A 72,089-nucleotide genomic window follows, 5' to 3' on the forward strand; every position below is an offset into this window, starting at 1 on the left:
TATTTCGATTGTGAAAACCTTCAACCATGAATTCAGAGATATATTCATCCTAGACGTTAGGAGCATCCTAAGACTCAAACAAACAAAAAGACTCTAAAACCAACATTTTTTTTTTAAACTGAAATTTTTTTTGAAAATAAAGGTGTAAACCCACCCCACACTTAGAATCTACATTGTCCTCAATGTAGGCTAGAAATATGGTATATAGACCCAAAATATGGGGGGCTACGAAAATAAGAGAATGGCAAAATAAACAAACGAACAAAGACACAAGTACAATTCAACCTAAGCAAGTGAAGGGATAGAAATGTCAAACTCTCGTTGATGGCTCCTCCACAGCTTCGGTTGAAATGGGTTGCCTCCCATGCAGCGCTTAATATTTATAGTCCTTCAGCTTGGACTCTTCTCCTTGTTCACAAGTGTTAGTAACATATACAAGGTTCGGAATATAAACATTATGTCTTTCCTACTTTCTAAGTTAGTTTTAAATTTACATACTTAGGTACTGGAACAGAGGACCTTGTTTGTGCAATGGGACTATAGAACAGCTACCCTCAACAAAGTCCGATATACCTAAAGCATGTCACACAACATTTTTTTTTTTGAGCTTGTTATAAACATAGTTAATAACTCAATTGATTCCAAGTTGTAAGTCGAGCCCAATAGAAACCACTACTATTGGTGAGATACGATATAGGGATAGTCGCCTAGACATAAGTCTCTTTCCTTTGTTTCAGAAGGCTGGATGACCAGATTAAGAGGTGATAGGTGCATTTTAATGCGACGTTTTAATTGTTATTTCCTCATATTTACTTAGTTATTTCCTTAAATAAATCCTTCTTGTTTAGGAAAGTTTCCATCTTTAGAAAGTTTCTATTTTTAGTAATTTTAATAAAAGTTTCTATTTTCTAGGTACCTTGGAATAAATGGAGCTGAAATGAGCTGAAATGAAGAAATTGAGTTTTCCTGGTCCGACTAGGAATCCCAGTCAACGCAGGAATCCTGATAAGGCTAGGAAACCTGAAGGCATTAGGAGACCGCATGATGACATGGGAGATATTTTGGGAGATTAAATCTGATTTTTGCATGGAAACTCAAGGAGATTACGTGGAGAATATCAAGGGAGAATTTTAAGGAAGAAAAGATTCAAAACAAGTCCAGATTCGTTCCTCAATTCCCTCAAGATATGTTGGCTGAAATTAGAGAATAAAATCTGCAATTTTAATGTGAAAATCAAGAGAAAATCAAGGGGAGGAAATTAAGGATAAAGCAATGGAGATATTTAAGGGAGAAAAGGTCCAAAATGAGTCCGGATACATTGTCTAGGTTCATGCCTAGATATTTGGCCGAAAATGGTGAATAAAATCAGATTAAATCTTGGGAAAATCAGCAATAATATATTTGGAAGGATTATGGATTTATTTTGGAGTTTTTTGATTGGTTGAGTGACATGGCAGAGCTGACGTGGCATTAATTCATTGGTTGGAGCTGTGTGGTGCAACCAGAAAATTCCTTAGAAATTAAATTCATGAAGCCTTGCCTTCCCCTATATAAACCCCCCTATGCTACACCACAAGACACACCTCTTCATTCAGAAAATTCTCTCCATAACGTCAAGCTTTCTCTCCATCCTCTAGTTTCAAGTCTCTGCGTCTTCAAGCAAAGAGAAGAAGAGAAGAAGAAGCCATGAAGCCTCCTAGCCGCCATCATCCACCTTGTGTCGTGAAGCTTTGGAGCCTTGCTTTCAATATCCAAGACCAATGTCTCAAGCTTTCCACCATTCACCCTTCATGGTGTAATTCTATCTTATTCCTTGTAACCTTTTTGGTTTTCTTTGTTTTGATTTCATATGAACTTGATTTCTAGTTGACATAAACGTTAAGGGCAAAGTTTAAAGCCTATTTATATGTTTTGAAATAAAGTTGTGATTTCTATATGTTGATTTATATGTTGCTTATGTGAGATTGCTTGATTGATTTTGGATTATAGAAAACTTTTATATGTATGTGTTCTTTGGTGGCCAACTTAGGATATATGCATGTAATTGTAGCTAATTTAAGTAGTAAAGACTTTGGACAAAAGTCGAAATCAATTAAGGAGGATTGCAAATAGGTGAACTTATTCATAACAAGGTTGTGCACTTTGGTTGACATCCTTTCTTTGTTCTTCATGCATTGAATATGTTCTTGAGTAGCTAGCTTTCTAGCCTATGATTGCATGTTCAATAGGATTGATTTAGGTGCTTTCACTTAGATTAATTATTCAAGGAAAGTAAAATATGGGAACTCGTTTGCTTTCTAACGTTTCACATGGTCAACTTCTTTCTCATGACATAGAAGATCAACTATAGGAATTGTGCTTGGATTTCATTCATATGATTGTGGATTTGATCTTTGTTCCTTGCGTTCCACCCTTGTATATATGTTTTTACATTTTCTTTGTTTTATTTATTTAATTTTTAATTTAATAATCCTAAAACCCCCTTGTGTTTGTATATGTTTTTGTAAATAATATACTTTGTTTTTATTTTAATTCTTTACTTGTTTTACATTGACAGGTGTACCCTCAATCCCCGGTTAGAACGATCCCTACTTATTCTATACTAACGATGACATTTTATAGAGTTAAATTATACGCTTGCTTTTAGGCGTATCAAGAGGTAAGTGAGAGAGAGGACTTATTTTGGTGATACTACGGAGGCTACTCCCTCATTTAGGTTTAGGCCCCTATCGGCTACTCCCACATAGTGGTTTATGCTCATTCTATGGTATCTCTGAGATCCAATTGAACCCATCACCCAACATCACAATCAAAGACACCATCTGTATGCCCCTTACTCAGCTGGGAAATTAACTTATGTGTTAGACCGTTCTCCAAGTGCTAATAAAGGCCGCCCTCAACCTCAAGTGACCATAGCAAGGTACTAATGAAGGGTTTAGGCCAATATTAACAAAAAGGCCCTTGTTTACTCATACGATTTTACACACTTACACCAATTAAGTATTTAGCTAAATTCATAACCTAAGTATATTAATCTAACTGAAACACATACAATTTACAACATGCTAACAAAAACAACTTCTACATATTTTACAACAATTATAGAAAAAAACATGCTTAATTTTGTAACACTCATAAAACTTAAACTAAATCACAATTATAGCTTGGCCGAACATAAATCGCAATTTTTCACCATTCCACAAGTGTAGAACAAAACTTTAGCATGCATTCTATATAAACAACAAAATCGATGACACTTTAAGTGCAAGGGATTTTAACAATCCCCGGCAACGACGCCAAAAATTGATGCGGCTAAAATAGCCTCACAATTTAACCCTGCAAAATGTAGTTATCAGTATAGGATAAGCAGGGATCGTTCGGTCCGGGGATTGTAGAGTACACCTACACAAAAAGGTAAATTAACAAATAAAAGAATAAAATGGGGGGTTTTGAAAGTTGGTTCCTAATCTACTTAAAATAAAAACAAAACAAATAAAATTATATACAATGATCGACTTCCCTAACCTAGACCAATACCACTCGGAAATTGCTAAGTATAAAAACATAAAATCCATTTCAACATGCTACAAAAATGTGCCCATCTTAAATGCCTAGATAAGAGCCCAAATGAAAAGCCTCAGCGGATCAATCCATTTATCTGATTTGTTCTAATGTCGGCTTGAATTGGAAAAGTCCTTACCAAGCCTAATACTACTAATTTTTTAAAACACTCAGCATAATTCTCTTATCTAGTAGTATTATCTAACCCTCGAATCAACTCACACGTGCAAATTAACCATTACACATAGAATTTAACACTTAATTTCCAGAATTGTTTATTCATTAAAGCATGATTTTTACCACTTGTTAGAACTAATTACTACTTGTTTAACTCAGCGTCTTAACAAATAACAATTACTCTTGGCAAATTAAGCAAACACACAAGAACTCTCACCGTTATTCTAGCATGCTAACTTATGAACCTAACTCTGAAAATTACCTAAACACATTAAAGGGCACAAGATTGTAACATGCATCATAAAAGAATTCTCGAAATTAACTCAATAATAAACTGAAAATTTCAAAAATATTAATAAAAATATTCTAAAAATTTCATGTCTCCAATTACACAACTCACAAATCCAAACACACAAAACCGAAACAAAAATTATAAATAGAGTCATATTTACACTTTGAAGCTTTCCTAAGCGGCTTGGCAACAAGGTGATAAACTCGTCTCTACTCTGGTGGTGGAGCGTCCTTGACTCAGCGCCTAAGAACTTCGTAGATTGATGGATGGATGGTGGTCACGGTCTTGTAGGAGATGGAGGTTTGAGGAGTGAATTGGGCAGTCTTGGAATGGTTTTTGGCCAGGAAGTGATAGGCAAGGAAGTAATGGGCCGGGAAGTGATCTTGGCTGGGAAGTGATGTAAATTCTATTCTGAACGTTGCCTATTTATAGGGGAGCATTGGTTGGCTTTTGTCGATCATACCCTTCATCATTGGACAGATGGGATTGCATCATAATTCCTTTAATTTTCCAACTAAAACATCTCCTTTAAGGCCTTAACTCCTCTCATAATGGGGCAATTCCTTTCATTTCCAAGCTGAAACATCTTTCTCCTTTATTCTCCAACTGAAAACGTCTTTCTCTTTATTTCCCTTCTTCATTGCTTGGTCAACCTGATTTAATAAAGGACACAAAATTTAATTCTTTAAGAGAAAATAAAAGAAAATAAAACAATTTAAATTCAGAAAAATACTCCCATAAATTCTCTTTTAAGGCCCACAGATTAGCATGTGATAGGAGCATTTTAATGCGGTATTTTAATAGTTAATTCCTCACATTTTGCTTAGTTAATTCCTTAACGAATCGTTTTTTTAACTCAATTTCTATTTTTTAGGTACATTGGAGTAGATGAAGAAGAAATGAGTGTTACGTCCATAATTACCTAGAAATGATGGAGAAGAATGAAAATGCACTAAAAAGTCAACCTTGAATATTTTCTTACTCCGGCTAGGAGAATCAGAGCCAAGCAAGGAAGAAGGAGCGGCCACCTGACCAAATGAACTCGAAATGAGCTGAAACTCTCCTGATCCATTCTAGACACCCAAATGATCATTTCTTATGAAGAGTTCCAGAGAAAAATATGAGTGGAAGGCCTTCAAACAATCAGCCCAATTTTCTACAGAAGTAAAACCGAAAAACTGGACCTGTAAGAGGTCCAGCAGCATTTCCGGCCCAACCACATGGAATAAAGCTCTGAAAATTTGTCAGGATGATCTACACTCATAGTGGAACATTTTTTATGAAGAAGTCGAAGGCTCATTCTGAAGTTTTGATGGAGAAATAATTGAAGGAATAAAGGGGAAGAAACTGACCTGAAAACAGCTCAACACCACATATTCATGTTTCCCACCCATATGAAGAAAGCATTTCTTTTTCCTTGGATACATTTTTTCTACTCTAAAACATCATCATCACTTCCACATTTCTTCACCTTCATGCTTTGCTTTCATCATTACCTCATCTTTTACATATTTTACAAACCACTTTCATACTCCACTTTCATTATTTTTCTTCATCTCATCATTTCACTCTTCTTTTTCTTCCCTATATAAACACCTTCTCCTCTCATTCTAAAACCAATTCCTTCATCCATCTCATCTTCTTTGTCTCTCCATTTCCTTTCCATTTTTCTCTCAATTCTCTAGTTTTAAGTTTCTGCATTTTTATGCAAAGAGAAGAAGAGAAGAAGAAGCCATGAAGCCTACTAGCCGTCATCATCCACCTTGTGCCGTGATAGTGAAGTCTTGCTTTAAAGATTCAAGATCAACGTCTCAAGCTCTTCATCATCCACTCCCTTCATGGTGTAATTCTATCTTTTTCCTTGTAATTTCTTTTGGTTTTCTTTGTTTAGATTTGTAGAACTATGAATTCTAGTTAACAAATAATGTTAAGGGCAAAGTTTAAAGCCCGTTTATATGTTTTGAGATAAAGTTGTGATTTCTATATGTTGATTTTTATGTTGCTTATGTGGGTTTGTTTAATTAAATTTGCATGATAGAAAACTTTTGTATTTTAATCTTATGTGGTTGCAAACACTTAGGGTTTTGATATAATTGGTGCTAGGTTTAAGAACATGAAATCGACTTTTCGTTTTGTGTAAACTTGAATCAAAGTAGTAAAGGTTTTGTGCAAAGACCGAATTTAATTAAAGAGAATTGCAATTAGGTGGACTTTTCCATACTAAGTTGTACACTTGAGTTGATAGCCTTTCTCTATGTCTAATGCGTTGAACATGTCATGATTGACTAGCTTTCTAGGGCTTGATTGCATGTTTGATAGGATTAATCTAGGTGCTTTCGCTTAGGTTAATTAGCATTGAAAAGTAAAATATGGGAAATCATTTGCTTTCGAATGTTTCACATGATCAACTCCTCTCTCATGACATTTAAAATCAACTATAGGAATTGTAATTGGATTTCTTGCATATGGATGTGGTTTTGATCTTTGTTCCTTGCGTTCCACCCCTGTATATATGTTTTTACGTTTTCTTTATTTTATTTATTTTAATTTTAATTTTAAGAATCCTAATCCCCCCTTATTTGTGTTTACTTGTATATATTTATTCTTTATTTTATTTTTGTAAATAATACTTTATTATTTTAATTATTTATTTGTTTATACAATTGTATATATTTTTATTCTTTATTTTTGTAAATAATACTTTTCTTTATTTGTTTCACAATGACAGGTGTACCCTCAATCCCCGGAATAGAACGATCCCTATTTGCTTATACTACTAACGACATTTCAGGGTTAAATTACGCGCTTGCTTCCCAAGAGCGCGTCAATTTTTGGCGCCGTTGCCGGGGATTGAAAAATCACTTGCTAAATTGTTTCATTTATTGTATATATTTGTTGTATATAAATTGTTTGAAACTTAGTTTAAATTAACTAGGATGTTATTTATATTATTGAACATGAATTTTAATTGTATGTTGTAAATTGAGAGGAATAGGTGAAGTCTCTTTTGTTAATATTGGCCTAAACCCCTTATTGGTACCTAGCTCAGGTCCCTTAAGGTTGAGGGCGGCCTTTATTAACACTTGTTGAACTGTCTTCACACTTATGAACTTTTTCATCTTAGTAAGTATAGCCTATGTGGAATGGTGTCTAGGAAGGGGACAACGTTCATGACGGGTTTTTGAATCCAGAAGTGCTTGCAAATGGGCCTAAACCACTATGTGGGAGTAGCTCATGCCAAAATAGATTTTTCCTCTCGTGTTCGCCCTCCCCACCTGGCCATTTCAGTAAGGTTGCCCAAACGATTTGAAAGGGAGTTTGTGTCTAGGCGACTATACTTGGGCCGCACGGTCACTTGATTTACCGCTTGGAATTTGATTCAATATCAATAATGTTTATAATAAAAGAAATACTTGTGAATACTCTATACGTGTAAATTATTTTGTTGTTTCACACATTATACTTGTAAAAATGTTTTTCACGTTTTACACTCACTTGTGTACTTAACTTGTGTCTTGTGTACAATATACTTGTTAATACTTGTAGTTTGTAATTAATAGTTATACTTGTTTTTATTTTGTATTTCTTTGTTAATTATAGTTACTAACTTTATTTAATGTAGGTACCGTCTGGCTGCAAGACGTAAAATACAAGCGCTACTTGGGAGGCAACCCAATTCAGAATATAATCAGATTTGCTTTCTCTTTCCCTATTTCTTTTTATTTTTCAATTTTTCTCTTTAGTTTTTATTTTAGGATTTGTTTTCGTAAATGTCTTCTATCTATGCTTACTTATTTCATTGCATGCTTTTAATTGATTACATTGAGGATAATGCAATATTTAAGTGTGGGGGAAGGGATTTATATTTTTGTCTTTCATTTTGAGTCCTATATTTAAAAAAAAAAAAAATTAAAAAAATAATAATAAAATAAAATATATATATAAAATATAAAAAAATATATAAAAATTACACTATACTAAGCCATGTCTGCATCTCCGTAGGAGTTGAGGCTGAGCTCAAGGGAAATGCGAAAGCCACTCGCCCGCATACCGCTCCTCCAAAGGAGTAAATGGAGGTACAAGTCTAGGCTGAAAGACTATAAACATTAAGCGCTGCTTGGGGGGCAACCCAATTCCAACGTAGCTGTGGAGGAGTCGTCAACGCAGATTTGCTTTCTCTTTCCCTTTTACTTCTCCAATTTTCCTTTGTTTTAGTAGTCATTTTCGTAAATTTCATCCCTATATGCTTAAGTGTCTCATTGCATGCTAATAATTGATTACATTGAGGACAATGCAATATTTAAGTGTGGGGGAAGGGATTTACACTTTTATCTTGAGTCATATATATTGAAAAATACAAAAAAAATCGAAAAATGTCAAAAATGTAAAAAAAAAAATTTGGTTACTTTTGTTTTTGTTTTTGAGTCTTAGGATGCTCCTAACGTCTAGGATGAACATGTCTCTGAATTCATGGCTGAAGGTTTTCACAATCAAAATAGGACTTAATTGAATTCTGTGGTTAATCGACATTGTGATGCTTGTATGAAGATTTGAGATAGGATTGTAACTTGGTTCATTAAGCATGCTAGGATTAAGTCTGATTCATTTGACCCAAGTGAGCTGTTGAGCTAAAATACTTTCTTTTTGAGTGCTTATTGATAATTTCAGAATTTCATGGCTGTATTTGCAAAACCTCATCTTTCTTTGAAAATCCAATGATCATGTGCCATAGATTTTAATGGACTAGAGAGTACTAGAACTCGGCTGTTGTGACTGTCAAAACTTGTATGCCATAATATGCACTGATCCTGGATAGGATAGAAGGCATTAGGGTAACCACCAAAGCCAAACAAGCATGTGTCCCCAATTGTGCCCGTCATGGGACTCCTTAGAATGAACCCCTTTGAGCCTACGTTGAAAACCTTTGTTTCATCACCCTCACTACCCTACCATGAGCTTAGTACAGGATATCTCTACCCTTGTCTTAAGGACTTAGTAGAGCATGACATAGTATGTAGGGGTGACGATGAAAGACAAGTGTGGGGTGGGGAAAATCCAAGAAAAAAAAAAAAAAATTTGCCTTGAAAAAAAAAGAAAGAAAGAAAGAAAAGCGGCAAAAGAGAAGAAAAATTGAAAAAAAAAAAACTCTTGGGAAAATGTTGAAGTGTGGTTTTGGACTTGCAAATTTGTAGAAGGCTCAAAGTTGAAAATTATGCCTTTGTCCATTCCCATGTTGGTTAGAGTGAAGGTTTGGCCCAAAACAATGATATTTGGTCTACAAAAATAATGACATAAGGTGGTCCTTATATGCTCTGCTAGGTCCTTAGGATTTTTTTTGTATCCTTAATCTTCATTTCGAAAACCCTAGCTTAGCCCCATTACAACCTGTTTTAAGTGCTGACTTGATCCTTGAGATGGGCAGTCTTTGGTTAGTGGAGTCAGTTACGCAGTCGAGCTTATGGTTTAGGTCCATTTGTGCACTCAGTCATTTCATGAGGTCTTTAAAAATTCTTCACAAAATGTGTTTATTGATGAAATATGCAAGCTGTTTGTTGCCTTACAATTTGTTCTCTTGCATATACTTGAGTGTGAAGCTTTTAAGCATAGCCATTTCTGAGAGAAAAATCGAGAGTATGCCCTGTGAGTTTGGATTGGACTTGTTCGAAACATGCTATCATTCACTGTATAACTTAAGTTCTCCATATCTTGCTTAGTCATATGAATGTCACAGGTTTATTAACCATGGAATTATCTTTGTGATTTTGATTAAGTGTTTAACGTGAAAGCCATGAGTTTGGAATCTCTGAGACAACAGTTAGGAGCAATAGAGTCATTTACTTGCTTTTTGTCAAGTCTTTGTTCTGTTTTGGATTTTTTTTGTTTTGTTTTGCTAAGGGACTAGCAAAAGCTAAGTGTGGGGGAATTTGATAGGAGCATTTTAATGCGGTATTTTAATAGTTAATTCCTCACATTTTGCTTAGTTAATTCCTTAACGAATCGTTTTTTTTAACTCAATTTCTATTTTTTAGGTACATTGGAGTAGATGAAGAAGAAATGAGTGTTACGTCCATAATTACCTAGAAATGATGGAGAAGAATGAAAATGCACTAAAAAGTCAACCTTGAATATTTTCTTACTCCGGCTAGGAGAATCAGAGCCAAGCAAGGAAGAAGGAGCGGCCACCTGACCAAATGAACTCGAAATGAGCTGAAACTCTCCTGATCCATTCTAGACACCCAAATGATCATTTCTTATGAAGAGTTCCAGAGAAAAATATGAGTGGAAGGCCTTCAAACAATCAGCCCAATTTTCTACAGAAGTAAAACCGAAAAACTGGACCTGTAAGAGGTCCAGCAGCATTTCCGGCCCAACCACATGGAATAAAGCTCTGAAAATTTGTCAGGATGATCTACACTCATAGTGGAACATTTTTTATGAAGAAGTCGAAGGCTCATTCTGAAGTTTTGATGGAGAAATAATTGAAGGAATAAAGGGGAAGAAACTGACCTGAAAACAGCTCAACACCACATATTCATGTTTCCCACCCATATGAAGAAAGCATTTCTTTTTCCTTGGATACATTTTTTCTACTCTAAAACATCATCATCACTTCCACATTTCTTCACCTTCATGCTTTGCTTTCATCATTACCTCATCTTTTACATATTTTACAAACCACTTTCATACTCCACTTTCATTATTTTTCTTCATCTCATCATTTCACTCTTCTTTTTCTTCCCTATATAAACACCTTCTCCTCTCATTCTAAAACCAATTCCTTCATCCATCTCATCTTCTTTGTCTCTCCATTTCCTTTCCATTTTTCTCTCAATTCTCTAGTTTTAAGTTTCTGCATTTTTATGCAAAGAGAAGAAGAGAAGAAGAAGCCATGAAGCCTACTAGCCGTCATCATCCACCTTGTGCCGTGATAGTGAAGTCTTGCTTTAAAGATTCAAGATCAACGTCTCAAGCTCTTCATCATCCACTCCCTTCATGGTGTAATTCTATCTTTTTCCTTGTAATTTCTTTTGGTTTTCTTTGTTTAGATTTGTAGAACTATGAATTCTAGTTAACAAATAATGTTAAGGGCAAAGTTTAAAGCCCGTTTATATGTTTTGAGATAAAGTTGTGATTTCTATATGTTGATTTTTATGTTGCTTATGTGGGTTTGTTTAATTAAATTTGCATGATAGAAAACTTTTGTATTTTAATCTTATGTGGTTGCAAACACTTAGGGTTTTGATATAATTGGTGCTAGGTTTAAGAACATGAAATCGACTTTTCGTTTTGTGTAAACTTGAATCAAAGTAGTAAAGGTTTTGTGCAAAGACCGAATTTAATTAAAGAGAATTGCAATTAGGTGGACTTTTCCATACTAAGTTGTACACTTGAGTTGATAGCCTTTCTCTATGTCTAATGCGTTGAACATGTCATGATTGACTAGCTTTCTAGGGCTTGATTGCATGTTTGATAGGATTAATCTAGGTGCTTTCGCTTAGGTTAATTAGCATTGAAAAGTAAAATATGGGAAATCATTTGCTTTCGAATGTTTCACATGATCAACTCCTCTCTCATGACATTTAAAATCAACTATAGGAATTGTAATTGGATTTCTTGCATATGGATGTGGTTTTGATCTTTGTTCCTTGCGTTCCACCCCTGTATATATGTTTTTACGTTTTCTTTATTTTATTTATTTTAATTTTAATTTTAAGAATCCTAATCCCCCCTTATTTGTGTTTACTTGTATATATTTATTCTTTATTTTATTTTTGTAAATAATACTTTATTATTTTAATTATTTATTTGTTTATACAATTGTATATATTTTTATTCTTTATTTTTGTAAATAATACTTTTCTTTATTTGTTTCACAATGACAGGTGTACCCTCAATCCCCGGAATAGAACGATCCCTATTTGCTTATACTACTAACGACATTTCAGGGTTAAATTGTGCGCTTGCTTCCCAAGAGCGCGTCAGCATGACGGTGAGGAATCCTGATCTAGCTAGGATTCTTCATGAATTTTGCGTTTTCTGCCTATTTCACACAAAACAATCTACAAGACTCTTAAAATGACTCGATGACTCAAAACACAAAACTTAAGGGAGAAACAAGGCTAAAATGGGGCATATACTCATTAATATCTCGCACATTGTGCTCCTATCAGAAAGTATTAAATTATTTTCTTTTCTTATTTTTACAATATTATTTTTGTCTACTCTATCTAACGTTTTTCAAATATTCTTTCCTAATCCCTTCGTTTCCAAATGCTTAGTATGCAGATCAATTGGTTCGGCATAGTAGGAGTTGAGGCATAACATCCTTCCGCTACTACAGTTTTGTTGTAGGTTACTCATTTAACCTACTTGTAATATAATTCAGTCTCTGATTTTTTTTTTTTTTTTTGGATATTAATGAAATTTCATTAATAATTACCAATGAGAGTAAACTCAATGGAAGGTGCCCAAAACAAGGCCCAAGTACAACTAAACCCAATAAGGAAAATTACAACTCAACCATAATCCACATGGATAGGGCAAAAGAGTGTAACCCTAAAAATTAAAATAAACATCAACTCCTACACTAGCACAGCAGCCGCCGCCCAAGCTCTTCCGCACAACCGTCGCTGCCGCTGCCGCCGCCGCCGCCGCCAGAAGCCAAGAGGATGCGAGAAGTGCTGAATCGAAGTGATGAGTACCGAATAGCCGTTGCCAGAACAATCCCAAAAAGCAAATCCAATCAAAACCAAAATTAAAGGGGATGAGAGAAAGGAACCAATACCACACACACACACTCTCTTCTCCATCAGAGAGACTCAAACCGGGAAGGGAAGACAGCCACCAAGATGGGACAAAAGCCAAAAGCAAAGAACAAATCCAGCGGAGAATGGGGGGTGAAACACCCATGCGTGAGCACCCATAGTCCATACGGTAAGTGACTCGCACTTTTAAGAGGTAGCCACGAAATCCTTCATGGAGAAGGTCTTTGGTAGATGGAGGGGAGCTGGTGTGAGGTGATGGGTGAAGGGAATCATGGAGTTTTTTGGATCTGAAAATTTTTTGGGTTGATCGGCAAAGAAAGGAGGAACAAAGTCCTCTATAACTGGACATAAGCCAGCAAAATCACCACAAGATGGGTGTAATTCACCACAGGGGTGTGAGAGAAGCAAGAGAAAAAGATGAAAGACAGAGGAGCTGAGAAAACGAGAGGCCAAAACGAGAGAGCCCGCCCCCAACTCTCAAGCCTTTGATCTAGATCCGAAGGGATCAAGATCCGGGCAGAGAGAAGGGGGAGGGAGATGGGTTTTCTCAGATCTGTTTTCTCTCTCTAGAATTCAGTCTCTGATTACTTATGAGATATTTGTATTAAATGTGGGAATTTGTATTTGTGTATTTGAAAATTGTTAAATCGTAGATATTCAGGAGTGTTGGATTATTGTTATTGTGTTATTGTGGAGTTGGTGTTATATGTGAGGAGCATTTAGACTCCAGGTGTTGAGGTTGGTTGATGATTTTAGAAGTGTAAATTGAATTTTTACTGATTACCCTTCATAAAGAAACATTGGGAATGTTTAGGCAAAAGTTTAAGAAATGTTACGAATAAAACTATGCAAAAAGAAAAAAAGGGTAATCTTGACATTTGAATAAAACAACCATCTTTGTTCAGACTATTTTTGTTCACCATGTAAAATGCTTACGTTTAGTAAATTCACTTTCAGAAACCAGAAAAATCAGACCCAAATAACCTTAGGACAGGAATTTATCTGTGTTTGGAAAAGATCCTTAAAAAAAAAAAATAAATAAATAAAAGTATGATGCCGATGGAATACAACTGTTGTTCCAAGTTGGGACAGACGTTGCCTTCTCAACTAGTCTGGGTACCATATCTCCCTCAAGCTGCTCACCAGGCTCTGCGTTTCTATTCAATTAACTCCGGCTACCTGGAAAGTTTGGTACTTTATAGTATTCTTTCTTTTCTTTTCCCACCAAACAAAAAAATAAATAGAAACAAGCCAAGAGTGCTTCGAAAAGGGCAGAAACCAGAAATATTGTCACAGTCCGTCAGGCATAGCAATAACTCATTAAGTTGCCTGAGAAAGTATTTACAATATAATTACATATATTTAATTCCACACTGAAATGCAGTCAAGTAGACATATGCCAGGCCAGCAATCTACACCACCATATATGTAACCTGTGTTAAGAACACAACTAGGGAACATCCACAAAAGCTAACTGCCCTTTACCAATCTACTTCTGTCCACTCCAAACTCTATTCATCATGCATAATTGCATATACACCTGGGTTACGCATGGAAAGTAATAGTGAAATATAAATGCTACTCTGAAACTAAACACAGTTGCAGGTTCCCTTCAATTCCTGAAGCCAGCTCTCTATTCATGTGCTCTATAGAAATGCAACAACTTCAGCGTTTTCACCTTTTCCTAGACAAATTAAAAAAGTAAATGTTAATTGGGAATGATGATTGTTATTCTCATTTATAATGGGAATATAGTAAAACCCTAAAGAAACCTGGATTCCTGCTTCAGATTGGGAGGGAAAATGAAAACCAGTCGAGCAATTCTGCAACATTTCAGGACTCTTCATCCATGCTCTACGTGCATCACTCACCTTTATCTTATACGTGAACATCTGACATTAACAATTACGAAGGTTTGAAAATATATCTTATAAACCTTCACAATACTTGTATTATAAAGGGAAAAACAAAAAACTAAAGCAAAAAATGTGAAAAATAAATGCACACTCATCACAAATCTTGTGTGCTTAATTATTGGGAAACATGTTTTGTTTATATTTCTATCCACTTAAAGAGGAAAATAGTGAAAGGAAAAGAAAGAAAGAGGGAAGAGTATAATTGATAAGTTAGACTCAGTGTAAAACTGTCCTGCAGAGAGCAAACCTGAGACAAAGGAAGATTCGGTTTCTCCAGTTCATCTCCATCAACGACAATACCAGTACCCTGGCACTCTGGGCAGAACACAGAATAAATTTGTGGGGTCATAGATTTCAACTGAGCATCTGTTCCATTGCACTTGGCTGCAGTTTTTCTCCTAGACCTTCTCCTCACTTTTGAACCAGTATTCTGATTTGTGATTATCTCAACTTCACACAGAAGAATCCAGTGTATAAGGCAGGAAGTATGAAACACATGAAAAGCCTGCATGTAAATAAATTAAACGATGTGAACTACTTGCCAATCCAGATGCACGGACAGACTGTAATGTGGAATTATGAAATTAAAAAAAGATGGAATTACAGAACATTGGTAAAGGACATGGTCAAAAGCAAAAGGATGCAAGTTGTGTAGGACTCTCACCCCATTCACATTTCGACTACTGCAAGCAAGCCTTCCAGTCTTCACATTCATGAGAGTTGCTACATCTTTCCCAGGAAGCATCCTCTGTTGACAGATATCACACATTCTCCCTGACGCTAAACGCTGTTGCCGTCTTAGCTCTCGCCTTATAGATTTGTTCAAAATAAATCTTGTATTCAGTGACGGTAGCTGATCATCATAATGGTCTAGAAGCAACCTAGATGCTGGACCACTGGAAGCAGAGGAATCTTCCCCAAACGAATCATACTGATTACTTAGAGAGTCACTGATATCCTCGGGATCAGAAAAGGATTTCTTTCTCTTACAACCGGTGCCTTCACCATTCCCTGATTCTATTGTAGGGCTGGATGACAGTAACATCCTTACATCATCAAGTAAACCCTTTCTACCCAAATCAATATTATAACTGAAGGTAACAACAGCGAAATCATGCTCAGTAACTTTGCAAAAATTCTCACTGTCTAAAGATTTTACCCCCAACCATTCACACCATATTCTACTAATGCCATCTTTCCCATGGAACCTTGCAGCAATTTCTCCCAAACCCACCTCTCTCACTTCTATATCAGTAATTTCATCCCTAACCACAACACCAGGGATCACTACAGAGGAAATTGCTCCATCAGCAGTTGAATTCTCAACAAAGGATTTAACTCCAACATTTGAATGCAAGCCTGGCGAATCTATATACTCATTACATTCACGCTCATCAACACCACAATGATCATAGCCATTGGTATTCAGATTATCCCCATATTTGACAATAGCAAGATTGTTCTCATTGTCATGAGACTCCAACAGCCTAAATTTATTGTCATCTGGAGTCACTAACACTCTATCAGTCTCATATGAATTGTCAAAGAAAACCACACCATCATTGAAAGGCCAAGGATTTGGTCGTAAAAGAGTAACCTTAGCAGCAGCCAATCTCTCATTATGAAGATTACCCTTCAAGTGATCAAACAGCACCTTATCACTATAGCAGGGTGCAAGACACAGAGTACAGAAGAAAATGAACTTCTTCCCATCTTCCCTGACCTCAACATATGTGTGCCCTTGTGACCTCACATTGCGAAGAATTGTTCTTGTTGCTTGCTCTCGAAGACTACAAGCTTTAGCCTTTGGAAGGCCAAGATCCCACCTTCCCGCCATTAAAATTTCCAGACCACCAAAGATCAACTTCAACTTCAACCAAGATTTGAGTTCAGAGTGCAGTATCCATGTGAAACCTTACAAGTTCAATTTGAATTCAATCCCAAGGGAAACTAGGCCAAACACAATTCAGCCTAAAAGCCCAATCCCAAACAAACCCTAGAAATTTACCGACCTCTATTCTTCACAAACATCAGCAATCTAAAAAGAAATTCACCAGAATCTAGAGCACAAATTCACAATAACCCGAAGATTTCCGTTTCGAAATCCTCTAAGTACAACTTGAAAGCGAAAATTAAAACTAGGTAAATCTAGAAATAAGCTTGGAAAATCCTACAACTACATATTCGAGGCGTACTCTGTATAGGATTTTTCAGAAAGCGAGGAGTTCGTCCGTCGTGGCGGGTGAGGAAGAGAAGCGAATGAGAGCACGACTCCTCCATAGCCATCTCCATTGCAATCGAAGCTCAACACAAACTCCGCAGGTCAGGTGCTTGGGGACTCGGAGAAAGTTGAGGGAGAAATCAAATGCTCCAACCGATTTCGCAAAGGGCTGGTCGGAATTCTGGATTTTTTTTTTTATGACAAAGTTTCAGGATTTTTGGATTTTACCTTTCTCTATAGATTGGTTAATACGAGAGGTATATTCGTATTCCGACCCAGCATATGTGCCTTTAGTTTAGGTGTGTGTTCCATTCCATTTCAGATAAGGCGTTGAGCTGTCAACGGTCAGGATGCGGTTTTTGTTAGCGTGAATCAGTTGTCAACCACCCGTTTGCTTGTTCGAAATTATTATTCAAGCCAGAGTAAAACTGTAAAAGAAACTCCTCATTATTATTACTAGCCTTCTTGCATGCGCAATGCGCGTGCGTATTGTCGTTCCTCTCTTGCTATGCATGTTTGAAATGTTACCCAGGAGTGCAATAAAATTTCTGTGTTGCATATTGCCTCCCATTTTCAAAATTACCATCATATCCCTCGTACAGTATTTACATTTATGTGGACTTCGAATAAACCGTGGGCATACTTAAAAAATTTAACCTAATTGATTCATTAGTAATTGGCTTAATTCATTAGTAAAAAACATAAAACTTCATATCAAAGTATGCACTGACATATACAAATGTTTACAATTATGGGCACTAATATTCATATAATACCTGCCCATTAATCAATTTCTGTCGCAGTCTGAAAGGGCCGCGCTCGCGCGTGAGCCCAAATTTTTTATTTTTTCTTACTTACTATGTTTTGTTACAGTGGTGTTCACCTGGTTAGTTGCTGACCAAAGAATTTATGCTCAGTAACCCTTAGATTTACATCCAAGGGTGTAAAACAAAACACTTCAACTTAATAATAATTATCTCTGCCATTGGATTTATATCTAAGGGTGGTTGAGCATTATTTTGTTGGTCATTAACTGATCAGGTGAACATTTTTAGTTTTGTTATTAGTGGGCGTCTATTTATTTATCAATGTTTACATTAGGTGCAATGTCTTTTTGAGTTGTTTTTTTTTATAATCCACACCACATTATTGTACAAATGTGTTTTAGCACAATCCATATATTAGGAATAGGTCCAAAATTAAATTGAATAGATGTATCTAGGGAAAATTCACTTTGAAGCGACGATTAGAATTAAGACAGAAGGTTGAAACATACTTCTCTCTACCTCATCATCTCTCTTTTCCAATTTGCTTAACCTTCATTGATCAATCCCAACCACAATCCTTAAAATCAAATTCTCCAAATTGTGCATAAAAATTGATTAATCGTTTAACAACTCAAAATGGATTCAACTCTCAACTCCTAAACAAATGAAGAAATGGCCCAAAAAAAAAAAAACAGAGATTCTAGATTCTCATATTTCATGCAGTACTAAGATCATGTCCTTCATGTCACTTCAATTATGCAGCAGCCTCCTTACGATGGAATTGTAACAACATGCATGCTATTTCTGCCTCATCCTGTGCCTTCATGCTCACCTTCCTAATATCAAGTCCACAAAACTAATTCATTTGTTATTATTGAAATTCTTGTAAAAAATAAAAAAATAAAAAATAAAAAGAAGAAGAAGAAGAAGAATAAGAATAAGAAGAGAGAGATTGACCAATAATCTTCACAATAAAGAGAACTTGTAAAACAGAACAGAAACTGAACTTGCACTTTTGCAAATTGATTGGTAATTCCTATCTCAATATGGGAGGAACAAAGTAGAGAACCCAATGCATTCACTAAATGCTTTTCCAAGACAATTCGTCAACTAAAATAATTGACTAAGGAAGAAAACTATATAGGTTTATGAAACAAACAACTAATAAGCATATGTAGAAAAGTAGAAAACACTGACAAATTATATAAGAATCTAATGGTAAGAAAATATGTGAATGCAAAAAATAAAAGCAGAGGCAACTGTAGAAGAAGTGAATGACCCCCTTTACTACATGTGAATACATGTTTCTGGAAGTCACCAAGAAAGTACCTCAAAGCTTCCACCAAGATTATGATATCAACAGTCCTAAACCAAAGAGAGAAAAGAAAAGAAAAAAGAACACAGTAGATTACAAAAACAACTAAAAGTAAAATGAGTTGATAATAAACTATCAACCTAGCCATTAGAAACTGAAGCATCAACTCAACCAAATTATGCAAGAACTACAATAAAGAGGGATGTATAAAGAAGTAGAAATAGACAGAGACAAAGAAACAAAGAAAACAAACATGTGCAAAAAAAAAAAAAAAGGAGAGCAAAAGTGACCTGGAACAAAAGAAATTAAAATGAAACAGTATGCTACAATAACATTCTTCAATGAAAGAGACCACCCTTTTGATCATCAAATTATGTAACGATCTTAGAAACTCTCACATACAATCATAGACATGGAATGAACAATCACTAACAATAATTCATTCATCTAAGTAACAATGAAAACTAACACGAAAAGTAAGAATCAATGGAATATGGAACACCTTTGAGACTGAAACTATTTAACATATCTGGTCTTCACGTTTTCCTTTCAAGTTCAATCAAATACTTTACAAGGACCAAAACAAATGAAGTAAATGTCATTGAAGGTCATATCTTAATTACACAGAATATTGAAAACTTCAAATACTTGAGAAACAATTGAAGAGCATAAATTTACCAATTACAAAACCTGGATTAAAAACGGAATGGTGATAATCTTAACATCAATTGAAATTATAGCATGAATCACTAAAAGCAAACTGACGAAAACCCTTCATCAATAAATAATGTGCTTATGCTCACTCACTCAAGTGAATGGCCTATCGCCACCATTGTTCATCAATTATTGGAAAATGAATTTGACAGAAGAACTAAGCATGCTAAATCCAAAACCCAAACTTCACACCACATTCAAAATTACCAGGATCATCCCTCAAATTACCAAATCCTAAAAGTAAAGGATACATCACACATGCACGTAAAGAAGAGATATAGTCAATGTTAGTCTTCAAACCTTTTTATTGTAGTTCTTGCACAATTTGGTTGAGTTGATCGGTTGAAAAATATAAAAGAAAAAAGAAAACCAAGACCAAAATCAGTTGAGAAGCAGTTGAATGTACAAGAAGAAGAAGAAAAAAAAAAAACAAAACATACCTGGAGACGTTATACAGAAATTCCTCATATGTTCAAGATCCCTTAAAATCTAAAAGCACAGAGAAAAAAAAAACCAATTAGAACCAAAATTAATGAAAAACGAAACCCTATCATCATTCAATAAACAATTAGGCTCACCCCGAATGTAATCTTTCAAATTTTGTACCAAATAGATTACAAATTTTGTACCAAATAAGGATTTTCATACCCAAATTTGATTTTCCTCTATTGCTCCTTCTAGGTTTGATTTTCTTTGTTGCCTCTTTCTGCATTGCGTCTCTTCTTTTGATAAACTGATAGGGATGAAACTCCCAGAACGTCCAATTTCTTTGAGATCGTGCGTGTGGCAGTTTTTCTTTTTTGACAAAGCAGTTTTTCCTCTGTTTTCTCTCATCGTAGGTTTGATGTTAGAGTTTCCGTAGAGTTTTATGGTCATGCCCATTGAAAATATTATTTTTATATCTTTGATATTTTTTTGCTACTTTGGTTTTTTGGGCAATTGAAAATTTGGTGAAGCTTTTGACACTAAAATAGAGCCTGACTTTATAGTAGTAGAGATAGAGATTATTATCACGATGTGTCTCTCCCAAAACCCAACACATGTTTTTCTTTCCCAAACATCTAATATCCTTCCCTTCCTCCACCCATTAGATCCGTTGTTTTCCTATTCATACACAACACCTTTGTTTTCTCTAGTGAGGGAGAGACGCTCTTTAGGCACGTTCATCGGTGGAGACCACAACCATGAGATGTGGGGAAGAAGAGCTTGAAATCAAATCAACAGAAACTTGGGATGCAAAATATCAGAAAGGTGGTAGAGGAAGTTGCAAGAAACCCCGAGGAGCATTCTTATGTTTGTAGCAAGCAGAAGCAATAGAGGGAATCTTAGAGTCCTATAGCTTAAAGGAAGATGAGGCAGTTCTGGGGAAGAAAAGTTGTGAGAAGAAGAAGAACTGAAAGACTGAAAGACTTTGGATTAGGATATAATAAAAGGATTTGAATCGAGTCCGATTCGAAACTGGTAATATCGGATTTGAATCGTCCTTAGGCATGCAAGCATTGGAAAATCTATGCAATATTTGAGGAAATTCAAACGAAATGTAACTAGTTTGAGAACATTACCTTGGATTGGATTCCCCAAAAAGCAAATCGAGCTGCGGACATGGCAGCCTTGCTTGCATGGATTCAAAGTTGCTCACCACATTTATTTTGTAGTGATATCACCACCCTATTAAAACTTGTCACGTCATATAGACTTAATTTAATACTTAAAATATAATTTTTTAATAAAACTTTACGATTAACTATAATTATGTTTCATAACACATGACAACTTTATATTGGATGGTGGTATCACCACCAAAATATTGGTAGTGAGCAAATTTGAATCCCGCTTGCATGCCCTTAGGCCACGTTTGTTCACAGAAAGTAAGCATCAGGAAATGAAACTTTTTCCTTTCCTGCATTTGGGATGCAAAAGGAAGGGAAAATAAAGGGGAATGGATCACTTTCTCCCCTTCTTTCCTTGCATTTATTACTCACAACATATTTTTTTATTAGATTATTTAACAACTTTTTAACAACTTTCCTGATAACTTTCCTTATGTTACCAAATATCGGAATGGAAAGTTGTTGGGAAATTTCATTTCTCTTCCCATAGGAAAGACAAAAGAATTACTTTCCTTTCCGTGAACCAAACGAGGCCTTAGGACGGTGGATACTCAACGATGGGCTGCACAGCCACCACCATCCTTAATGCTGGTTCTGTAAAATGTCGGGCTTCCATGTTTCCATGATGATGTCTTGGCGGACTAACACTAGTACACAACATTTGATAAACATCAGTTAGACATTGATGTCTATTTCAATAAACAACCGATGTCTCGTTAAGTGATGTCTAATGTGACAATATTAGACATTAGTGGAAACCCGATGTCACTAGCATACTTAGACATCAAAATTCCTAGAGAAACCGATGTTGCATATATATTATAAACCATTACTACATTGAAAATTCAATGTCTAAACCCCAACTTTTGATGTCTAACGCAACTTTAACATCAGTGCATTATGTAGACCTAATGTAAAAGGTAGAAACAACATCGGTTTTCTAGTTTTATATAATCTCTTAGATGAATTCAACGTTAGTTCTTTATTAGTTTGTGTTTATGAATTCATATTTACACATCACAAAATGACTTGTTCTTCTGTCTACTCAAATAACATAAGATAGTAACAAGGGATCAAATGTATCTCAAAATTGATTAGCAATATACTTTGATAGCACCAATATACAAAATACAACAGAGGGGGACATCAGGCCTGACTTCCTAGTGCAAAAACATAAACAACTACTACAAGAAGAGCATGATAGAAAACATTGAATATGAATTAATTAATTCTATAATATTTGATCTGCCTAACACTGAACATCAAAGAATCTACCATGAAACTTTAGCTATCTCCATCAAATCTTCCAATCTTCTAGGAGTATTGCCCCAAAGATGTCATCTTTCTAATTCTACAACTATCCAAATGTTGTTCATCAATATGTGCAACTTATAAAAATAGGCAAGAATAGTCAGCAAAGCGGTAAAAAATATATAAAAAAAATAGGTAACGTACATTGAATTATGAGCTTCTGACAAGATAAAAAAGGATGAATGAGCATAACAATGATAATTAGCACCTGAGCGATAAGTTCATAAATATTAATCAAGCCAACTTGGTGAGAGAAGTGTTCCATCTGCGGAAAATATCTTATATTATCAAGAAAACATACTATAATTGTACATTACAAGTGATCAGAGATTATTACCAACCAACTATTCTTTAAACAAGAGCAGCAAACTCATCCTTGCATTAATTGTTAATGCCTTGAAGATGATCCCCTCTTTCAGACCAAAAAGGACGCTGCTACGTACTCTTTCACAAGAATAAAGGTAGCAAGGGTAAACCTTCAATGTTTGACACTGAATGTTACAGTTACACCATCTTTTCTGTAGTTTTATTAAGAGCAAAGAAGTCATAAAATACTATCATTTAGCAAGTTAGAAAGGATGGTATAAAAATCACCAACTTACTACTCTCTCACTTTAGTTTTGCTCAAAAAGTCAAATCCATCTTGTTCTCTATAGAACTTTGATTTCCCATTCAAGCAATTTTTGTTCAAAAGGCATGAAAGATTTTTCCATTGTGTTCGGATTTACTTGCCTATAGGACATACAAGAGGCAAAGTTAATTAAACAAGAAAACTAAAATATGTAGAGACTAAGTTATAAACGTAAAAGTAAGATGAGATAATGCTAATAAACCCATTAGCACTAAAGTAAATATTACATCACATGACATGGTCCAGTACAGTAATAGAGACATTGCTATAGTAGAGGAAATATATAAAGTAACAAACCTATGAAAGATGAATATATACAAAGTATGGACATTGCAATTGCCATAGTATGAAGTTAGTTGTCTTCTCTGCAAAAAAAATTTGGTCAGATACAAGCAAATCTGAGACCATTGTTCAAGATGGGCAATGTCTTATCTCAAAACATAGATTTCTCAATGCCCAATACGTACCTGGTTTTGTATTGCTCATTCTTTGACAGAAACCATAGTAAACACTACTACAAAAACTGCATCACACAACACTTATCAGACAAGAGATTAAAAACTGACTGTTGTCTGATAACGTGAACTCCATTGCACAACGCTGTTAATAAAGTTCTGTTGTGCGAATACTACCAAATTGTGAACTTTTTCTTCAGAGCTCTATCACACAACACAATTATGCATGTTCCGTTATCTAAATGACACAAAATTTATCGGTAGATATCCCGCCATCACTGAACTCAAAATTCCCTCCAAAGACAAGTTCACCAATTATATCACACAATAGAATTATGCATGTTCTGTTGTGTGAATGTTGCAAGCTACAACAGTATAGTTATCTATGTTGTATGACTAGAATCGGGTGCAAAATTTTGCGCCAAATTTTGGCTGGGCGCCAATTTTGTAAAAATTTGACACCTTCTACTAAGTATACCTAGTGTATGATATAAAATATGACACAACAGATTGTAGGTATTCTGTTGTCTGAAGGCTCAAATCGATTTGAAATCCTCCCACCAAACCTCGGCAGCGGCAAATTTCCCTCGTTCTTTTGACAAATATCATTTATGTATACTCTCGTACAACAGTTTTTTAATTACTCCGTTGTAGCATTGGAGGAACAAAGTATGCCACCACAATCAGATAAAAGAAAAGAAAAGAAAGATAAGACAGGTTCCCCTCTCTCTCAGTAAAACTCTAAGCCTAAGCCCCTCTTGACAAAAGCTATTCTCGGTCCCAAACTCCCAACTCCTTTGTTTCTCCCCCGAAATCCAAATCCCCTTCCTCGCTGCCCTTAGTTGCTTCTATTCTTTCTCCCTGAAATCCAAATCCTCTTGGGCAACGGAGGAGATAGAGTGCCCCAAATCTCCTTTCAATCTCCTTTCCCTCTCATCTTCTTCTTGTTCTTCTTCTTCTGCTGATTGTTGCAGAGATAGTTGAAGGTGATGGATCAGATTGAGAAATAAGTGATTACGGAAGCATCAATGGAGGTATCAAATGAATTGAAAACCCCAATTAATGCTCAGGATTTGGATTCTTTCAAACAACTGCAGCACCTCATGTATTGTTCTCTCTCCGCTCACTGAGCTTAAAGTATTGATCTTTGTTTGGTTCTCTGTCATATTGGTCATTAAAATTCTCTAATGAAGCTGTAATTGTCATGAATTAGCAATAGTATAACTGATATCTATTTTTTTGTTTGTATTTTTTTTGTTTATAAATGAAGCTGTAATTATAATAGCATTTACCATAATTTGAATCATAGAAGAAACTATATGATTGGGATTAATTAATGGAATGGATAGTAGTTGAGAGATTCAAACATGTTCAAATGTTCTACTTTCATTTGTTCCGAAGTTGTGTTTCTGTTGATCATTGGTGGCATATTAGACTGTTGATTTGGAATGTGTGGACTTGTTTGGACCCTTGCAGGCAGATCATTAGAATGTTTGCAGTTCAAACTGAGAAGCCCGGTTTATCATATGAATCCCTACCGATAAAGCCTCCTTCACATCCAACTTACGATTTGTTGGGTGTCATCAAGTCAGCCCTTGCTGAAGACACTGGGGATCGAGGTTGAAACCTTCTTTGGTTTTCTTGAAGTAAGTAGAGCACCAACTGGCATTTCACTAGTATATTTGGTTTTCTTGGTTCCTATTCTATCATTACCTGAAGTAATGAGAACTAATACAACTAAAAGGAACTCCTTTGCTACTTGTCCTTGTGATATGTTATATATTTAAATATGGTCTCTTGTGATTTTTCATGCATCAGATGGATGGATTCTCATACCTCACTCTCAAATCTGGAGGGGTTTTTCTTGCGTCTACGGCTTGGTAAATCTGAAACAGGATTAGGCGGAACTAGATACTATGTGTCATGTATAACTGGTATAACTAAATATTCATCATGCTTGTGTACTTGCTGAACAGAAAACCCGTATTTTAGGAGGATGATCTGATTGTGTTTATCAAACTAGTGTGTGGTTTTAATGCTTTATGATAAGTAAGCTAATAAATAGCTAATGAATTTCCCCTTTCTGTTTTCTTTTGGCTTTCAAGGCACAACAGGTTCTCAGAGCGAAAGTCATCCACAGAATGCCAAAAAATCTATATCTGTCATTGTTGGGGAGATTAGATGTGTGGTTGAGGCCCAGTATGTATCCAACCATGATTTCCTTGAGGTAATTATCTGACTTGCTAACCCCCTCGATCCAACTTCTTGAAATGTATCTATTTGCATTCTCACTATAAGTTTTCTCTAGTTTGTTTTGATCAATTGGCTTTCTCCCCTTTTTGTGAGTTTGATTAGTTAGGAATATGCTTGCCTCTCACTGTGTATAATTGATAAAGGCTGATAGATAAAGGCTATCTACGCCTGTTTCTCTTCATGACTCCTTTGATTCTTTGTTGGCTGTTTTAGCCTATAGTCGTTGGCCAAAGGGTTCTGTCATCATAGGACTTACCTCTACAGTACTACTTATGCTCTGGTCTGTAAGGGTTCACTACTTATAAGGGTTCCATCATAAAATTCTTCGTTGGTAGTTTTAACCTATTGGTCACTGTCATCATGAAATTTACTACCAATTATTCATGTAGTTTTGTTCTATTATTCATGTAGGGTAGGCTCTCATTATATGCATGTGGTTTACGTTTTATTAGTACTAAAGAAGCTCTGTTGCTTAGGCATTAGACTGGCCATGTAAAATGAACTAAAAACATTAGAAGTGTACTACAACAATTGATGAGGTTGCTGTTGGTGTATTAATTTCTTATTGGCATATCTTGATCATTTACTATTTTCAACAACAATTTACTATAATTTTTTTCTTTTCTTTTTCCTTGTCTGCATGGTAAAGGAGAAATCTGTCCAGTTTATTATGAGTGTGGAGGATAAAACATATTTCTTATGAGTGTGTTACAAGCCAACTTGCACATCTCGCTAATCCTTAAGTTCGTCTGGGTATTTGCCAAATGAACCTGCTCATGGTGTGTGCTAGGCTTGTGAGCTTAGAACTGGGTAGACGTGGAACAAGGTCAAGAAGTATTTTGTTAGAATTATTTCATTGCATGTCTTCTCATTTTCTTTATCTTAATGTTGATTCACCTCTTAAACTTGAAAAAAAAAATGCAGGGAATCCTTGTATTTGCTTCTATCATGACAACACTAGGACTGCAGATCATCTTAGAGTCTATGCGCACCCTAATTTCATATGTAAGTTATTATGACCTGACATTGTAATCATCTAAAATGTTTGACATTGTAATCAAATGTTCACATATCACTTAGTTACATATCACACCAAAAGAGTAATCATGTTTCCTTTCCCTCTAGTTTCTCTCCATGCTTTAGTTTTACTGTAATTATGATTCTATATGTAAAGTTAATCATATGCACTAATCATGATTAGAAGGTTAGAACACTGTTCTTTTTAATTGAACTGGTGAGTTGCATGCCTCACATGATTGTTCTTTTTCAGTTAACTTGCTATTGTTCTTTTTCAGTTAACTTGCTAGTATAATTCATGTATTAACATATGGGAACTAATTTATGGTATCCTTAATCAGGGTACTAATCAGCATGCAAATGTAAATATGGCATCCTTATTTCAGTACTTCAACTTCACTGCACATTCAAATGTAAGTATGTTCTTTCATTTATATTGATAGAACTGTAAGTTTGGATTTGGAAGTATTGATTTTCATTATCAAGCTTGAAACTTTAGTGGTATATCCTCATGTGGTCTGGTGACAGAAATGACCTGTATAGTTTGTTGTTTGCAAGTAAGAGAGCTGAAATAAGCGAAAGGCTACCCTGCATTGAGAATGAGAGCTCGACCCATCACTTAAAGATCTTGCAGGAGAGTTGGAAGGAGCCATCAAGTTGGTTGAAGGAAAGCATTTTGTTAAGTTATGATGATACATATATTCACATGCAGCAACTGCATATGTGCATGTTTTATATTGTATCAGCTTTTGCTCTTTTTAATTGTTAGCTAGAATGCAGCAACCATCAAGCTAGCTAGAATGCTTTCTTTTTTTGTTACATGGTATAGATGAATGTATGGATGATTGATAAATACTAGCTCTTTTGGTACATGCTTGAATTAGAGTACTTCAGTACTTAATATATAGAGCATTATTTTGTGCAAATATTCCAGGTAAATAATCGATAATGAACGAACAATAGTAAATTAAATTACGTTGTATGAATATATATGTCGTCAATCACACAACAAACCACTTATAATCACACAATAGTAGCTATAAAATTATGTCGTCACATTAGTACTCACACAACAGAATAAATGGGTATCAGTTGTCCAATGTTAAATCACACAACGGTATAGAAACAATGTGTTGTATGACTTGTGAAGAATTCAACACTGAGCCTCACACATACAACAGTTACTTATGATACCTGTTGTGTGAAGGAATAACCAACAACAGTCGCCATATGTTTCTGTTGTATGATAAGTTAACCAACAATAGCGTGTACTTACTTCTGTTGTCTGAGTGTTATTTTTCTGTTGTGTGAGAAGTTAACCAACAACAGCATGTGCTTACTTCTGTTGTCTGATCACCATCGAAAATGCGCCGCATCCAATTTGGCATTGTCATGCGCAGAATTGGTGCAACGGTTATAAGCAATGCGTTGTGTCTATGATATTCAGATAACGGTGTTTCACCGTTGTGTGAGTGTGCTCATCACACAACATCGAGATAGACGACAGACATGGTCCACATCGCACAACAGATTTCCACCGTTGTGTGATGCAGTTTTTGTAGTAGTGAAACATGAGATTGAGGACGGGAAATTTATACCCATTATAGGAGCAGTTTTGAGATTTCCATATAACCACCATAAACAAAAGTAATAATTAAAAACTACATCGCGAAACTAACAAAGAAGATATTGATGTATCTCTCAACCTAGAGGTGCAATATGACTTAATAGAAAATTTACCCAAAACTTCAGATCATATAAAACAACAAAATTAAATCTAATTCAAACATACTAGAAATCTAATTCAAACAAACTAGAAAAGTACACCTAATCGCTTTGCAGTTTTTGTTTTTGTGGTCGACGAATTGGTTCAGATGATAGATTTAAAAAAGGAGTTAGAGAGCTCTAAGAAGTGCACAAAGGCACGACGAAGGATGAGATACGGACGAGGCGAGAATTTCTGCGTTTAGTCAGTTACCTTGTGATATTTAGGGACGTGTTAGCCTTGGAGGCAAAAAAGAAATTTTAGATAACTTAAAAGTTTTAGTGATAGCGCCTTGGTGTTTTAAATTCCCACTATTTTAAGAAACAAAAGAAAAAAAAATCCAAGATGAAGGATATTAGTCCTTATAAGAACTGTTGTCTTTATCCTTCTTTTAAATCAGAAATTTTTTAATCCAATGTTAAAAAATTAACATCGGTTTTTAACATATCCGATATCTATGAAGTGATGTCTTTCTCCAGCTTTTTGTGTTATTCGCTGACTTTATCCTATTTCAATCTGATTTAGGGGCGCATTGGTCTGTTTTTTTTTTTACTTATTCTCAGTGTTTGTAGCCTTCGTGGCTTATCAGGGCCTGGCCCTTTAATGAAATCTTTCATTACAACAAAAAATATATATATATAATAAAAGGAAAAAAGGACGTGTGTTTAGCTGTAGGCATGGTTGGAAATGATCGACAACATATGGTCTGGCAAGTATTGTCCCAAGTTAAATCTCTGTACTATGTCAAATCATGTATTGTCTTTAAAGTTGACTAATGTTATAGATAAGTAAGCTAGATCTTCCTTTTGGGAATTGTTGGCCACAGGTTTTGTTTGGTTAAAAATTTGAAGAACTCGAACCCAATCCTAAATTTCAGGTCTAGCCCAAATAATGTGCTGCAATGCTAGGAAAAAATTTGGCTTCTTTATCAAGAAAACTGAAAACTATTTATTATATTTTATATAACTTTGTTCAAGTAAATCCAGAATATGTGTCTAACCGAAACTCTAGGTTACTTGATCAAGTTGTAATAAGGTTAATCTTAGAGATAATTTCAGAGATATCTTCGTGGATATCTATTTATTGTACGATTATGTTTCCATGTACAACTTTGGTTCTATGCTTGTAATCCTCTATATAAAGAGGCCCATGTTATTAATTAAAGTACATCAAATTCTTTCCCAAATCTCAATTCCCTTAAACATAATATTAGCACGAAACCCTAACTCTGAAACCCTAAAATTGTAGCCTTCAAACCCTAGCAACCACCGCCACACATATTAAAGCCCTTGATCCCAAAAGCCCAGAACTGGCGACGAAACCACCAGAACCTGCCAGAAAGTCCCTAAACCGGCCATCGGAAAAAATGAACCGCTTAGGTTAGTGTTGGAGACATCATTGAGTATGAAAGTGTGTGCAAATTTGTGTATGATGTTCCTTACTTCCAAGTGTAGAAGGTCAAGTTTTAGTAAGGGAAAGTGTAGAGTATCGTACCCAAGGGATTGAGGGAAACTCCACCCTAGCTAGATTACCGCAAGAAAACCTAGAAAAATTATGCAATCTACCTTTTTACAAAGTCACAACCTTAGCCCTTTGGAAGCTAAAGATCATGAGGATGGTATTAACAATTATGGTAGTGAACGGCTTGATTGATTTTAATTTTTATGCGAACAAATTAAAAGTACACAAAAATAAAGTATGCAAATAAAAATAAAGATTTTGATATAAGAGAGAAATAGAGGCTTAGGCATCACACCTAGCCTTACTCATGCACACAATGTGACCCAAATTTAATGTAACAACATGTTTTGATAAATTCCCCCTTAGTGCTTTGATGAAGCTACCAAGAAACCAACTAGTCATGCAATTTAACAATCTCTTCCAAAGCAAAGCTAAATTACACAACCTTTATACCATTCAAATCTTCCGGATTATAAATGGCCTATGGTGCCATGAGCCTAAATTCTTCCGGAACCTAAACTCACAACATCATGCTTTAATTTCAAGGTAAGAAATTCAAGCAACTTAGTTCTTCCCGTAGGAATAAGCTAAGCCACCACCTATTTAGCTACATAAGCTCACGGAATCAAGAGTTTATCAAGTTCATGTTTCCGATTCATTAACTTCCTAAAGCATGCTTCTAGGTGATAAATCTATGAACACACTTAGGACACATTAAAGTATAGTAGCCAAAAGATTCAAAACATGCATAAACATCAAAGAGCATAACGATTACATTGTTTTGTGCACAAGTTTGGCTAAGGCTATGCCCTAGCCCCAAATTAAACTACTCACAACTCATATTTACACAACTACAAGCCATGAACATCATAAATAACAAATAAAAGAGAGCAAAGAGTGGAGAACAAGTGATATACCCACGGGTTTGACTCTTTTTGGAGCCAAACCAAAAGCACAAGATGGCTCCCTTGTCTCCTAGATGCTATATTGGAAGAGAAATGCTTCAAAGTATAGGGATTTCGGTTTCTAGAACCCAAATCACTATACAAATCCACAAAATCTCAAGAACAAAGTAAGAACAAGGCTTGAATGTGTGAGAAACAAGAGAAGTGATTGATCAAAGTGTGTAGAAACTTCGGTTTTGGTGAAACCCAAGTGGCTACACACCTCTCTCTTACACAAAATCAAAGAACTATGAACTAGCTATGAAAAGCTAGAGAGAAACTATGTTAGAACTAGAGAAAAGAGAGATTTTGATGTTGCAAAGTGATGGAGTAAAAGGGTGAACGGTTTTGGGGAGAGAGAATGGGCTATTTAAAGGCCAAGGCAATTCAAATCAAGGGTGGAGATCAAAAGGAATCAATGGTGAGATGTGATTGACAAATGTGTAAGCACAAAATGTGGATCTAGTTTTTGACTCCACATAGAAATGACCTAGAAAGCCCATAGATATTTTGGTGGAGAAGAAAAAGTAAGGGTAGAAGGGTAATTGTGTGAGGGAACAAGGTAATAAATAGGAGACAAAGGTGTAAGGTGTAAGAATGAGATCATTTGTCATCTTGCAAATTTTGAATTTCAAAATAACCTAGACCTAAAGTCTTCCCACCCAAAGTCTCTAACCCTAGTCAGCTCTTCCTTGTCCTCCACAACTGTTCTTGGTCGGCCAACTTGGCCGGAAATGTCCGGAATCTGTCGTTGACCACCGTTGACCCATTTTTTCTCCGTTTGTGCACTTTCGTCTCCTTTCTTCCTTCAATTGAATCTCCACCGAGAGTTCGGAATTGGCCTTTGACGTCTTCATACAAAATGTTCCTCCATGAGTGTAGATCATCCAGGTAAAATTTCAGAGTTTATTTCGCCGTGGTTTGGCCGGAAATGCTGCCGGAATCCGTACAGGTCCGGTTTTGCAGTTTTTGTCTTTTAGTCAGAAAATTGTGCCGATCTTTTGAAGGCTTTCCACTCCGAACTAGATCTTGAACTCTTCATAAGAAATGATTCTTAGGATGTCTAGAATGGATCTGGAAAGTTTCAACTCATTTGAAGTTCATTTTGTCAGTCTGCCACTTCTCCTTCTTTGCCTAGCTCGGTTTCTCCTAGCCGAAGTAGGAAAATGTGCTAAAGTTGACTTTTTAGTGCATTTCCAAGCTTCTCCATCATTTCCTAGCATGACAAGGAAAACATAATAAATATATATAAATAAACACAAAGGTTAAGCAAAAGTGCAAGATTAGGAGAATAATTAGTAGGTAATTATGGACCTAACAGTTAGCCTCGCTACCGACAGCCTGTGCACCCCTGTGCCCACCCTCGCACACCTGTGTGCCTGCACATTAGCCTCACCTGCTGTCGACAGCCCCCACACGTCCCTCGAGTCAGGTGGCCTCACTTTCGGCAGATCTCGCAAGCCCTAGCGCACGCATCTGTCGACAGCTCCCCGACAGTTCTCGGCAACCCTTGCCCATAGCTCATCAAGCCAGCCTCGCTAGCCCTGGACAGCGCCTCTACAGGTCTCGGCAGCACCTGGCAGCCTCCTTCGCTCAACACCTTCACAAGCTGCCGAGCAGGTTAGCCTCGCCAACAACAGCACCTACACAACCCAAGCCACCTCCGACAGACTTTTCTGGTGATTTCCCGACAATTTTTTCAATGACTTTCCGACCATTATTTTGAGGTATTTTTTTACTAAAAGTTCTCGTTTTTGAGTTTTTTTTTTCAATTTCTCTTCTTTTCTCTGGGACTTGCAACCACCCTTCTTCTACTCCCCTTTCTTCTTTCATGAGGAGACCTAAGCCGAACTGCGGGGGTTTGTGCTGTATCCAAGCTTGGAGCTTGTTGAGATCTCCAAACTTAGAGTTTGTAGAGAATTTATGATCGACCACTTACGTCATTGTTTCGATCTAATCTAACACCTCTTGGAATCGAATTTCTTGAAAGCGATAACGCTAAGAAATTCCTAAATTCTTGGGAGGGCGCTCAGAAATTTCTATTGTCTTCATGGTAGCTTTTTCCACTCCAAAACTAACCCTTTTTCTTGTTCTCTTTCAGGGTGAGTAACCTGAAGAAACTGCACCTTGCTCCATTGGAAACAATTGGCTCTAGATATCACAAGTAGGTTCGTGATGTCCGCCAACATCTCAAGGTCGAAGGAATCCTGGACACGCTTCTTGAGCCTAGTCAGGATGTGCTAACTCTTGAGCTAGCTCAAACTTTGGAAGCAAATAGAGCCTTGGTGGCAAAAAAGGCGAAAAAGGCGAAAGCCATCATCCTAATGACTGGTCATATAGATGATTCGCTCCAGTATGATTATATGAATGAAGAAGACCCCTGAAAGCTGTGGGTCTCACTCAAAGAAAGATTTGGCAACGTTCGTGACTCCCTGCTTTCTGACTTGGAAGTGAGATGACATAGCATCAGCTTCTGTCATTTCAAGTCAGTTCTTGACTACAACTGGAAAGCACTTTGCATTAGATCCTTAATGGAATTCTGTGGAAAAGATATCACAGATGCGATGCTGATTTAGAGGACTCTCTCTACCTTACCAGTTTATGCTTTGATGGTTGCTAAGAACTATCGAATTGATGTTATTGCAAGACAGATCACAAGGTTTTTATGGCTCATTGGAGCCATGAATGTTGCTGAAAAGCATGACAACATCCTTGTGAAGAACTATAATTTGAAGCCCATGGAACAAAGCATATTCCAGAGTCCAATTATAGTCACGCCCCTAAGAGAGGGCGCCAAGGCTAAAACCCTAAATCTAGGGACATTTCTGGACGTTTTAGTTCATGTTCTAACTCTAACTTTAATGAGGAAGGTAATTGCCAAAATAGGCTAACATGGAACCGAAGAGGTCAACGTGGAAAGAGAGAGGGAGGCAACGCCTCTGGCCATGTTGGTGGCGCCACCAACACTAAGAGCCATCCAAATGATGCATTCAAAGCCCCTAAATTAATAGAGTTTGAGTACAGAGATGTATGTTCCCGATGTGGATTATCCGGTCATTGTGCACACATTTGTAGAGCTCGTGAAGATATTGTCACCACCTATAAAGAAGACCTGCACAAAATTAGTGCTCAATTTAAAACTCTATCAATGTAGTAAGAATAAGTAGAGATCGTTCTCAACCGGGGATTAGGGCCTAATTAATTACTGAAAAATAAAACATTAGTAAAACAATTTAAAGAATATATACATTATTCACGAAAATACAAGAAGGGGATGTACGTAGGATTTATTTCTAATTTAGCAACTAAGTAATTATATATATATATCTGTGTGTGTGTGTGTGTGTGACACATCAAAACCAGAATCAAGTAGATAAGTATGGATGGAACAAATGTAAATAGGATTAACTACTACTAACACGTTTGGCAAGGTTTCAAACATCAAATCTCGAATCAAAATATGTTTAAGCATGGAATCAATCAAGAACAAAGATGAACGCATACAAAGTTCTTTTTACTTCCCTTAATTAAATTAACTAGATGAACGCACCATAGTTAACCCTATTAATCATACAATTACTAGTGGTAGCTAATCACTAACAAAAACACTTTCAACACATTAAGAATCATGGAAGTTTGATCAACTCAAGCCAAGAACACAAGTTAGAACGCTAATCAAGCATGTAAGACTCATTGTTAATTTACCTAAGTAATTATAGGTTTTCCACCGAAATTATCAAAGCCTAGAACGCTAGCACTTTAATATGGATTCAATTATATGTTCATCAACCTAAGTATGCATCCAAAGATCAATTAACACATAAAAGATAGGATTGAAGCTCAAAATTAACAATCATACTTAACATATATGAAATCGCAATTTATCAACTTGAAAACCTAAAACCTAAAACATGCTGCAGAGTATTCGAAAATCACATATCTAAAATCAACAATTCATCATCACAAGAAATCATAAATCATAGAACAATAAAATAAAACCCGAAATCATATTAGAATCGAAAGTTGTTTTACAAAGAAACCAAAACTGAAAACATAAAAAGAGTTTCATAGTTACAATTTTTGATCTTCAAGGATGCAAGAAGCTTCAAAAGGTGGTGGAATGGATGAGGATCACAGCATAGATGCTTGAATGGAGAGTATGATGCTTCACGGTCTTGAACTTTGAATTTCTTGAATTTGCCGAAACTTGGAAGAGAAAGGGAAGTGTTGTGGCGTTTGATTCTAAATTTTGAGGAGTGTAGAAGAACTTCACAAACCTCCTTTATATAGTGAACGGCAAGGGCTAGGGTTCCCTTGAATTTCTCTTTAATTGCATCACTTCGGCCAATAAGAAAATTGCATGAAAATTGGAGAGCAAGTAACCTTCTTTTGCCGCAATCTTCCATGTATCTAGACTTCAATTTGGTCTCCTTATATGTACAATGGAATTAGGACTCTAAATTAATATTTATTCCTATATTTTCTTCTCCAAAATTCCATAGAAATCCAAAACTATCCCTTATTGGACTTTGCCTAAAATCCCTTTATATTTCTTTTAATTATCACGACAAAAAGAAATTAGAATGGGTCATGGTCTCCTCAAGATATCATAGAAGGATCTAGAGATTCATGTGCAAGTCACATGCTTCAAACTTCAGGCCAGACTTTCCCAAATTAGGCCAATTCGAAATCTATCTTCATGATTGCCGAAATTCTTCAATCTAGAACATTCTTGAACTATCTTGAGTCATCTTCAAGATACAGCATCTCCTAGCCTCACCAAGTCTCCTAACAACATCAGGACTCCTTGTCCAATTGGGACTTTGTCATTTCTTCATTTCCAAACATCATTTTTCCGAGCTCTTTCCTAGTTGCATTAGGATTCCTACTTCAACTGGAATTCTTTTTCCTCATAAAACTGGGAAAACTTCATTTCTCCATTTCTTCTCATTTCTGCTCAAATAACTCCTTGCCTTCCATTTCTAGACTCAAAACTTCCCAAAAACACAAAACAAGTTAGAAATGACATTGTTAAGGAAATAACTAAGCAAAATGTAGAAAGAAATGCACTAAAAATATAGTAGAAATTAGTCTCAACAAAAACATTTTGTGAAGCAAGAGAAGCTCACTATATGGAACAAGAAGATCAAGAAGATGATGTAGAGTGAAGGGTTGAAGACTTCAAATCTAATTGGGATCAATAGATCGTCAATCTTGTTTAAGTCTTTATTTTTTCAAGAGATGTAATAGGCAATTGCCATATATTTTGTATTAAATGCCATTGGTTTAGTTTCTTTTCAAACTAGGCTCATCCAAAGTGAGTATGATGTCTAGGAAGGTTTTAAGATAAGTGCTACTTAAGCGAGCTTTGCTCCATCGACATCTCTCTACTCATCTGGTCATATTTATTTTGGAGTTACCGAAAGAAGTTAAACATCTACCATTGTTTTGCATTAGCTAGTACTTGGATTAGATTCTCTTAATGGTTAAGAAACAATGATGTACTTCGTCGGCTTAGGAAAAAAATTTTGAGTTCTTTTCATTATGACTCCATTTTGATTCTGAGCATGATAGCTAGGCCATCAGGATTATTTCTAGAACATGGAATAGCCTAAATTTCGCTTCCCAAATGGCACCTTGATTACTGTCACAGAAACTCTCTACACTCCTAGGGAAAATCATACAACGGATTCCATGCAGAAATGCATGTAGAGAACAGAAAAGAGTTCCTTTTCACTACCTCTAATTATTGCGAATAAAGACGAAACGTATGTGTCTCTCTAGTGGATTTTATGTCACCACTGCACATACATGACATATCCCAATCATAATCAGCACTCATACCTAACCATATCACTTTGCCAGAGTGACTTTAACGATATGACCCCTGGAAACGTAGCAAGACAACCTTCACCGACAACCAACTCCAGGTCGAAATACACCTCAACGTGCCGACACGCGCCACCCAAGGTCATCTCTGTAGAAAGGACCAAAACTCATCAGACTGAAGCATATTAGTCCTACATCGAAAACAAGAGTGAGACAACTCACTATTTCATCTATAAAAGGTCCACTTCTCTCTCTTCATTCATTACACATTTAATAGTTATAAACCGCTACTTTGTCAATATAAATACATTGTCTAACTTTAGCATCGGAGGAGCGAAGACTGCCAACCGCGGTCTCCCCTCTTGACGCCTCTGTATTTCTCTTGACAGATAGAGGGATTCCACAAGATCATTGTATAACAAAATATTAGACTCTAAGTCTTAGTTACCGAAAGCCGACACCAAGTGGCGGTATTCTGAGCATTAACATTGGCGCTGTCTGTGGGAAGCTTTGAACTAAGAGTGATCCCCCAAAATCTTCCATGGCTAGCGATAGCGGCGATGGCATTGAGGATTAAGCAAACAAATCAGTCAACCCTCAGCCCAACCCTGCCAATTCAACAATCGCCGTCAACCGCAAATTGTTCACCACACCAATCAACGTTGACGGTCAAAACCCCAACATACCCGAGGTGCTCCAAACATAATCTGTACGAGAATCCAATAGCACCAACAGCCAAACACAAGGCCGAGATCTCGCTGGTATGTTAGAGATAGCCTTGGTAGATTTGCACAATGCAAATAGAGAGCGGGAAAAAGAGGGAAAAGAAAAGACGGAAGCTCAAAATCAAGTAGCGACGCTATTGTCAAAATTCGACGAGCTAAAGAAGGTGCTAGGGATAAATGCATGTCCTACTAAAGTGAGAACTAGCAAATCGCAAGGCTCAGTCCAAGCATAGGGACAAGAGCAGCACCAATACCATTAATCCCAATGGGTGTCGCTCAAACCCAACTAAGCTTGCGGGATTAGAACCAGCACCGCCGCCACAATTGGTACAAGAGGAGGTAGCGGAGTCACAGCCGCAATATGATAACTCACTCAGCACTGGCCGACAGAGGGGAACTAGAAATGTACCAGGGCCCCGGCAATAAATAGTAGCACCAAATCAACCTATTCCCTGGCCAACTGTTGACGCCACTACCCTGATACTAGAAAAAATGCAGGAACTAGAAGAAAGGTTGTTTAGAGCTGAAACAGACACCCTGCCGCCAACATAGAATCCACTCTTTGCGGTGCGACCAGGCCCATTTACCACCAGAATTTTGCAAATCGTCAGACCCACGTATGTAAAAACTCCCAAGATAGCCTAATTTGGCGACTCAACAGATGCATTCATGCACATGGATACGTTCAAAAAAGTAACCAATAACAAAGGTTTTGATGACGCAACTCTTTGTCACCTATTCAACGAAACGTTGGATGGCGAGGCAATGAGTTGGTTTTTCGAGTGGCCGCCAAGTTCCATGGACTCATTCTCAGCTCTATCAAATGCATTTCTGTCACGATTCATCCTCATGACGGAAGGGTATCACAAATCCAGCTAACTATTCAGCATCAACCAAGGTACTGACGAATCGTTGAAATCATTTATCACAAGATAGAGGACCGCCACATCAAGATATTGGGATCTTGACAAAACAATGGCGCTAGTAGCCTTCAAGTAGGGACTCCTCAAGGCAAGTTTTTTGTACCACCTTAACTGCAATTGCCCAAACGCCACATATGACCACGTCATGAATGAAGCAATCTTACATGCCCAAGCTGAATACAGCACTTATGGTGCCACATCACCACCACCACCACAAACTCCATTCAAAACATCCCAACCTGCCACATTCCAACAAGGAAACACCACCACCACCCCAAACATCACCACACCGCCAAATGACATAAAAAAGGAATGGCAGCAGGGCAACAACCTAGACAAGTGGCAAAGGGATCAGCAATACTATAGCAAGGGCAACCGATCTTTTCACAATGACCGTCGCGACAACCGTGACAACCGCAACAATAAGCCCACCAAAATACTCAAAAATTTGAGGTTTTCACAGTCATAACGGCATCATATGAAGAAATATATGATCAATTCCACCACCACCCCCAAGAAAGTACCCTAGGGTAGGAAAACCCAGAAACACTGGCAAATGGTGCAAACACCATGAGGATAGCGGTCACAACACCAACTACTGCAATGCCTTCAAGACAGCAATCAAGTCATTATAACATGACGGAAAGTTGGAGCCGTAGAAGGTCTGACAACGGCAGCCTATTGTCGCCAACATCGAACCAATGCGGCGAATCAACACCATTGATGGTGGTGCTTTCATAGGCAACCTGTCACACAGAGCAAGAAAGCGCTGTGAGCGCACCAACCACCCAAAAGAGGTATTCAACATCCGATATGACCGATCCGCCAAAATGGCCAAAACTGGTTGGGAACCAATCACTTTCTCTGAGGAGGAGGAGCGAGGTATTCACTCACTACATGATAACCCATTTATGATGGATGCAATCCTCGACAAGTGGTCCGTCGGAAGAGTATTGGTAGACAGCGGGTCCTCGTTAACGTTATATTCAAACGATGCTAAAAGCAACTACAGCGCTACAGAATGCTCCTACAAGATCACGAGCCGCTACTCAGTTTCTCCGGCGATGTGACCCAGCCTCTGGGGTCAAATTATATGCGCCTATCTATTGGGACAGCCCCATGTACGGTGGAAATACACACTGAGTTCATTGTGGTAGATTGCTTCAGCTCGTACAATGTCATCATCGGTCGCCCAGCCCTCAACAAACTCAAGTGCATTATCGCCGGATACATGTTACTCATAAAGTTCCCCACCCCTAACAGCATTGGTTCTGTCAGGGAAGCCAATAGGTTGCACGAGAATGTTATTCAACAACAGTGTCAAGGTAAAGAAGCCGCCATGAAATTTTAACGTAGCCAACACACCACAGTTGACGGACAAAATTGATGACCCCAGAGATGACGAGAAAAAGTACTTCAAGAAAGAGCTCAACAACCCAGAAACGTCGCTCTGCATTGTAAGCATCTCTGACGAGCACCCAGAGAGAACTGTGTGCATCGGAGCCTAACTCTCCCCTGAGATAGCAGCTGAGCTCACCCAGTTCCTAAAAGAAAACGCCGCAGTCTTCGCATGGTCATATGCAGACATGCCAGGAATTTTTCCCACATAATTCAACACAAGCTCAGCGTCAAGCCATCCTTCTATCCTGTCAAGCAGAAGCGACGAGCCTTTGATGAAGAACGATACAGGGCCATCAGGGGGGAAGTCACTAAGCTTCGAAACATAGACTTCATCCGCCAGGTTAATTACCCACAATGGATCTCTAACATGGTGATGGTGAAGAAACTAATGGGAAGTGGCAGAACAAGGCATGTCCTGCTACCTCGCATCGACCAATTGGTTGACGCAATAGCAGGTCATGAGCTACTCAGCATGATGGATAGCTTTTCTAGCTACAACCAGATAAAGATGCACCCTGACGACCAGGAATGCACAACATTCACCATCGACAAGGGCTTATATTGCTAAAATGTCATGCCATTTGGCCTTAAGAATGCCGGAGCCACATACCAACAGTTGATGAATGCAGTTTTTGCAGAACACCTAGGCAAAATCATTGAGGTATATGTCGACGACATGCTTGTCAAAAGCGTAAAAGTTGGTGGTCATGTAGCCCACCTCCGCATCATATTCGCCACATTGTTAGCATATGGAATGCGTCTAAATCCAGAAGAAAAAAATTTTGGAGTCATAACCAACAAGTTCCTCAGATACAGTCAGTGAAAGAGGAATCGAGGCCAACCCCGAAAAAATACAAGCAATCATGAACATGAAATCTCTGGAGAAAAAGGTTGAGGTGCAAAGCTTGCAGGGAAAGTTAACGGCACTTTCCCGATTCCTCTCCAGACTCACGAACAAATACTTGCCATTCTTCAACAAAAAAAGGGTTAGTTTCGGAGCAGAAAAAGCTACCACGAAAACATATAAAATTTCTGAGCGTAGTCGCTTCCAAGAAATTATAAATTTCTGAGCATAATCGCTTCTAAGAAATTAGGGATTTCTGAGCGTTGTCGCTTCCAAGAAATCAGATCCCAAGAGGTATTGGATTAGATTGAAACAATGATGTAAGTGGTTGATCATAAATTCTCTACAAACTCTAAGTTTGGAGATTTCAACAAGCCCCAAGCTTGGAGTTAATACAAACCCCCACAGTTCAGCTTTTGGTCTCCTCTATAAAGAAGAAAGGGGGGTAGAAAAGGGAGATTGCAAGTCCCTGAGAAAAAAAAAACAAAAATAATATAAAAAAACTTCAAAAACGAGAACTAATAGAACATTTAAAACATACCTTGAAAAGTGTAGAAAATTGCCAGAGGTGGTTGGAAATCGTCGTCGGAATTTAGTCTGAAATCATCGCCAGAGGTGGTTGGCTAGAATCATTTGGCTGGTGGATGTCCTACCTTTTTTTTATTTAGCTTTAGCCCAGGCCTACTAAGGATTAGGTTTTTTCTGGCTGGGCCTTGATTCGGCTAAAAATTGTGGGTCGTTCCCTTTTTTCCTTTCTTTTCTTCTTCTGACAGTGGGGTCGTTCCCCTTTTTTTCTTTTCTTTTCTTCTTCTGAAAGTGGGGCATCATCCCCTTTTTCTTCTTCTTCCTTTTGCTAACGTGGGCAGGGGCAGATGCTTTCTTCCTCTTTTTCTAGGCCTCTACTTCCTCCTTTCTTTTTTTTTTTTTTTTTTTTTTTTTTTCTGCCTTCATGGATCCTAGTTCCTGGGATCGAGAGCTTCAAGGTGGGGGTCGGTGGTTGCTAGGGTTTGAAGGCTACGATTTTAGGGTATCAGGGTTAGGGCTTCGTGTTGATAACTTGTTTAAGGAAAATTGAAATTGGGAGAGAATTGAGTCGTGCTTTCATTGATAATAGGGGCCCCTTTATATAGAGGATTACAAGCAGAGTAATAGAGTTGTATATGGAAAGGTAATCGTACATTAATTGGATATCTACGAATATCTCCGAGAATATCTCTAATGCTAACCATATTACAACTAGAGCTAATAACCTAGAGTTTAGGCCAGACACATATTCTGGATTTACTTGAACATCTATTAGTTAATTGTTCTATTTTCTTTTTATTGTTATATTGTTCTCTTTTATTTTGGGGAGATAAGAATGGCTAGTGGCTAACTAAAGGAGGGAGGAAGAGATGGGAAAAGGGAGAGGAGAAGAGAAGAAGAAGAAAAAAAAGGAAAGAAAAAAAACAGAAAGAGAAGACAACGTACAGAGGAGAAGGGGGAAGAAGAAGGACGCAAGAGGAAAGGAGAAGAGAGGAAGAGGATAGAGTTGGAGAGTTTGGGTTGTTATCGAAGGCTGCGAATTGGGTATTTCTGATTTTGGGGGGGGGGGGGGGAGAGAAGCTAGAGGGTCTAGATTGATTTTCAGAAGCAAAGGTGAATATTTGAGAGTTTGGTTTTCTGCTTTTGATCAGATTTGTAGAAAGGAAAAAGGGGAGAAAGTTTCTGAAATGGAGGGCTTTGTTTTAGTTTGTTTACTGTCTATTTTTGCCTTGCCTTACGGTGAGTGGCTTTGTACTTGGTTATGCTTTTGTTACATTGTGTTCATTGTTGGTTCTACTTCGAAAATCTCTAGAGTTCTACAAAACTATTGAGGTGTTTACTATTGATTATGGTAGATGTTTGATAGCATGGTTTTGGAATTATTTTAACTTGATTGTTCGTTTATAGTTCTATTAGAAGTCATTTAATTGATTGTCACTTCTAGTTAGTATTGGATTCATGTGTCTGGAATTGATGCCTTTGTTCAATTGTATAGTTGTGTGAGTGCCTTCGAGGCTTGAAATTGGGTTTTCTTGATATTATGCTTTCCTGATTTGATAGTGTTCATTATGTTCTCTCTGAAATTAGTCATTGAGGTCACTTATCAATGACTTATTAGACTTGAATTGGTTGGTTTAATTTCCTTATTTTCTCCTTGCACTTTTTCTTGAGAGTCCATTTTTTCACTTTTTGGGTTTTGATCAAATTATCTTTTGTTGCTGCACGTACATGGTTATTGACTGCAGTTAAAGATGCTAGCTTTTTAAACTTCTCAATTGATTTTCTATGATTATATTGGAAATGAAGTATAGTGCAGATTGGCTGATTTAGAGCTACTGATTGTATGTTTGCTTCATATTGTATTTTTGGCCTAAATTCATCATTCACTCTAGCTTTGTATATTTCACTACTACAAAAATCGAAACACAAACACTCATCACACAACAGAACTAAAATTTGCTGTTGTGTGTTAACATGAACTCTATCATACAACGGTACAAATATGTTTTTGTTGTGTGAATGTACGCAAGCTGAAATTTTTTTTTTTTTAGGAAGATATTGCACAACTGAGTTAAGAAGTTTCCGTTGTGTGAATGTGAGGCCTAAATGGAGGGAAATGAGCACATAATTCCCTCCTAGAAGGAGCTCAATTTGAACTATCCACACAACAGTTTTTTTGATATCTGTTGTATAAGAAATGTTGTACGAACTTTTAGAAATCCTCTAGGTACACCAAGTGTAAGATGCACAAATTTGTACAACAGATTGTCATAGTTCTGTTGTCTGAGCATGGAAGCAAGTTGCACAGCGCGGCAAAGTTTTACTCAAATGAAACCTATGTAGGCATAAGCGGCAAATTTTCCCTCCCATCCTGCTTTGTCATCATACACTCACACAACGGTCATTTACTTATCTATTGTTGGAGAAATTTGAAACAAATTATTGAACTCTAGCTTTATTGCAGTCTCCCACCAAAACAACTTGACCTTATCTTTATTGAAGGCCAAACCCGACAACCACTTAATTCTTCTCCTTCCAAAACAATCAAAAACACTCAAAACACACTTGAAAAACACTCTTACCCTAGACATCAAAGGACCATTCTTCTCTCCCTCTGAACAAAAACCGTAGAAATCAAAACCGTGAGATTTAGGGAATAACACCAAAACCGTGAGATTTGATAACGTCCGCCATCGTCCGCCTTTTCGTTTATTCAGATCTTGGAAGAAAGCTCGAAGAGTATTTGCTGAGGATTTGCTCCAGCAAAATGGTCAAAACGCTAAGTCTAAGCCTCTCTCTCAGTCCAGCTTCTCACTTATATTCTTTCTTCCTCGATATACCGACCCATATCCTCTTCGTCACTGTTCTCCAAATCTCATCACAACTTCAACAACATCTCCCTCGCAATAGCGACACTTCGAGGCATGACCGAAGGACGTGCGACCTAGCGTAGACTCGTGGAGGCAGGCAAGGAAGATGGTGGCTGCGGTGAGTGCATGGCCGTGGTAGAATATCGCCGACCGAGGAGACAGAGTGCCCCAGATCCACTTTCTCTCTCCTCCATCAAATGGCCCGACTCCGACCCGACTCTCTCCTCCATCCTCCTCAACTCCTACACCGACGTCGTCCTGGCCGAGCACAGAAAGTGGCCCCACCATCCTTTCTCGGCCCTCGTCGACCCGAGTGGGAAAATCTACGCCAGAGGCTCCCAGGACATGAAGTGCAACGGGCTTCAGTACCTAGAGGCCATTCGACGGCTTAAGGCTTCTGGGTTTAAGCAGACTCGGACTGTTTACTTGTCTTTCGTTCCTGATGAGGAGATTGGTGGTCATGATGGCGCTGAGAAGTTTGCTGAATCTGATATTTTCAAAGCCTTGAACGTTGGGATAGTTCTCGATGAAGGTCAGCTTCTACTTCTAGTCCTTTATGCTTTTACAGTCTTACTTAAAAAAAAAAAACAAAAAAAACAAAAAAGGAGACTTGGAGTGTAAATTTGATTGTGTTATTTGGGTGATTTGGTGTCTTGGAAAACAGGGTTGGCCTCGCCGAGCGAGCATTATAGGGCTTTCTATGCGGAGAGGTGCCCATGGTGGCTGATCATCAAGGCTACTGGGGCTCCTGGTCATGGGGCTAAGCTGTATGACAACACTGCCATGGAGAATATATTGAAGAGCATTGAGAGTGTGAGGAGATTTCGTGCTTCACAGTTTGATTTGGTGAAGGCGGGTTTGAAGGCTGAAGGGGAGGTCGTCTCTGTCAATATGGCATTTTTGAAGGCTGGCACACCCTGTCCGACTGTAAGTTGACTCATTCTGGTGCTTGTTTGTGCGGGATTGTGGTGGTCAATTGTAGTTCTTAGTGTAATAGATTATTGTTCTTTAGGATCAAAACCTGTTTAAAATTGTTATCTTACATGTGATTGCTGACTCTTCATGTTTAAGAGTTGCGAGGGACCCAAGAAATTTTTGTTGTAGTATGTAGTACTGCATTGTAGATTCACCTAGCACTGGACCAGCATCGAAATAGGCAATTTATGATAATAAATGGAACTGAACACTGTTTGCTGCATGGTCAACAGAATGGCTTGAGTCATAATTTTTTCTCTAGTGTAGGAATGCTCAAGCCTCTTGCCCTATTCATCAGTTTGTTGTAAACGTTTCTCTTAGTTGATTAGGTTCAATTTAGGGATTAGTTTAGTGTCTAGTTCAGTTTAATTCAATTCTTAGGGTTCAATTGGGCTTCTGTTCAGTTCAAATCGTTTGAGATTTCTGGTGTTGTTGCTAGGCAGCTTCTTGATTGTTAGATTTGTTTTTTTTTTTTTTGCTCAGTTCATATTGCTCAGTAACTAAATTGTTATTTGGGTGTTGGCTATTGCTTAACCAGGTTATCAATATTCTGCAATGCTTAATAGAATAAAGAAACCACCATTGGATTGACATTTTGATATCAACAATGAGAAGAGGGTATGGTTTGTCTCTGTCTTTTCTCATTTTACTCACATGTTCAATTTTCTTCTGAATTCACATGATCTTTTCTCGTGCCTTGATTGTTTATCAGATTGTGTTGGAAGCAAATGGTTATCAGTCTTATCTTATATCTCCTGAAAAAGGTTTAATTAAGGTCATTAATAAAAGGTGTCTTAGAGCTTGCGCGAGAACCATCATGTCTTTGTGTGGATGAGGTAAACCTTGCCATATCTTGTTTCTAATGTAGAATGAGCTTGAATTTCTTGTACCTTGCAGTATTTCATCATAAGGAATGTTACTGTTAATTTCCCCCTTTCCTTTTTCTTCCATTTATTTTCATCCCTTTGGGTAGAAACTTGAATTTAATTCTTTTAAGATTGTATGCACGGTATGCATTGTGTTAGAGCATCATTTGGTCCACAAAGTTTTGGGGTTGGTCTGAATACAACATGCTTAATGAACTACTCTTGTTGATTATGACATGCTATATTTTAGAGGGAACTTCTCGTCCCTCGTGTTATACTTCTTCTTTTTTAATTAAATATGTTTTCTGTAAAATATTAACTGTTATTTCCTAAGATTTATAGGAACGGAGGGGTCATGAACTTGTAGTCTTTTGAATTGTGCGTATGGCTTTGGGGAACAGAAAGTCCTGCAGCTACCATTTTTCTCTGTTCTGAAGTAAAAGCAATTAGATTTTACTGACAAAAGCTCCCTTGAATTTATTTAATACACATTTCCTTCACTTAGCTATGTACTTGATAAGAAGTTGTGTGAAAATGTTACCTCACGTCATCAACAGTAAGGTGCTTGGATATGAGAGTTGTTATCTAGGTGAGTTGTGATTGGATATGGGTTCCCTTAAGTTTGTTTGCTTACTTTGGTCTGAAAAATTGTGTGAAACTTTATTTTATAGAGCAAGTTTTATTGATTTGTTACAATCAAAATGTGGATCTGTTATCATTTCTTTGTAGCTCTGTGCTCTATCATTGGTACATGTTAGGGTGCTTTATAATATTTCTCGCACTATTTTGACTTTGATGCTTTAATATGTATCTGCATGATCTCTCTTCTTTGATATGTATTGCTCTATGTCTCTTTCTATTTCGCCGAGCCAAAGAACTCTTTGTAAGAGTTATATATATATATATATATAATGTTTTTCATAATCAGACTATATCATTGTAAGAATTCACTGATTGTTATGGTATCTGGTATCTATACTTTCTCTCTGTCTTTCTGTTGTTGAGTGAGTGATAAAAGTCTCATACTTTCCTTTGTATGCTCTATATGTGATCTTTTCTTCAGTGAATAAAGTTCTTTGCGAGTGTCCTGTTCTCTTCTCTATATGTGATTTTTTCTTCAGTCGGATACCTAAGAGCTCTTCTATAGGTATATATCTATACATTAGTAAAATAGAGGTCAAGCTATGGAATGACAAGCGTGAAAGAGAAAGAGTGAAAATTGAATGTCCTCTTGATACAGTTACTGATATGAAAATCAGGAATGCAACTTTTTTTTTTTGGCTTTTTGAGCTGTGAGCAATGCACATTTGTTACAGACTTTGCAAGTGTTTTTTGTGTTTTAAGATAGTGAGTATATGAGTGCGCATTGCAGTATTAGAATATAGAGTTTAGCTTTGTCTCGGTACCTAGATGGTCAAGTTTTAAGCAGATTTTGGTGATTGGGAGCTTTTGTTTCCGTGTTGGTTACTGAAGGATTGACAACAAATTGTGGTTTGTATCGATAGCTATATATATATATATATATATATATATATTTGTATATGTTTAAATTTTTGGTTGAAGGTCTATGTTCAAACTTAATGTTCTCGATATATATTTCTATATGCAGTGTCCCGTTGTCACTGATTTGAATTACAATTTAGGTCTTTGATTTGAGGAGTTGGACTTGGTCAAAGACAAGGGTGATAATGTGGTGCTAAAGAAGGTATATAGTTTCTGTTGGAAGTCAAAATGCATAAACATTTTCTTTGTATGATTCCCAGTCCTCTGGTAAACTTGGTTTGGTGGCAATAATTTCAAACATTCAACGTACGTGTAATCAGATAGATTGATGAGTGAAGAATGCAATAAATTACTTGAGAAACTTCTGAATGGTGCCTAGTTTATGAATATATAATGCTAGTGTATTCTTAGGTTCTGCTCTCTAGACATGAGCAAATATTTCTCCATTGTTACTATAATTGCCCTATCCTTATTTAGCCTCATGTTATTATCGTAGATATATGGTAGTCTAAGGTCCACTGAATTAGATGGTCCCTTGTACTCGTGCTTTTATTTATGAGTTTAAAGCATTTGTAACTGTGGACAATTGTTTCCTTGGTATCTGTCTGGCTGATTTGGTGTTTCCTTAAAGCATTTCTTCTGCTAATTAGTTCTTCTAAATATATTGCAGAGAAATTGGGGCCTTGTGTGCAATGAAGGAAGTTGATCACATTCCTGATGATCCTAAATATGCAGAAAGTATAAAGCAATTGAAGCAGGTCCTTCCAGGTTTTATTAAAGCCAAAGGCAGTTGAAGGCTAAGAGCCATTGAGAATATGAATGTTTTTTATTCATGTATAACTAGCTTGGAATGCTCTTGTTTGGTACATTATCTAGTCACAGTGATAATTGTGATGTTTCTAGGTTACATTGGCACAGATGGAATATCAGCTACCTCGACTAACAAAAATGTGGACTCATCTTGAGCATCAATCAAGAGGTCAAGTGAGGGGTATGGGTGAGAAACAAATATTTATTTACTTTCCATTAAAATTAGAATTCTCTCTTGAAATTGGTTGGCCTGCAAACATGTTTGTGATGCTTGATTGGTGTTCTCAAGGAGCTAGAATCTGTTAGAAAGTAGTACCGGAATCAGTGGCTTTCAGTACCAGTCCCAGTAGCATCCTTGGTAAGTATATTCGTAGTATGCTAGATTCACAATTACGTACTGGTATGTCGAATGTGATGTTGTGCATTATTTTGTAAGACTTCGTCTTGACCACATGCATTTGGTTTACTCTAATTGATTCAATGAAGACATAAAAATAAGGTCTTGTGCATGCATGTATCTCAGAGAGGATGCAAAAGCATTACAAATAAGGTTTTCAGGTGTCTAAGACCACGTTGGTATTGTAATGGATCATTTGCCAAAAGTTAGAAACTGGACCTAACTTTCTTTGTTTGTGTTTTTGCCATGTTCTTTTTTTTATTTTTTTTATGCAGAAATATGATGTTGACACAGCAGCACAGGCAACTGTCCTTGGCATCCAAGTTGGGTGTGGATTCAAGCCTAAGATTCCATGTAGGAGATGAATCTAGAGCTAATGCTGCACAAGATGGAAATTGGATTGCTCGTATTGCAGCATTGCTTGTGGGTGAGGATCGAACACAATCTTGTATAGCTTTTGAAATTGGAAGGCTTAGTTAAGTGAAATGTTTAAATGCTTATAAAATTGTATATAGTGAATCGATTGGAGTTTGTTTTGATGTATCAAAGTTACTTTTAGCATTAATATAAAATTATTGTTCATTGGTAATAATCTCTAGCATTGATTTTGTATGATTTCACCTAGCATTGATCTCATACAACACAATACAAAACAATGTATTGTATGACTGTAAACGAGTTCAAAATTAAGGCTTCTCCTACAACAGTAATTGGCTATTAGCCAATCTGACTAAAATATTCACACCACAGCTAACCAAATATAGTGGTTGTGTGAACTAACAACCAACAACAAAAGAACAAAGTTCTGTTGTGTGAGATTCATAACACACAACAAAAATGAAATCATCTCTGTTGTCTGAGTAATCAACAGACTAGGGAGATAATTTCACTTCAGTTGTGTGTTATTAATCTCAGACAACAAAGAATGAGTAATATCTGTTGTGTGTTACATATCTCAGACAACAAAGAATGAGTAATATCTGTTGTGTGTTATGAACCTCAGACAACAAATAATGAGTTATATCTATTGTGTGTTATGAATCTCAGACAACGGCGAATTCCTTCTTCTGTTGTCTGAATGTGTCGACACATCCCCGCGCATGCCATGTCAGGCACATGCCTGCGCAGAATTCACACAACGGAAACAAGTATTCTGTTGAGCAAAGTATTGTCACACAACGGTGAAATCACCGTTGTGTGATTTTTCAATCACACAACACTCGTTTAGACCACAATGAGGCTGGTCATCACACAACTCCAAATGTCTATCGTCTGATTAAATTATTGTAGTAGTGTTTGTACCTAGGTTCATAAACTCTGCCTTTTGGAATTTTCAGATTGGTTAGATCATGATTTTACTTCACTCACTGTCATGACGAGTTTGAGATGTTGTTGTGAGTTACTTGTTCTAGTGATAACTTTGCACGATCTGCAGTTTTAGATGTGTGATTCTTATCATGCAATTAGTTTAGTGTTGAGTATATTTTGGTCATGAGGTTTAATTTTGGAAACTAGTGTTCTTTGCTTTGTGAGTTAATTCATTTGTGATGCTTGAATTGGCTTATTCCAATTGTTTTAGTTTTCTATCTTAGCCTTTGGTTTCCTTGCTAGTGTGATTTCTATGTTTCTTTTCAAAATTGGTATCCTTGTTATTATTATGTCTCTTGTTTTCACAATTCCTGAACATTGGCCTTGGCTTGCCTACTTGATGGACTGCTTAAATTGTATTATCATTGGTGACTTTCGAGCCTTTGAGTGTGGTTTGATTTCAGGGTGGTTTAATGATTACGAACTCTACATTTGATTTTCCCGATTTGTGTGGTGGGAGCACGAAAACTATTTATTAATTTAGAATCCTCTAGTCAGTAAGAGAGTGGTACTAGCAATGTGCACATTACTATTATGACGTGACTATGTGTGGCACGATCCTTTGGGATGTGCTAACCCTGGGTTGTGGTAACCCATTTTAGCTAATAGATTTGCCGTGGCATTCCTAATATTATTTTAGTTAACTGGTTTGTGATAGGAGCATTTTAATGCGATGTTTTAATTATTATTTCTTCATATTTACTTAGTTATTTCCTTAAATGAATCCTTTTTATTTTGGAAAGTTTCTACTTTTAGAAAGTTTCTATTTTCAGTAAAAGTTTCTATTTCTAGAAGTTTTTATTTTTAGTAATAGTTTCTATTTTCAGGTCCTTGGAGCAAACAAAACTAAAATGAGCTCAAAAGAGGAAAGAAGAGCTAGAAAACGTTGAAGGGAGTTAAGACAAGGAAAAATGGCTGCATCAATGAGCTGAAGCAAAGGAATGAAATTTTCCTGGTCCACACAGGAAATCCTGTTCAGAAGAGGAAATTTTGTCAAGCAAGACTCCTGAGCCAACCAGGAAGCATGATCGAAATAATGAAGGAAAATGAAGTTGAGAGAAGAGTCCTGGAGGCACTAGGAGACTATATGGCTTGAAGATGACACATGGAGGCCCAAGAACCTTCTTGGTTAGTGAGAATTTTCAGCAAAATGGACAAAAGCCCAATTGATTTAGGGTTTTTGACGCACAAAGAGATATTTTTGGAGGATTTATGTGTTTTGCCGTGAAATACCAAGAGAGAATTATGGAGACAACGTGAAAATCAAGAAAATATCAAGGAGTTTACGTTGGAAATATTCTAGGGAGAGTTTTAAGGGATGGAGAAGTGTGTGCAACAAGAAAAAGGTCCAAAACAAGTCCAGATTCGTCCCCTACTTTCTCTCAAGATATTTTGGCCTAAAATTATGTATAAAATCAGAATAAATTCATGGAAATTCGGCAACAATATATTAGGGACTTATTTTGAAGGCTTTTGATTGGTTGGATAACACAACAGGGCTTACATGGTAATGTGTGATTGGTTGAAGCTGTGTGGAGCATCCAGAAAATTAATTGGAAAATAAAAGAAGATTCATGAAGCTTGGAGAGTACTTTGCCGTCCCCTATATATACTCCCCCCTAGGCTTGACGTTGGACACACATTCTTTCATTCAGAAAATCCCACAACGTCAAAAGCTCTCTCTCTCTCTCTCTCTCTCTCTCTCTCTCTAGTTCAATTTATGAGTTTTCATGCAAGGAGAGGAAGAAGAAGAAGGAGCCGTGAAGACCTAGCATCCACCATCCACCATTGAAGCCGTGAGGAGTTGAAGCTTGCTTTCAAAATTATGACCTTTTTCATCTTAGTAAGTATAGCCTATGTGGGATGGTGTCTAGGAAGGGGACAATGTTCATGATCGGTTTTGGATCCAGAAGTGCTTGCAATTGGGCCTAAACCACTATGTGGGAGTAGCTCATGCCAAAATGGATTCTGCCTCTTGTGGTCGCCCTCCCCTAGCTGGCCATTTCCAGTAAGGTTGCCTAAATGATGTAAGAGGGACTTTGTGTCTAGGCAACTATACTTGGGCCGCACGTCCACTTGATTTACCGCTTGGAATTATATTTGATATTAATGATATATATATAGCAAAAGAAAATGTTGTGATACACTAAGGTATATTTTTTATTTTTATTTTTTATTTTTTTACAAGTATAAAGTACAAAACAAATAATTAACAAAAGCTTGAATTCCATTATAAGCCCTTGTTGAACTGTCTTCACACTTATGACATTTTTCATCTTAGTAAGTATAGCCTATGTGGGATGGTGTCTAGGAAGGGGACAACGTTCATGACCGGTTTTGGATCCAGAAGTGCTTGCAATTGGGCCTAAACCACTATGTGGGAGTAGCTCATACCAAAATGGATTCTGCCTCTTGTGGTCCCCTCCCCTAGCTGGCCATTTCAGTAAGGTTACCCAAATGATGTAAGAGGGACTTTGTGTCTAGGCAACTATACTTGGGCCGCACGTCCACTTGATTTACCGCTTGGAATTATATTCGATATTAATGATATTTATAACAAAAGAAAATGTTGTGATACACTAAGGTATATTGAATAAAACATAGTCTTGAAAACGGGTAGCTGTTTCAATCATATTGCACATCGAGACTCCATGTTCTCGTACCTAAGTGTTGAAAATAAATTAAATTGTAAAAAGAAAAGAAATACTTGTGAATATGTTACTTATGGCTGATGAGAGTAAGAGTTTTATTATGAGTTTTTAACCATAACGGAATAGTGTTAAGGATCGAGCCCTTGGGCCGCACGTCTAAACTTTGGTTAAGGGCTTATAATGGAATTCAAACTTTTGTTAATTATTTGTTTTGTACTTTATACTTGTAAAAAAATAAAATAAAAACTGTGACGTTTTATTGTATAAAATATCAATTTGTATTGCTTTTATTGTATAGTTTACTAACTAATTTGATTTTTAATGTTGTTCAGGATTTTCATGAATGTTCGAGCCTTCTAAAATCCCTAGTGCACGAGAGACTGAAGAAAGACTTGCACGTTTGCAGAATCCTCCACAACTTGAATACAGAAAACCCTCTCCTTTGCAATTTAAGGCATACACATTTAACGAGCAAGGGAAGAGGATCCTACATTCTTCTGAGGAATCCACATTACCTACACCAACTCCCTCTCCACCATCACTTACGCCATCACCTTTGGTTTCGTCCAACTCACTCTCACCTCATATCACACCACCTCTTTCACCTTCACCATCCTACACACCACCCCCTGAAGAAGAAGAGGACGGGGAAATGGGACTAAATGCTAATCAATCTATTAGGGAACTTTCCTCATCCGTGGTTCAAGGAGGACTCCCTACAAGCATTGTGTTTCCTATTGCTGCTAAAGGAAGGTCTGCAGACTTTGAGCTAAAGAGTGGACTATTGCATAGACTCCCTGTGTTTGATGGCCTCAATGTGGAGGTTGCTAACAAGCATCTCCAAGAGTTCCTGTTTGTCTGTTCAAGCATGATCCCATAAGGAGCTGACGAGGATATCCTTAAGTTGAAGGCCTTCCCCTTCTCCCTAGCTGATAGAGCCAAAGACTGGCTATTTGAACTTCCTGCTGGGTGTATTACATCATGGGATGCCATGATGGAAGCTTTCGTGGAGAAATATTTCCCAACATCTAAGGTAATCATGCCCAAAAACAAAATAAGTGGTATTAAGCAGGCACAAGACAAGTCCTATGCTGCTTACTATGAGAGGTTCAAGTCCCTACTTGCCCAATGTCCTCAACACCAAATGAAGGACGAAACCCTACTTATATGCTTCTATGAAGGGCTCTTCCCCTTAGAAAGGCAAATGCTTGATGCTGCAGCTGGAGGAGCCTTTTTTGACAAGTCACCTGCTGCTGGGAAAGAATTGATAGCTAATCGTGCCCTGAATGCCCAACAGTATGAGGGTGTGGGACACACAACTCGTAGGGTGAATGAGGTAAGTACTAATTCTGCTATTGAGGATAAACTGAATAAACTTAACCTTCTTGTGAACCAAGTGGTAAGCGCCAAAGGAACAATGCTAGCTTGTGGGGTGTGCTCTATGCAAGGACACATGACTGACCAGTGCTCACAACTCATAGATAATGGAGGATGGGAGTCCTTAAATGCCATAGGAGGATACCAATGGGGTCCCTAACGTGCAAGGTATGACCCTTATTCGAATACCTATAACCCTAGATGGAGGGACCACCCCAATTTCAAGTGGACCAACAATGATAATGTTCAGAATTCTCTTGGTGGAAACTTCCAACGTCCTGAAGGACCATCCTTTCCAAGGCCCTATCTACCTCCTCAACAAGCCTCAGGTAATTCGAATTCTAATTATGATAAAATGTTTGAGGCACTAACCAGTTCTACGCAGGCTTTGATCCAAGGACAACAGACCCATACAAAGGACATTGTAGACCTTAAGAAGTAAATGGGCCAGGTTGTGGACTTCATGAGCAAGATTCATGAGACTGGAAAGCTTCCTAGTAACACAATACCTAATCCAAAAGGTAATGTGGAGAATGCATCTGTTGTGACTACTAGGAGTGGAAGAGTGTTTGTGGATCAACCTAAGAAACCCAAGGAAGCCCAAGTGGACATTGAAGTTGAGGAGGAGCAAGAGCCCACCAAGTTGGGACTTGAGAAAGACCTTGCAACGTCCAGGGTAGAGGCAAAGATGTCCTCACCTTCAAAGGCAATTCCGAAGAATAAAGGTAACAACTCTAACTTGTCAAATGCAGTTATTGCTAACCCATCTTCTTCTTGCATGCCCTTCCCACGCAGATTTGCCAAATCAAAGAAGGATGAGAGTGACTACGGAAACTTTCAAGAAGGTTCAAGTGAACTTACCCCTCCTTGAGGCCATCAAGCAAGTGCCCAAATATGCTAAGTTCCTGAAAGAGCTGTGTACCACAAGGAGGATAAACCGTGAGAAGGAGGTGGTAAAGGTAAGTGAGAACGTCTCTGCCCTGATTCAGAGGAAGCTCCCTCCCAAATGCAAGGATCCTAAAAGTTTCACCATTCCCTGCACCATTGGTAACTCTAGATTTAAGAATGCCATGTTAGACCTAGGAGCATCTGTTAACGTTATGACCTACTCTGTTTATGAAACCCTAGGTCTAGGAGAGCTTAAATCTGATAATGTTATCATTCAGTTAGCTGACAGGTCCAATGCATACCCTAGAGGTCTGTTGGAAGATATGCTTGTGCAGGTTAACCATCTTATCTTGCCAGCTGACTTCTACGTATTGGAGATGGAGAACTCTCCTGTGAGTTCGACACCGTTACTTTTGGGTCGCCCTTTCTTAAGGACGGCTAGGACAAAGATAGACGTGTACGCTAGATCTCTCACTATGAAATTTGATGGTGACATTATTGGCTTCAACATCTTTGAAGCCATGAGGTATCCTCTTGATGTTCATGATTGTTTTTCCATTGATATTTTGGATGAACTTGAGCAGAAAATGTTTGACATCATGAATGAGGACACCTTAGTCACTACACTCAAACAAGGAGTGGGCTACACCAAGAATGGCATCACAATTCAAGAGGACGAGCTGAGGGACACTTGTGAGGACAACATCATTGCGAATGTGTCATTCCTTGAGGCATCATCCTTCGTAGGTAAGTCTACTCCACCCTTGTCCATTCAGTTATTTGCTAATAAAACTTTACCTTCAGTGGTCCAGGCCCCAGAACTTGAGCTTAAACCTCTTCCAGACCATTTGAAGTATGTCTACTTAGGGGACAAGGAGACCTTACCCATGATTGTGTCCTCCGCACTTACGTCTTCACAAGAGGATAGATTGGTGGAGATGCTTAAGCAACACAAGACCACCATAGGATGGACATTGGCGAATATCAAAGGAATTAGCCCTACAACCTGCGTCCATAGGATACTTCTTGAGGAGGGGTCCAAACCCACTAGACAGGCACAACGTCGTCTCAACCCTTTAATGATGGAAGTTGTGAAGAAGGAGGTCATCAAACTCCTAGATTGTGGCGTGATCTACCCCATTTCATATTCTAAATGGGTGTCCCTAGTTCAAGTTGTGCCCAAGAAGTTCGGAGTGACTGTTGTGAAGAATGTTGAGAACGAGTTGGTGCCCCAAAGGACAGTTACAGGCCACCGAGTTTGTATTGACTACCGAAAGCTCAATGCCACCACAAGGAAAGACCACTTTCCCCTTCCATTCATTGACCAGATGCTTGAGCGACTAGATAGACATGATTTCTACTGCTTCTTGGATTGCTACTCAGGCTACAATTAGATTGCCATAGCCAATGAGGATCAAGAGAAGACGACGTTCACCTGCCTCTTTGGGACATTTGCCTACCGTCGCATGCCTTTTGGACTCTGCAATGCACCAGGTACCTTTCAAAGGTGTATGGTAAGTATTTTTTCAGATTATATTGAGAAAATCATAGAGGTCTTCATGGATGATTTTTCTGTTTTTGGAAAAAGCATTGATGATTGTCTTAATAATCTGGAATTAATCAGATATTGTGAACTACATTGTTTCTAAAAAGATTGCACCACCATCCACCATGAAGACCTAGCATCCATCATAAAAAGAAGAAGGAGCTGTGAAGACCTAGCATCCACCATCCACCATTGAAGCCGTGAGGAGTTGAAGCTTGCTTTCAAGATTCAAGTCCAACGTCCAAGATCTCCATCTCCATCTCACGGGGTAATTAATTCTTTTTCCTTGTAATCACTTTTGATTTTTCCTTGTTTGAATTCGTATGAATTTGTTCTAGTTAACAATAACGTTTAGGGCAAAGTTTAAGCCCAATTTCTATGTTTAAATAAAGATTTCGAATTCCATAATTGTGATTCTAAGTTGCTTATGTGAGTTTGTTCGATTGAATTTGTTTTACAGAAAACTTTTATATGTTTCTGCTCTTTGGTGGCCAACTTATGATATATGCATGTAATTGGTGCTAGATTTAGGTAAACAATTCACCTAATAGTTTTGTGAACCTATTTCAAAAGTAGTGAAGACTTTGGACAAAGTTCGAATTCAATTGAAGAGGATTGCAAATAGATGAACTTATTCATACTAGGTTGTGCACTTAAGTTGATAACCTTTCTCTATGCTTTGATATGAGCATTTTAATGCGACGTTTTAACTGCATTTCCCTACATTTTTCTGCGCCATTTCCTTGAAAAATCCTTGTTTTGGAAAGTTTCCATTCTTTGATTGGGAAAGTTCCTTATTGTATAAAGTTTCCATTTTTGTAGTTTTCATTTCTCATTTCTGGCAAGTTGCCATTTTCAGTTTAGGAAAGTTTCTATTTTTCATTTTTAGTAAGCTTCTATTTTCATTTTTTAGAAAGTTTCTATTTTGAGTATAGTTTCTATTTTCAGGACCTCCGAGCTAAAAAGTGGAAATGAACGCACGAATGGAAAAATGAGCCTGCGAACATCAAGACGAACGAATTTGAGAGAAAAAGGGCCACAGAATTGAGCAGAAATGAAGAAACAAGCTTTCCTAATCCAATTAGGAAACCCTGCTTTCCTAATCCAATTAGGAAACCCTGCGAAATGGAGGAAGGCTTCCCTAGCAAGTTTCCAACGCAACCATGAAAAAGAAATGGAAAAATAATGTGTTTTGCCTCGGAAAGTGAGAAGGCTTGAAGATGAAGCAACGAGGCCCAAGTACTCTTTGGATTTTCGGCAAAATGGATCAAGGCCCATCAAAGCCCATGACATTAGGGTTTGTGACGCATAACCCTAACCCTAGGGTTGTTTTGCCGTGAAAACCAAAGGAGAGAAGAGAAGGTGGCGTGAAAATCAAAGGGAGAATAAAAGATTATGCAAGAGATTTTCTAGGGTGAAATTTATGGAAAGAATGCATTCCTAGAAACCCTAAGCATGCCTTGGCCGAAATATCAAGAAGAAAATCAGAAAATATTCAAGGAATTTCGGCAAGAATATATTAGGGTATCTTCTTGGAGTTTTATGATTGGTCGGATGACACACTAGGGCTTATGTGGCAATTTCTCATTGGTGGAAGCTATGTGGAATTATTAATTTAATTCTTTGGAAGAAAATCAGAAAACTCACGGCTTGGAGACCAAGCATTGCCGTTCCATATATATAGAAGCACCCTAGACGTCTCAAAGCACCACTACACAATTCAGAAAATTCTCTCTACGCGCGGAAGGTCTCTCCATTCTCTAGTGCAACTTTTGGCGTTTTGAAGCAAGGAAGGAAGAAGCAAGATTAAGCCGTGAGCATCATCAACCATTCCACCTTGAAGTCGTGCACTTTGAAGCTTGCTTTCAAGTTTCATTCGTTCATCATTCAAGTTATTCATCCATCTCTCCATTCACGGTGTAATTCAACCTTCTTTCTTGTAATCACTTTTGATTCTCCTTGTTTGATTTCGTTGGATATTGTTCTAGTTAACATTGATGTTTGAACAAGGTTTATAATCTGAAATTTTATGATTGAATAAAGGATTTGCGATTTCTATGTTGTGATTCCAAAGTTGCTTATGTGTGATTGTTTGATTGAATTTGCTTTATAGATATCTCTTGTATGTTAATCTTAATTGGTTCGAAACTTTTAGGGTTTATGTATGAGTGGTGCTAGATTTAAGAACATGATTCAACTTTTTGTGTTGTGAACTTAAATCAAAAGTAGTAAAGGTTTTGGACAAAAATCGAATTCAATTGAAGAGGATTGCAATTAGGTGAACTTATTCATACTAAGTTGTGCACTTGAGTTGATTGATGCGCCTGAAAGCAAGCGCATAATTTAACCCTGAAATATCGTTAGTAGTATAAGCAAATAGGGATCGTTCTATTCCGGGGATTGAGGGTACACCTGTCATTGTCAAACAATTAAACAATTAAAATTAAAACAAAGTATAATATTCACAAATATATTCACAAGTATAAACATTATTTACGAAAAAGGAGGGATTTTGTTTTTGGGTTTTGAAATTAAACTAATTAAGTAAACAAACGAATTAAAATGCAAAAACATAAAAACACAAATGGAATGAGAGAACAAAGATCAAAATCGAAACTTATGATTAAAATTGATTCACACCCTAATATTGTTCATCTAAGTCATGAGAGAGGAGTTGATCATGTGAAACATTCGAAAGCAAATAATTTCCCATATTTTACTTTTCAATGCTAATTAACCTAAGCGAAAGCACCTAGATTAATCCTATCAAACATGCATTCAAGCCCTAGAAAGCTAGTCAATCATAACATGTTCAACGCATTACACATAGAGAAAGGCTATCAACTCAAGTGTACAACTTAGTATGGAAAAGTCCACCTAATTGCAATTCTCTTTAATTAAATTCGATCTTTGTACAAGACCTTTACTATTTTGATTCAAGTTTACACAAAACGAAAAGTCGATTTCATGTTTTTAAACCTAGCAACAATTATGCATAAACCTTATAAGTGTCGACCCAAATAAGATTAATACACAAAGGATATCTATAACGCAAATTTAATTAAACAAACTCACATAAGCAACTCTCGAATTACAATATATGAATCTGAAAATTCTCAATTAATCATAAAATTCCAGAATTTAACAATTGTTCAAACACATATGTCAACTAGAACAAAACCAACGAAATCAAAGCAAAGGTTACAAAGGAGAATCGGATTACACCGTGGATGAAGATGAGATGAACGAATTAAGGATGTGTTCTCTTGAATCTCGAAAGCAAGCTTCAAGAATGGTGGTGGATGATGATGCTCACGGCAATTCTTCTTCTCCCTTGGCCTTGCTTGAACTCGTGGCTTGCTCTAGAGGATGGAGGAACTCACGGCTATGCTAAGAAGATTTTCTGATTTTTTTCTAAAGTGTCAATTGTAAAGGAGAGGACCCCCTTGACGTTGAGAAAAGGGGAGAATATATAGGGGCACGGCTAGGGTTCTCCAAGCAATCAGAAATTTCCACATCACTTCAACCAATGGTATGATGCCAAGTAAGCCTTGTGATGTGGTCCAACCAATCGTAGAATGCCAAGTAAGCCTTGGTGTGTCATCTAACCAATCAAAACTCTCCAAATTAATTCCGTAAATTCCTTTAATATATATCCTTGCCGAAATTATATAAGGATTTTCTGATTTTCTTCATTAATTTCGGCCAAGAATATCTTAGGAGAGAGTAATTGCCGAAATTCCATAAATAAATTCTGATTTGCTTCACCAATTTCGGCCACAAATATCCTTAGGAAAGTAATTGCCGAAATTCCATAAATAAATGCTGATTTGCTTCACCATTTTCGGCCAAAAATCACATTTAAATCTTCCAAGAATATCTCTTTGCCCTTAAAAATCTCCCTTCAATTACTCCAATCAAAATCTTCAATTATATTTTCAGATTTTCATGTTGCCTCCTCATTTTCCTCTTTGTATTTTACGGCAAACATATATATATTCTCCAAAAATATCTCTCATGTGTCACAAACCCTAATTTCCATGGGCCTTTATCCATTTGCCGAAATCCATAACCTCTTGAGAGTTCTTGGGCCTTTGTGCGTCACCTTCAAGCCATGTCATCTTCTAATGTCTTCAAGAAGCTTCTCTCATGCCATGTCACTTCATTAATTCGATCTCCATTATTGGTTGGCTCAAGAGTCTTGTTTTGGCAAGCTTTCCTTTTCTAGACAGGGTTTCCTGGTTGGACCAGGAAAGCTTCATTTCTTCATTTCTGCTCATTTGTGCTTCCCTCCGTACTTCATCTTGTCTCCCTCCAACGTTGGCTAGCTTCTCTCTCCATTTGTGAGCTCATTTCAGCTCATTTGTGACAAGGACCTGAAAATAGAAACTGTTAATGAAAAATAGAAACTTTCCTAAAATGAAAAATGGCAACTTTCCTAAACTGAAAATGGAAACTTTCCAAAAATGAAAAATAGAAACTACAAAATAGAAACTTTCTACAAATAGGAACTTTCCCAATCGAAGAATGGAAACTTTCCTAAACAGAGTTTTATTAAGGAAATAACGCAGAAAATGTAGGGAAATGCAGTTAAAACGTCGCATTAAAATGCTCCTATCATTGATAGCCTTTCTTTGAGCTTCTTGCGTTGAACATGTATGATTGACTAGCTTTCTAGGGTTTGATTACATGTTTGATAGGATTAGTCTTTGTGCTTTCACTTAGATTAATTAGCAATGAAAAGTAAAATATGGGAAATCGTTTGCTTTCGAATGTTTCACATGATCAACTCCTTTCACATGACTTGGAAGAACAATGTAGGGTTGTATTCGAATTTAATCATGAAATCGGTTTTAATCTTTGTTTCTTACATTTCATTCTTGTATTTGTGTTTTTGTTTATACTTAGTTTTTAATTCTTTTAATTTTCGAAACACCAAAAACCTAAAACCCCCCTAAAATCGTAAATGATGTTTATATGTGTGAATATTATACTTTGTTTTTATTTTAATTGTTTAAATTGTCCTACATTGACATGTGTACCCTCAATCCCCGGAATAGAACGATCCCTATTTGCTTATACTACTAATGATGTTTAAAGGGTTAAATTATATGCTTGCTTTGAGCGTATCATGCTTCTTGCGTTGAACATGTCTTGATTAGCTAGCTTTCTATACTTTGATTGCATGTTTAATAGGATTGATCTAAGTGCTTTCATTTAAGTTAATTAGTAAAGGAAAGTAAAATATGGAAAATCATTTGCTTCGAATGTTTCACATGATCAATTTCTCTGTCATGACTTAGATGATCGATTATAGGGTTTGATTCGAATTTGATTATATGGAATTGGTTTTGATCTTTGTTTCTTACTTTTCGTTCTTGTATATGTGCTTTTGTATTTTCTTTATTTTGTTTATTTTAATTTTCGAAACCCTAAGTCTAAAACTCCCCCCTTATTTCGTATTTTGTATTTACCCTTTTGTATACTTTTGTAAATATTATACTTTGTATTTAGTTTAATTCTTTATTTGTTTTACAATGATAGGTGTACCCTTATTCCCCGGATTAGAACGATCCCTAATTACCATATACTAACGATGACATTTTTAGGGTTAAATTATATGCTTACTTTTAGCATATCAGTTTGCGATGGCATTCCCATATGATATTCAACCTGTAGGTATGGACTAGCATATCAAATTGATTTATGAGCTTGCAGTGGCAGTTTGATTCTTTTTTATGAAATGATTTTGATCATTGTGTTGATCTATGGGTATGCAGTGGCATCTCAATTTGATTCATGAGTTTGCAGTGGTAGCTTGATTCTTTTCGCTGAAATGTGTTGATATATTTTCAAGTAGGTGTTTGGTTACCTAACTAATTACTTATTGGTGACTTGTTATTGCTATGATTTTGAATCTTGTAGCTGTGATATTCTTGAGTGATGTTATTGTTGTGTTTGCAAGTTCTTTTAATTTCAGTGTCAAAGGAGTGCCCATAAAGTGGAGGATAATATTTTCTTATTTCAATCAACTCTTGTAAAAAGAAAACATTTTTGTTTGTAAATTAGCACTTGGAGTCCTTTTGAAATCTAATTGTTAATTTAGTTCTGCTGTGAACATGTTCTTTACCTTTTCGTTTACAGCAACTGTTCTTCCTACTTTTTCTCGTATTTAAAATTTTAAATTCAGTCAGTAAAAATGTTTTGGTTCAGTATTGGGCCAGAGTCTTACAGTAATAGGCCCAAATTATTTACTACCTTTATGTATGATAAAATAAAATAAAAAGTTTATACACCATCAGTTGAGATTCAAAAAAGTATATTAAATATCAGTGACATCTAACTTATTACTTAAAATAATCGATACTGTAAAAAATAAGCTAAGCCATTTGCATACAAGTTAAAGAAAAAAAAATTGGGTACTAGCATCATAATATTAATATGGATGATGTGTTCTCCTAAAAAGAATATAAAACATATCTTAAATAATGTTCAAGATAGCGCTTCCTATGAGTGACACCATGCCACTCATGAAATCGCTTTGGACTGTTAGAGTTCATGTTGAATGTCATTTGTGGTTGCACCAATCCGAATAAACGGCTGCTGGATAACATCAAATATTTTTTTTATTATTATTAAAAAAGATGATGATTATAAATATTAAAATCAGAGATTGATACTTGCGTGCGCCGCCTGGGCATAGAAAAATTTCCAATTAAATACCTAAAATATATCATCTGATAATCAACTTGGACACTATTTTAGAGTTTTAGTCGGAACTTGAGAAAGAGCAGAGTACGACAAAAACAAAAATTATGTCGGCATCTCGATCCGGCCTGTCAACATGAAGGTGCTAAACGCAAAAGAAGGCTGAGATTTATGTGCTGGAGTCCTTTAACAAAGGCAAGCTGCTCAGGCAGCCGATATCTGAGATGAATGGCCGAGATTGGGTCAAATATGCCTCGGACAAAGGTTGTTAATTTCTCGGAATTCAATCAAAGAAAAACTAGAAAAGAGTTTTGTTGGGCGATTCAAAACCTAAACAGCCTGCCTAATACTCAAAAGTTAGTGAATCGTATAAGCTGTAAATCATATATTTGTTCAAGAGATGTATTCATGTATATATATATAAACCGGTCGATTGCCAGAAGACAGCCAATAACATGGATCTGATCAACATAACTCTGGTGAGAAGAGATTCAATTCAAAACGCACAACTTTGGACAAAAACAAAAGAAGCTATATATATATATATATATATATATATATGAACAACAGGTTACTATGACAATCAAAACCAAACCAATACAAGAACCAAAAAGAAAAAATTCAATAAACTTTGAGACAAGCAAAATTCAAAGAAAGGATAGAGAAGATGTTTACATAGAATAAAAAAAAATAAAAAAAGCAAAGCACACCTACAGATAGATGTGAAAGTAAAGGGGGTGGCTAGCGCCTGATGTGCTTGACCTTATGCCAGCCTTTCTTGCATGAATCCCCCACAACCCTGACACCCTTCTTGACCATGGTCTTGAGCTCATTGGCCCTCTTCTTCACTTGCTGCTCAAACCCACCCATTAATTCCTCTTGATTTCTCTTTCTTTCTTATGTACTAGTCTCGCACAAACAGAGCAGGGCGTTACTTCTGCTTTACAACTAACAGCAAGAGGGACAAGAGAACACTAGAAGAAGAAGAAGAAGAAGAGGAGGAGACGTGGTGGTCACCTATATATCAATGATTCACAGGGGCACACGTGGCGATCATCCAACGGGGAAACTCATCCATCGTAGTCAAATGACTCATAGGGGCACACGTGGCGGCCATCCAACGAGGAAAGGCCTCCATCCATCGTAAACGTGCTTACGTTGATTGCGGAATAAGCATTAGGTGTCTTTCCACTTACTTTTTGTTGGGCCCTAACAAGACGCGTCATTGTGGGTCTTTTTCCTTTTTCTTTATTTGAAAACCACGACCCAACTATGCACTAGCTGCCGATGCACAATTATTGGGACCGCTCCCTCGGCTATTCATTCATTTGAATTTCCAAAGTAGATTTTGACAGGGTGTCCTCAGAGGCTTTCTTTACTGTCACAAAAGGTAATAAAAGTAAAGAGGAAGAGACTGGTTTTTGAGGATTAAAACTGGGATGCCATGGTTACAGTGATTAAAAACTGCTAGTCAATGACCTGAGACACAATTAGGGTTCCCTTCCAAGAAACATGACAAAACTCTCCATGAGACTTATATGTGAGCTTAGGATAAGAATGTTACCATTAGGGTCAGGGCGTTGTACAGGGAATGTATTAAAATGGAGGAACCCAAGTTTCCAGTCCAACAATAAGAGCATCCAAGGACACTTCCAATAATAAACAACTGTAGGAAATTCTCACCAGAGAAGTGAGCTGCACTAAATATAGCTGAGCTTATCAAAACAGCTGACTGCCATTTCATGGTGGATGACATTGATGTCAATAAAAAACCTCGGTAAACAGTCTCTTCCAGCAGGGGAGTAATAACGCAGTATACAAAGAAACATGCAGCTTTTGAGATGTCGCTGCTTAGCAGGATTTCCTTCAGTACAGGGTTGTTTATATCCTGCAACCGATTAGTGTAAAATAAGTTACTTGCCAAATGGCTAACTCTACAGTGGTTGTTATAGACTATGAAAATTCTGTAATACACATTATTAAGAACAGCTTCAAAGCAAAGAAATAGCTTCAATACACATTATTAAAGAGTCAGATGCATCATGCACGTATGAAAAGTTCAGATGCATAATGCTTCGACACAGAGCAATAGCTTAATATTTCTGTTGTATAAATGATATAGAGGATTAGCTGAGAACAGAATACGTGTGCTAGTCTGATCTCACAGCACAGACCCTTTCTCAAAGCAATTAGTTTGGGATTAAGAGAAATCTGCTTTGACAGAATAAATCTTATCGAAACAGACTCGAAGATTAAGCCAGAGAACTGATCCGAAACTCAGGTCTAACTTAAAGCTTGGATTAATCCTGAAAATGTCCATTCACTTAGGATCACACCACCATCCTCTTCTTCATTTCTTCTTAGGTCCTTTCAAAATATATCTTCTTGTCTGAAGCAGTTTGAAGATGAATTTAACATGGTATATTTCTTTATTTGAATTCTACAAGCCACTTCTAGTAAACCTAAATGAGCACAAACTAGTTGAAAGTAAACCACAGGCGATTGCCCTTAACAGTGATGAACTTGAAAGGTCCTAAAATCAGCGACATAAACAGAAAAACTGGTAATAGTAATCTAAAACATTTTTTTTGTTTAATCATATGGAGTTTTGATTTTAGGGAAAACTTGTGAATGAAAATGAGGTGCCAAACAGTGGCCTTAACAAAACTTTTCCCATTCCATACCCAGTGGATAAATTCCAACCGAATGGATAGGAGTACCTACCATATACCCAAACACAATAAAATACAAACAAAAAGCAAGTAATCTGGAAGATCAACGGTGATTAGGTCCATCAGACAAGGACCTCCTCTCTAAAATCAGTCATGCATAATGCTGATATTACTCATCAGATTGCTTGGATTATTCTCAAAACCATTACCCTATTTGTACATTATCACCATCATTTATTTTTTTCTTTTTCTTTTTTTGGAACAAGGACAGAAAAATGATAATGCCTCACTTGTCTTCCGATTTTCCTGAAGTATGAACTACAGTGTTTTCCGATTTTCCGACATAAAAAGATAAAAACTAGGCAATCATATGTGTTTTCATTTATTCAAGTAAGTTTGGTCCCGTTTGATTCATTAAACCTTATAATAAAAGCAAAAAAACAAAAGCAGATAGGTTCAAGAGACCAACCTTTGGACCAATGAATCTATCAGCAAGAAAAGACGTAAGGAAAACCAACACAAAGAGAAACCCAAATCCTACAGCTGATACCAACAGCCAGCTCCTCTCTTTTGACAATTTGTTAGCTTTGAAGAAGTTCGCAAACTTATACTGTGGCTTAGCAGTACTCTGCAGAAGAAGCATTGCTGCAATGAGCTCTAGAAACTGAGCTCCAAGCAACGATATTGCCTACACCACCAAAAGAAAAAGAAAAAGAAAAATCAATACAAAACTAAGCTCTTTCAAATTGAGAATTGCAAAGAGTTCCAGTAGTACACTCTCCATAGATAATATGTTCAACCTGAGCAACAGTGGATAACAGAATCCTTGCAGGGCCACTGCCAAGAAAGTCATCTGTCATCCATTGAACCAAAAACTAAGGGGGCAGAGGACACAATGGTATGTTACTTGATACTTAACTGTTGCTTGTTTCAATTTTGAGTCATTAAGTGTCGTAACCAAACAAATGAGATCATATTTTGATGCAAACAGAGGGATTGGATGAGCTACTTGATTTGATTATATGTTCATTAGCCTCAATTCAATATAGAGTCCCTAAATAGATATATCAACATTTAAATGTTAAAATGAGGGTAAGGGAATTAAGATTAGCCAACACCTTTTGATTAATACAGAAAACAAGTGTTGTGCAAATCCAAGTTCTGCTCAATTCTAATGACGTGATAAAAGAAACAAGGTCACCTCAATCTGTGGGTCAAGAACAGGCTGATTCAGTACATAAGCAACCACAGACAAACCTCCAAAACTAAGAGGAATGTGCAAACTGAAGATATAGAAAGCCAGAGTGCTCCACACAGTTGCAACGTCCCATGGACTATCTGCCGCCAGTGCTGAGAAGCCCTGTAGTTTAACATCACAAACAATGGGGGCATTCCATATTAAAACTGCTGTCTGAATATGAATGAAGAAAGTTTCGAAATGGGTACCTGAGAGACTTGTTGGGTGTTGTCAGTTTTGTTACAAAAGCACTTGATAGAATCTGGTTTTGAGGTTAAGCTGGATTTGAAATTCGTGCAAAGGAGAAGAGCACCAGGAGATGGAGACGGAGAGGGTGACGGGAGTTTGAGTTTTGACGTAAAATCCCCAATGGATAATTTTGTAGGTGTGGTTGGATACATCAGCTTCAGATGGCACTGTAACTTTATCATTCTCGCCCGCCCAAACTCTCTTTTTCTCGCTTCCTTTCCTCTCCTCGTCGCCCTGCGCCATCTTTATAAGTTTATAACCACCAGTTTTTCATCCTTCATTCAGTCCATTGCCTCATTGGACCGATCACCAAAATATCGAAAATTATGAAAATATCGATACTTTAAAAAATACAAATTTTGATACAAATTTTGAGAAATGATTGATTATTAATATCAAGAAATAATTGATTATTGATATAAATTTTTATCAAAATTTTAGATAAAAGTTATATGATCAACTAAAAATATATTAAAAATAAAATATCGTAAAGATGTTAAAATTAATATCGATGCATGGAAAAAACAGGAATTTAGAGAATTTCGAAGATATTTTAATCCTTGCACTAGATCCTCCTGTTATATTCCGTCAAAGAAAAAAAAAGACCAAACAAAGGACGATTCTGTTACCATTTTTTTATTTTTCTTTTTTCTATTTTACCTCCAAGTTTATTATTTGAACTTGCAGATATAATATTTTCCTTAAACTTTCTATTTTAACCTTGTTGTTTGTTTACCTCCTTTGCCTTTTTTTTTTGGTTCAACCCTCTTTCATTTTTACATCTCCATTAGATCACCAAACTCTACACCTTGCCAATACCAACAACGACTACAGCTAACCACCGCTGCAAAGGTGAGATTAAGGAGAGATAAAAGAGAGGTGGAAGGTTGTTGGGTATATTGAAGAAAAAGGAAATAAAATAACAACTTTGAAACTTTGAGGTACAATTTGAATCGTCTTCTGAAAATGTAATTTGCTCCCGCTTAATGAGTTTGCTAAAGAGTTCTTGACAAATCATTTTCATGATACAACAAATTTTGGAATCTCCAATATAGCAAAATCGAAGAATTTTCTGAGGAAATATTATAAGGAAATTTTATGGTTATAAGAGAATAAAGAAAAATAGAATCAATTGCAGAATGTTTGATGATGATTAAAACTGGTGGCATGTATTCTTGTTTATATAGAGATGAAGAGGTGCCAATGGCACCCTTTGGATATAAACACAATTGGTCAATATCAATTGTTGTGTCTCTCTCTAAGAGATACGTACATTTTCCTAGACGAAGAGATAATTTTATCTTCTTAATACATGTTTGTTCACTATAATCATAAATCTGATTATGTATAACCATCACACCTCTTTGTTATATATTTGATATATATAATTGAAATCTTCAACAGAGGTGGTATTAGACAACTAGAAAGATTGTACGGCATAAACTGAATTCTAAGTTAGTGTTGGACTTCATTCCTTTTTCCCCAATTTATACTCACTCACAAATTTGATTTTAATTTTTTACTTCTTCCATTTTACTTAAACTCACCAATGAAAAGATTTAAAAAAATTAAGGAAATGAGAAAAGAAGCTAAGGTGACGGTAATTTGAAAGAGGTACATCTATAACTGACTATTTCTGCATAAATTATAGAGTGGACAATGCATGGATGGATTTGCAGGGACAACAGATATTTGAGAAAGAGAAAGAAACGAATGAATATAAGTGATGATGAGTGATACGCTCAAAGCAAGCATATAATTTAACCTTATAAGATGTCATCGTTAGTATATAGTAAATATGGATCGTTCTATTCCGGGGATTGAGGGTACACCTGTCATTGTAAGACAAATAAACAATTAAAATAAAACAAAGTATATTATTTACAAAAATAAAATAAAGTATATACAAATTTACTAAATAAGGGGGGTTTTTAAGATTTGGTTTCCGAAAATTAAAAGAATTAAAACAAATAAAACTATACAAACACAAGTACAAGAATGAAACATAAGAAACAAAGATCAAAACCAATTCCATAATCAAATTCGATTCAACCCTACAATTGTTCTTCCAACTCATGAGAAAAAAGTTGATCATGTAAAACATTTGAAGCAAATGATTTTCCATTTTTTACTTTCCTTGCTAATTAATCTAAGTGAAAGCACCTAGATCAATCCTATCAAACATGCAATCAAAGTCTAGAAAGCTAGCTAATCATAACATGCTCAACGCAATACACATAGAGAAAGGCTATCAACTTAAGTGATCTAATTGCAATCATTTTCAATTAAACTCGATTCTTGTCCAAAACATTTACTACTTTTGATTCAAGTTTACAAAACTATTAGGTGAATCACAACTTAAATCTAGCATCAATTACATGCATATATCCTAAGTTGGCCACCAAAGAACATAAACATATAAAAATTTTATGTAAAGCAAATTTAATTGAACAATCTCACAAAAGCAACTTAGAATCACAATTATAAGAATAGAAAATTCATTCAATCATAAGAAATTCAGAATTAAACTTTGTTAAAATATTATTGTCAACTAGAAACAATTCCAACGAAATCAAACAAGGTTACAAAGAAAGAGGTTGAATTACACCATGAGATGGATATGAGGATGGAGAGTTGACGTTTGGATGCTTGAATCTTGGAAGCAAGTCTTCAAGGTAGAGATGGATGATGATGCTCACAGCTCCTTCTTCTTCTTCTTCTTCCTTGCTTGAAACCGTGGATTGCACTATAGGGTGGAGAGAGAGCTTGACGTTATGGAGAGAATTTTCTGAATTATGGGGTGTAGACCTCTTAACGTCAAGAATAGGGGCGTATATATAGGGGATGGCCAAGGCTCTCCAAGCATTCAGAAAATTCCACATAGCTTCGACCAATCATAGAGTGCCATGTCACATTTGGTGTGTCATCCATCCAATCAAAACTCTCCAAAATAAGTTTATAATCCCTTAATACATATTTGCCGAAATATCTATGAATTAAATATGATTTATTTCCTTATTTTCAGCCAAAATTCCTTTAGGGAATGTAGGGATGAACCTAGACTTGTTTTGAGCATTCACCCTTCCTTAAAACTCTCCAAACCTTATCTCCAACGTCACCCTTGATTTCCTCTTGAGAATTTCACGTTAACTTCCTTATTTCCACGGCAAAATCAGTTTTAATTCTCCAAGAATATCTTTTATTTGTTGCACACACTCCTCCTTTCCTTAAAACTCTCCCTTGATTTCCTCCAAGGCATATCATTCCTTGTGTGGCGCCAATCTCCTTGATTTTTCACGGTACTTCCTTCTTTTCCTCTTGGTATTTTATGGCAACAACACAATGAACTCCTCCAAGAATATTTCCTCCCTTAAAAATCTCCCTTGAATTACTCCAATTGAAATCTTCAATCAATCACCTTAATTTTCACGTTGGCACCTTGTTTTCCTCTAGGTCTTTCACGGCAAACAAAATTAAATCCCCAAGAAAATATATTTTCCCTTAAAACTCTCCCTTGAATCTCTCCCTTGATTTCCTCTTGGCGTTATCTCTTGATTTCCTCCTTAATTTTTACGCCAACTCCTTCTTTCTCTCTTTGCTTTGGCAAAACACATTTAAATCTCCAAGAATATCTCTCATTCATCACAAACCCTAATTCCAATGGGCCTTTATCCATTTTGCCGAAAATCCAAGTCTCTTGATAATTCTTGGGCCTTTAAGCGTCACCTTCAAGCCATGTAGTCTCCTAGTGCTTCCGGGAATCTTCCTCCAACGTCAACTTCCTTTATTTTTCTGCTCATGCTTCCTTGTTTTCTCAGTAGTCTTACTGTGACAAAGTTTCCTTTTCTGGACAGGGTTTCCTGGTTGGACCAGGAAAACTTCATTTCATCATTTCAGCTCATTTATGCAGTCCTTGAGTTCCCTCCAACGTTCTCCAGCTTTTCTTTCCCTTTTTGAGCTTATTCCAGCTTGTTTGCTCCAAAGGCCTAAAAATAGAAACTATTACTAAAAATGGAAACTTTCTAAAAATAGTAACTTTCCTAAACAAGAAAGATTCATTTAAGGAAATAACTAAGTAAATATGAGGAAATAAAAATTAAAACGTCGCATTAAAATGCTCCTATCAATGAGAGAAGAAGACGATTAAGTGATAGAGAAGCAGAAAAAGAAGAGTGGTGATCAAATGAGAAAGAAGAAGACATGCTGTGTTGGGCTACATGATGAGTTTATTTTTAAATTTTTTCTTTTGCAGCGGGGTATACCTGGATTTTAAAAAGTACAAAAAAAAAAAGTTCAAATATTAAATTAGGAGGTCTGAATTGACTCATTCTTTTATTTTTGTGGTGAAATAAGGCCAACGGCCTAAGAAAATAAAGTAAAAAGTACATTAAAGTGTCTCGGGGTCACTCTGCAGTGTCTACACTTTCACTTTCCCTCCTGTTATGGTAGTTGAAGCTGGTCTTGATGACATCTTGGATATTGCTAGACCCAAAAAAGTTTTTAGAAGCCATAATGGCTAAATAAGCTTGTTTTTTTTTTCTTTTTCTTTC

At 36.8% G+C, this 72,089-nt stretch overlaps 3 protein-coding genes and 2 long non-coding RNA genes across 6 annotated transcripts; 2 read left to right on the forward strand and 3 right to left on the reverse strand.

Annotated features, from left to right (window-relative positions):
* Positions 1–14,038: 14,038 nt before the first annotated feature.
* Positions 14,039–17,197, reverse strand: LOC112187390. The gene is made up of 4 exons (XM_024326152.2): positions 15,376–17,197; positions 14,959–15,216; positions 14,568–14,687; positions 14,039–14,479 (listed from the first exon to the last, which is right to left on the reverse strand). The coding sequence occupies exons 1-4, from the start codon at positions 16,546–16,548 to the stop codon at positions 14,429–14,431; spliced, it is 1,602 nt and encodes a 533-aa protein (XP_024181920.1). The 5' UTR covers positions 16,549–17,197; the 3' UTR covers positions 14,039–14,428.
* A 1,193-nt stretch (positions 17,198–18,390) lies between these two features.
* On the reverse strand, positions 18,391–20,568 carry LOC121051564. 2 transcript variants are annotated; one of them, XR_005806102.1, is made up of 5 exons: positions 20,377–20,568; positions 20,169–20,217; positions 20,029–20,043; positions 19,029–19,064; positions 18,391–18,535 (listed from the first exon to the last, which is right to left on the reverse strand). It is a non-coding gene; the product is annotated as an uncharacterized LOC121051564 (long non-coding RNA). The 2 variants fall into 2 exon arrangements; XR_005806101.1 differs by lacking the exon at positions 20,029–20,043.
* Positions 20,569–25,558: 4,990 nt separating this feature from the next.
* LOC112184520 lies at positions 25,559–27,655 on the forward strand. Its single transcript, XR_002930071.2, has 3 exons — positions 25,559–25,669; positions 25,841–25,962; positions 27,564–27,655. It is a non-coding gene; the product is annotated as an uncharacterized LOC112184520 (long non-coding RNA).
* A 16,125-nt stretch (positions 27,656–43,780) lies between these two features.
* On the forward strand, positions 43,781–45,228 carry LOC112184277 (aminoacylase-1). Its single transcript, XM_024322545.2, has 2 exons — positions 43,781–44,824; positions 44,957–45,228. Exons 1-2 carry the CDS (start codon positions 44,419–44,421, stop codon positions 45,226–45,228), a joined length of 678 nt encoding a protein of 225 aa, XP_024178313.1. The 5' UTR covers positions 43,781–44,418.
* An 18,679-nt stretch (positions 45,229–63,907) lies between these two features.
* LOC112189923 lies at positions 63,908–67,815 on the reverse strand. Its single transcript, XM_024329305.2, has 4 exons — positions 67,500–67,815; positions 67,255–67,413; positions 66,523–66,741; positions 63,908–65,269 (listed from the first exon to the last, which is right to left on the reverse strand). Exons 1-4 carry the CDS (start codon positions 67,719–67,721, stop codon positions 64,928–64,930), a joined length of 942 nt encoding a protein of 313 aa, XP_024185073.1. The 5' UTR covers positions 67,722–67,815; the 3' UTR covers positions 63,908–64,927.
* Between the last annotated feature and the right edge of the window lie 4,274 nt (positions 67,816–72,089).

The sequence above is a fragment of the Rosa chinensis genome, chromosome 2 (genome assembly GCF_002994745.2).
Source record: "Rosa chinensis cultivar Old Blush chromosome 2, RchiOBHm-V2, whole genome shotgun sequence".
Lineage (NCBI taxonomy): Eukaryota > Viridiplantae > Streptophyta > Magnoliopsida > Rosales > Rosaceae > Rosa > Rosa chinensis.

Coding starts and splice junctions, on each gene's coding strand:
- LOC112187390 (XM_024326152.2), bottom strand. CDS start 16,548: ATGGCGGGAAGGTGGGATCTTGGCCTTCCAAAGGCTAAAGCTTGTAGT. Junction 15,217..15,375: donor GTAGTCGAAATGTGAATGGG/GTGAGAGTCCTA, acceptor ATTTACATGCAG/GCTTTTCATGTGTTTCATAC. Junction 14,688..14,958: donor CGAATCTTCCTTTGTCTCAG/GTTTGCTCTCTG, acceptor TGTTAATGTCAG/ATGTTCACGTATAAGATAAA.
- LOC112184277 (XM_024322545.2), top strand. CDS start 44,419: ATGGCCGTGGTAGAATATCGCCGACCGAGGAGACAGAGTGCCCCAGAT. Junction 44,825..44,956: donor TGGGATAGTTCTCGATGAAG/GTCAGCTTCTAC, acceptor CTTGGAAAACAG/GGTTGGCCTCGCCGAGCGAG.
- LOC112189923 (XM_024329305.2), bottom strand. CDS start 67,721: ATGATAAAGTTACAGTGCCATCTGAAGCTGATGTATCCAACCACACCT. Junction 66,742..67,254: donor TTCTTGACCCACAGATTGAG/GTGACCTTGTTT, acceptor TTGGTGGTGTAG/GCAATATCGTTGCTTGGAGC. Junction 65,270..66,522: donor ATAGATTCATTGGTCCAAAG/GTTGGTCTCTTG, acceptor AATCGGTTGCAG/GATATAAACAACCCTGTACT.